This window comes from Sylvia atricapilla, chromosome 11, assembly GCF_009819655.1.
Source record: "Sylvia atricapilla isolate bSylAtr1 chromosome 11, bSylAtr1.pri, whole genome shotgun sequence".
Taxonomy (NCBI): domain Eukaryota; kingdom Metazoa; phylum Chordata; class Aves; order Passeriformes; family Sylviidae; genus Sylvia; species Sylvia atricapilla.
The window spans coordinates 5,934,750-6,006,116 of record NC_089150.1 but is presented as its reverse complement, the minus strand read 5'-3'; the positions used below and the strand labels follow the sequence as shown (position 1 = coordinate 6,006,116).

The window sequence follows — 71,367 nt, the reverse complement described above, 5'->3', positions numbered from 1 at the left end:
ACATCGAGTGGTTGGTGGGGTCCAAGCCCCCCTTCCCCCTCTGTCCCTTGATTTGTCCTGTAAGTTGCCATTTATGCACAGAGTCACTCCCCATTCTGGGTTGGTTCCAAGCTGTATCCTCCCCACTCCCCCACCCCCAGATTTAAGGTAAAAACCCACGAGTCCAGTCGGCCTCGGCGGGCTGACTCCTGGGTGAAAGGGAATGGTGAGAATTTGATAAAACCCAGCTGAAGGCCCCCACCGGAGTTCCATCCCTTCATTTCTCACATTGTTCACACTTCTGCTGAAGCAAGAAAGCAAGAACCTACAGGATGGGAACTGTATTCCAGAATACAGGACTGACCTTTTTGTGACGTCGGTGCCAGAGCTGGCCAGCGAAAGAAGGTGAAAGCCTGAGAGAAGCACGGCACTGTCACATCTGGCTTCATCATTTTATAGCCTCCTGTCCACTGTGCCCTGGCACCAATCCTGCACTGCCACTCCTGTCTGTCAGGGGGTCAGCTCTGAGACTGGCAAGGACCAAAAGCTGGGCCACAGTCTGTGGCCATAGGCTGTGTCTTTTTAAGATGCTCTCACCTAACAAACCTCCTTTATGGGAGTGGAGTATGGGGCTCTGAATGCATTTTGTTTATGATGATGACCAAATATTTATTGAATTTTAAAAAATTGATCTGCGGGGCTATCAATTTGCCTGTTAGCCACTCCAGAAATTATTACTCTACTAACTAACAGGAAAAGAGAATACCCAGCTTGGATGATTGATTGTTGTGTGAGCTGGGGCACAGAGTTCCAGCAAAGAGAAAGAACAGCGCTAAATCCCACTGACTGAGGGAAGACCTTTTAGTGATGGACAAAAATGGAGAAAGCCCAGTAAGTTTCCTGCTCGTGCCTCAGATTTCGGAATGGTACCAAAACCAACTAAAGTGGCACTAAGTAATTCACACTGGCACACTTTAAAACAGTTTTAAGCAGCTCAGCAATCAGAAGCATTCAGTTTAACAGAGAAGTTGGACTTTTTTAGGTTAAATAAGAGAAATACTGATATAGTCCAGGAATCCTGCTGGGTTTTTCCTTCTAGATAGTAATTACTGCATTTTAACTTCTCTGCTACTCTCACTGACCTGGTTTGCAAACAGAATCAAACCATTACAGCTTAATTTATGCAGGGCAGTGACTCTGCAAGTAGCATTATAGGAGACCTGGGCTCAGTATTCTCTTCACCTGTGCCCAGGAGCTTGGGAAAATTCAAATTTTAAGGAAAAAACTCAGGAGTCAAGAAAACCTCAGAAAATCCATTAATCCTGGATTGCAGGCTTAGTTTCTTTTATCTATCTCCACTATCCCTGAGCAAACCACTGGACTGGTCTCCAGGTGTGGCCATGGGATGAGCCTGGAGGGGCCCGGAGAGGCTGGGATGGATTCCTCTCAAGGAGCTGTATCAGAGTATGGAACATAAATCCCCATCAGACAGCACTGGCAGTGTCTCCTACACACTGCAACCTTGAAAACCTGATTTAGCTCACTGCATGCCTCTTGCCATCTAGAGCAGAGACCCCTTCCAGCACCAGGGAGAGTGGACTGGACCCTTCTCTGGAGTCACCACCTCTTAAAGCAGCTCTGTACGCTGAAAACAACTTGACACATGTGACACAGGAACAAAGCTGTGGTTGTTCACAACTGAAAGAGGAGCTTGCACTGGCTTTGGATACAACAGTGTTGTGGCTTTGCAACTTGGGATGCTGAGAAGGTGCTGCAGCATATTGCCTTGTAATAACATGAAGGAAAAGCTCAGCAGAAAGTCTGTGAACCAGATAAGATTGATTAAACAATTTCTAAGCAACGGGGTTGCACATAAAAATTTTATTAAAACCTCAAGTGCTAAATTTATTTCCTGGGTCTGTCACCGCTATTTTTTTTTTCAGTAGTGATAATTACTACATTAGAAATTAAATGAACCTCATATACTACATCTTTCAGACCTCCTAGGAGAGTTGTGAAAGTGATTTAGGGAAGTGAATTTGCTATTGTGCCTAATCAAGTTACAGTAATTGTCACCTATAATTTTAACTTGACTGCTATGTGTTTAATTGGAAGCTTTACCTTTGGTTTTTTTTTTTTTTTTGTAACTGAGCTTCTCTGTGGCTATTTTTCTACTTTCCACCCTATTCCAAAACCTACTGACAGAAGGCAAATCATTGCATACAGCTGTGCAGTCAACAGCATTGCTATTTGCAACCACATTGGCTTCCTGATCCACCTGATGTCTTGCAGCATCAGATGATCTTCCTTGTGACACCAGTACCAAGTTGTCTCCCTTCAGAATCTAATCACAGCTGTGTAGATATGAGAGGCAACAGAAGGTCTTTCTGGGCTGAGGGGCTCCTTAACAGGACTGCAAGTATGGTTCTGACTGGTCTTTGGTTCTGTAGGTGTTTGGTCAGAGATATATTCCCAGACTTGACCCTGCTTTGTGCTTTGGGGGTGCTGGGTCATGTGCAGCCCCCTTCAGAACAGCTCATTAATAAATCCCTTATTCTGATCCCCCAACCAGACTGCAACTTGTTTCCCTAATGAGCTCTGTGGGGCAGCAGCCCAAAGGGTTTGCAGATCTGTAGGTGAGTCACGAAGTAAGATACAGTGGAGAAAAAGGTGTCCCAGTGCTTCTCAGCAGGACTGCCAAGCTGCTGAGCTGGGAGCTGGGCCAAGAGGAGGCTCGTGGAGGCTGTTTATGCCTCCTCCCAAACAAAAATGTATTGCACAGGTTCCCTCCTGTGGTTTTGGGGTCTGGGCAATTGCTCTGGTCATTCATCCCTAAAACCAGACTGCCTGCTCCACCTCCCCTCTTCTTGCTAAAGGAATGTACCTGTGTACAGATACGGGTTTGTGACTGCAGTCTGCAACAAAACAAGGTTTCTTCTGCACTTAGGGAAGATGGTAATGGTTATGAACATGGAAAACTCTAACTCTGAGTCACAATAACAGATGGAAGAATGGGACTGCTTCTGCCCATATCCATCCAACACAGCGGAATACTTGCCCTCCTGAAGTCCCATAATATATAAAACTTGTTCAGTTTCAGCTGGGATCAGGCCCTTCATTTTTAGAGAGTCTTTTATGGAGCGTTAAAGATCCAGAAAGGCTATATTATGTTGAAGCAATTAAAGGAGGTTACTTGAAACTATTTTATCACTGTAACACTCGTAGAAATTATTGTGCTTGTGTGGCTTTGTGCTGGCATTCTGGAGCAATGTGTTTGGAATAGCAGTAACCCTGTCCCTGAATAATTCATGTTGTTTGTCAGCCACTTCTTAAGCCTTTCTGCTTAACCACAGAAGATTAGCATTTTTGTTGCTTTTTTTTTTAATCAAAGGTTTGGGGTGGGGGGAAGGGAGAGTGTCAGTTTTCTTTTTAACTTATTTAAACACTTCCCCAGGCTTTCAGTAGGTACCGTAACAATTCAAACTGGGATATTTTGGTCTTAGAAGTATTTTAGCTGGCTCTTAGGCGTGCTACATTATACAACTTTCTGGTAAATCATGAATAAGCTGAAAGGCTAGAGAGCTTTTTTCCTAATTTCTCAAGGGTCCTTTTACTACCTAATTTGTTTTCATCCTATGTTATTTACTGACTAAGTCTAATCAACATTTCTGGTATTGTTCCAGTCCACAAGTGTGGGAAGGTTTGGCAGGTAATGTGTGGCAGTGCAGGGATGCTCTGAAAGATCCTGGCCTTGAAATGAATATTGCTGGTTGGAAATTGGACTGCATTCATTACATGCTGCTGTTCTCCTGAGCTTTTTCTTTGATTAAGGATGCTCCATTGCTGTAAAACAGCAAAGGTCTGTTAGGTTCTGAAGTGATTCTGAGCTGCACAGTTGCAGTTCAGAAATACTCAGCCTCAAAATCAACAGAATGGAGGTAAAAGTCAAGGGCCTGGCTCAGAGTAGAGGGGGAAATGCCAGCTTGGGCAAACACAGGGTTGGGGTGTGTTTTCTTTGCTTCCACCTTAAGATCAAGCAAAGTAGTCTTTGGTTTTTTGGTTTTGGCTTTTTTGTCTGTTTGTGTAACTTAAAAGTGAAAATCTGAATTAGTGATTCCATTAAGCATCCATCCTGTATTCCTCATGGGAAGAACCCAGCAAAGGTAACCCAGGGGATTTGCCATACACTGGCTGCTGGGATGAAGCTAGCAGGCAGCCCACTGTCCTGGCCTCTTGTCTGGGAGCTGCTCCTGACCCAGAAGTCACTGAATTGGTGACACATCCCCTTTGTCTGTGGATCTGCACCAGCCCTTTGTGTCTGAGCAAACTGAAATCACTGGCATGCAGCAGCAGCCAAGTCCTGCTGGCAGGAGTGTGTCACCGAAGGGGAGAGGGGTTGGGCTGTGGTGCTGACAGATTTCACAGAGGAATGCTGATGTGTGCAGTGCTCTGTGGACAGATTTGGTGAAACAGAGGTTGGAGTGAGATCACTGCTACAGGACACGAATTCCCTGTCTCTGCAAGGCATCTCTGCTCTCCACTGGTCTGTGTGTTCCCTTTACTTTCTATGCTCCTTCTTTGGCTCTGAATTTCCATCTGACACAGCAGGTAAGGTCTGGCAGGGGATGAAGTGGCAGAAACCAGGACACGGCCACAGCTGCTGAGTGTGGAGTGCTGTGGTGTCACATTCATACCTTCCTCTGGCACTCAGACTTGGCTCATCTCCTTTTAGCCATTGCTAATTCTTTTCTTTTCCTCTCTATCCTGTAACATTTAAGAAAGAAAACTGGGACGCTCTCGAAAAGCCAAACAGCTTTTGTTAGAGACTGCTCTGTTAAATCCCAAACTTTGCCATTCGAACTCTCCAATCGAGCTAAATTTCCAAAACGCTGACACTGAGTTTCTCCTCCTTCCCTCCCTGATGCTGTTCCAGCCTCTCCTGGAGCTGCCTCCTGCCCTGCTGTGTGGCTGCCAGGAGCAGTCCCAGCTCGCACTCGGGGCTGCAGTGACAGCCCGGCTTTCACACTCTGCTGTCGCACTGGGCTCGCTGGGGACTTTCTCTGCTCCTGCTCCACTATTAGGTTTCCAACCTCCCTGCTGAGGAGCTGTCCTCAAGTCACATCAGGTAAGCTTAGCTATGCATTGAATTCAGGGAGCGGAACTAATCCCACATTTCGGCTCGAGAGGAGAACAATGAGGCAGGAGCTGAGCCTGGCCCCTGGCTCGAAGGTAAAGGGTTTAATATATTAGTTGAAACAGATGCTTTGCACTTGAGAATGTGTGTTGTATCTAATTCCAGGTCTGTCTCTGTTTAGCTGAATGACAGGCCTATATATTTCATGGAAAGTAGGTACAATACATAATGTATTACATACATGCCCAAATTATGTATATTAGGTTTAATGTGTGTATGCTTTGGTCCATTACTCCTGACATAAAAGCTGCAATGCCAGGATCAATAGTCTCCATATAAATTCAGGAAGACATAGAGGACTATACCAATAGCACACAGGAGCCCCCCTCAACAAGTACATGCTTTTACTTTCCCAACTGTTGGTATTTCACTCACTGAAGGAATTAAGTTCTGTCCCAAGTTTAATTTCCACTACTCTGTGGACAAATGTCTGGCTTATAGTGCATCTTTCTCCCAGCATTTCCTTTGCCTCCAAGGGACAATTATATTGACTATGACAGAATGATGTTTAAATTTTTTTAATGATAAAAAGATGAACCTTTCTTCAGATCTGAATTCATAAAATCCTTATTTATAAAGATCTGAACTCTTTTAGATGAGTAGCTATGCTGCCTGCTAAAAATGGTACTTAATTGTCTTATTACCAGGTCCCCAAAGTGCAATTGCCATCTTTGGCAAATAGAGGAAAATTTTAATTTCCTCTGATTTGAAATGTAAAAAGAGTGGGGAAGAAGAGGGACTGCCCTGAGATTTTGCCTGCACAGTGCATGCTTGAAACGAGAACAGTCTCTGCAAGAAGGAAGCGGGAAAAATAAAATTACTTTCCCTTTTAGCATTTGTACTATTGCTACTATTAGTAAAAAGAACCAAACTCATGGTTTTTCATTTGCAAATCTGAAAATGAGTTAAGGCATTATTTCCTTTTCCCATGCCCTTCAGTTCTCCTCATGTGGCTGACAAGTTTTCTCTTCCTGTTTGTTTGGAGCAGCAGGAGAGAAAGGTCATTTCCCAGCATTGGGAGGAGCACTTCCCAAGGCAGGTGTGGGCAGGGAAGGCTGAGCCTGCTCAGGAGTTGCTGCAGTGGCCTGAAGATTTCCCAAGGAGCCCATGGGAACACAGGGCCCTCGCTGGCCCAGCCAGACCAGTCGGTTCACCGGCTGATCAGCAGGTGCAGTTCTGGAGGCACAATCAGGCTGCAACAATGGGGCAGATGGAGCAGTGATGGATCCTCCAGGCTCGGTGCTTCCCTGATCCCCAGTGTGGCTGTCTCGGATTTCCTATGGGAATTGTATGTCCTGTGCTTGCCTGGCATGTGACTTGGGGCATAAATAAATAAGAATCCTGATTTTCAATTCCAATGTGGCCTTCAGTGTTTGCTCTTAAACTTGTGTAGCAGACCAGAATAATTAAGTTTAAATATAAATGGGTGTTACAGCGGGATAATACAAATATCTATATAAGAAATTCTTCTTTTATTTGTCTCAGTTTATCAAAACACTCTAGAGATATTCAGTAGTCAAAGTAGTAGTATTTGGTGTAATTTTTAAAATGTCAGCATTGAAATCCTGGACAGCCTTCCCCTTGCCACCCAACAGCAAAAAGTAAATGCTCTGCCAAGTATAATATAAACCATTCCATCTTAACTATTTTTATTTGGAAAGCTCTTCTTTATTCCACTAGGTTAACGAGCAGGCATGTTGTCTCAGCACAGTTAAATCCCACAGCCTATTACCATAAAATACATAAGCTCAGAGCATATGAAAGTGGATATCCAAGAGGATATGAAAGTGGGCTGCCCAGAGAGAGTTCAAGGCCTCCTGTATGAGCAACACAGTCCCAGGCTTTAAAGCTGTGCCGTGTCAGGACTTTCAAAAAGGGCAGTTTTCCAAACGGCCTTTTAAACGGGCAATTATCTCCCGTAGATCATTAAGACAGACTTGCACAGGAGAAATGAAAACACTGAAAAGAATTCAGTTTGGAGGGGCTCCTCAGCTTCAGAGGTGCAGTGGCAGGATGTGTGGGGAGGTGCAGCCAGGTACACTGTGACAAGCGCAGGGAGCCAAGAGCAGCTGAGTCACTGAGGCTTTAGGAGGCTGAAATGGGTGGCAGGTCTGTGTCCCAGAACCATCACAGCCCTACTGCTGCTGGAGTGTCCCTGGGCCAGGCTAAAGCTGAGTCACTGCAGCCAAAGAATGAGTGAACAGAACCTGTGTGACTTTATTTGTGGGTGGTGGGGGTCAAATGATGGAAACCCCCATTATCCATCTTCCTGCTTTAGATTTCAGAATCAGTCATCTTCCTTTTTGTATATTCTAACGCAGTAAATTATTGCACATAATTTCTAGGAATCCCGACATTGTCTGACTTCCAATTACCTTATTCATTCTGGACCTCAGCTCAGTGTCTTTCCATTCAATAATAAAGATACTGACTAGAAGGAGTAAGAAAAAATTACCAATAAGCAGAAATATGTAAACTGAAGTTTTACAGTCAAATATTCCAAATTTAATATAATCATAGTCCATAGAATAGAAATTATGCAATTGAATTTGGTTGGGGCAAGTAAATAAGGGGAGCTATTGGGGTATCTCTAATACATCAATTATTTAATTATTTTTCAAAAATAAACTAATGCTCTGTATTAAAATTACTACCTTCTCTAGGATGTTAAGATTGTTTCTGGTTGTTACCTTTCTGCATTCTGAGTAACACCACATTGCCCCATCTTTTCAGACAGTATTGACTTGAACATAGCCATTAAAAGTTGGAGGTGTAAGATGTTTGTTCTTAAGCTACAGGCCTTCTGAGATATAAAAAGAACTCCAGTGTATTAAGCTTCCAGTTTTCTTTAGGCTGAAAGGATGAAGGGGTAGGCTGCATTCCTTCCTATCGCAGCTCTGGGGAATGTATGTTTTATATTCAAATTCTTCAAAATGCAAAAAAAAAAAAGAGAAAAAAAAAAAGTTACTGAAGAGAGGAAGAACTCAAAAACACACCAGCTCTGAATGATAACTTCAGAATAGCTCAGGGCTACAGGATGGTGTTGAGTAGTTCAAGTTTACTTTCTGCTAAAGGATCCCTCTGGCTTCACTGGCTCCCACAACTGAGGAGAAAAACTAGTTTGCTCTTGCTGTTCTTGGCTTGTTCCAGGCAGACATGGCATTTTATTTTTGCTCTCACCTTTCTCTATCCATCTATGCTCTTTGGGAAGTGGCTGCACCTTTTCCACAGTTGAATCATATTCTGATGGCAGCGAGATCAGTTTGCATCTACAGCAGTGCAATAAAGTCCCAGCTCTTTGTCACTGGTCAGGCCACCAGTGACATATTTCTGTGGAGGCTGCTATGGGTTTGTCCATGCCAGCTGCAGAATTTCAGTAACACACATGCAGGCAGAAGCAAAAATGGATGGAGGAAAGAAGGGGCAGCAAGACATCATTGCTCTTCTCTGTTCTTACCTCTTCCAACATTGCAAAAGTCTGTTTGATCTGGGCTGTCTGGAAGTAGAGAAGACATAGCCAGGAAGGCTTGGAGATGAGATTGAACCACTAGTTCAAATCCTGGGCACAAGGACAGAAGCACACCTTTTCCTGCTCTGGATGGGACATTATTTGACATCTGCGTGTGGTTTGTTTTACAGAGTGACCAGGAAGCCCAGGGGATATGAGTCATGTTTGCCAGCAAGAGGGATTTTGGAGATTCCAGGTCTGGCATGCAGTATTTGTTCCAAAGAGCTGGGAGCTGGTTATTTTTGAAGTGGTGCTTTTAAACACCAGTTTTAGGAATAAGAAATGAGAAGCACACAGATGTACATGAAATACCAACAAAAATGCTTGCAAAGAGGCTGGAGGTGATTCAGTCTCAGAGGATGCTCTGGTAGTGCCACATCTGCTGGCAACCTGGGATCTGATGCTCACCTCTAACACAGCCATGAGAAGCTTAAGGGTCCTGGTGTCTTAAGGAAGGATCACCATAAAACTTATGATTTAGAGACTTGACAAGCTGGAACAGGGCTGTGTCCTCTCAGATGGCTTTTGGTTATACCTGCTGAAAAATGAGGTGCTCAGGGGGATCAAACTCACTCAGTCTCTTCTTCCTGCTCCCTGTGCTGCACAAAGCAGTGAGATCCAGCTGAGTACTGAGTTCTTATCTCAGTGCATGTACCTCAGCCTTCCCTTTGAGGCTCCTGATCATCACACACTACTCCTGCCAAACTTTATTTTGACAGTGAAAGAATGGGCATTTTGTCCTGCAGTGACTGCTCCAGGATCCATCACTGTCACGTCACCCAAACGGTGCCAGTCACCCCGGCCTGCAGGAGCTGCTGGGACTTGCTGACCACAGCAGAGCCTGTCATTCTGAGATTAAGGAGGGATTAGCTCTGTCATTTCAGTCAGCCTTAAGAGAAAGGTTAAAGACTCGGGGAGGAGGAAGTGCGTGTGTGCGCGCACATGTGTCTTCCAAAACAACAGATGGTCTCAATAAAGTTGCTCCTGCTGCTAGGAAGTGGCACTTCTTGGCATTAGCAGGGCCGTATCTCATCAGGGTTCTTGTTTCTACCAGCCTGGCTCAGCACGGCCGAGCCCACTGTCCGGCATGGGGTAATCAGGCAAGCACTCCGAGATCTGCCCCATTAATTGCCCCCTGCCAGCCCGCCCTCTCTCCCCATGTAACACCCACTGTGCTCAGTGGGGCGCGATCGATCGCCTTTGAAGGGCAACTTTCCCTCATGATCTGCAATTCCCCCTGCTTAAACTGCGGCCAGGACTGTCTTCTTACGGATTCTGCGAGAAATGTGCGATTTCTTGGAACCGCTGAACAAAATCCTCTCCGCTCCAATCAATGGATCGATGAATTAAATTATTGTGCCACTAAATTAATGTGCCCCTCGGTGACAGAATCGCAGAAAATGAGCAGTGTTTTATGCATTAAAGACAACGTGGTAAAAGATTGTTTTTCAAGGTTAGATTGTTCCGCAGTGAATATCAAGATTTTTCCAATTAAAATATGCGGGGTTTTCGGAGCTGCATCAGCTCTATTGCTTCTCACAGTGTCACAGTGCAAATGAACAGGTACAAATAACTGAATCACTGTAAATAGTAATTGAGACATATTTGGGAGTTAGCAAGTAATACTGGGGTTTTTTTACTAGTTTGTATTTAAATTTTATAGGTAAACAATTTTGCTGGAAATCACTGTGGGGTTCTTTTGGTGCGATTTTTCCTTGCTTTTTTAAACTCAAGAGCCATGAAAATGCCACCATTCATAATGCTGTCATGAAAATCTAAAGAGTTTCTGCCGCCCTTGGTTTTCTCTTTTCAGGCTATATGGCACATGTGGGGATAGGCTCTGCCTTCCTTTCATGATGCCCTCTTATCAGTGAAAGGACCAGAGAAAAGGGCAAAGATAAAAAGGAAAACAGGATGCAGTGACCTCTTCCTACAACCTTAAAGTAAACGTGATGTCCAAAATGAAAATGGGACTATTCATGTGGATTAAAATTCGTTCCCTTTTAAAGCTGCAACCCTGGTTCATATTTTCTTTGAATTTTGGTCCAGTTGCATTTCTTACATTCATTTTGCTGACGGGAGAGAACATGGGAAGTTTCCTAGGGGTCTAATACTGTGTAGCAAGAGCTGCATGCTCCAAAAGTGCTCTGTGCACCCTCTCCTGTGCAGCAGGAGCACTGGGGCAGGTTCCTTCCAATCATTTCATGGATACGAGGAATGAATTTCATAGATATGATGCCTATGTTGAAGGCAACCAGATGAACCAGTTTTCTAATTAACTTGTTCTGCAGGTGCAATGACAAAGGAAAAACTTTTCAATAACTTCATTGGTTGCTCAAACTCTTTTTATGGATATCTTCTAAGTTCTCAAATATCTGAAAACGTTTGTATTTTGTCCACTTTCTCCTGAAACGTCTTCCTTTTCCTCTTTTGTCTCTTGAGCTCATGACATTGACATTTTTATTCTGAAGGCAAGAATCCCTGAACACACAGTGCCAATTGTGAGTTTATAAGGAGTCCAATCTCTCTAATCACTTATAAAAGACAGACATAGATGGTGTGTTCCTTATCAGTTGACATAATTTAATTTTTATTTTGAACCTTTGGAATATCAAATCAGAAAATTTCTCCACCAAGTGTATGCTCTCAAGCTCTATCTCCAGGAATGATAAATTAGGTGTGAAGTTAAAGCATAAATGAAAGCATCCTGGTCCTTCAGTAACAAGGACTTTAAATTCTTGCAAAATCCTGAAATGGGTTTCAGTGCACTGCTGCCAGAAGAACTAAAAAAAAAAAAAAAAAAAAAAAAGGGAACCAAAAATTATTAAAATACATACCAAAAATTATTATAAGGTAAAAGGATTTACACATTGTAAATCTCCATTGTCTCTTGGGAAGCCAGAATTCATGAAATCAAATTATTTGATTGACAGCATGAACAGATTTGTGGCAGCATCAAAGCTAAGACCCCAATTTTTCACTTCTACACTCAAATATGGGCCTACATCACTTCACAGACAAAACAATGACAGAAGAAAGGAAATGATGCGGCAGAAGGGAGATGGAATTCTTTAAGCATGTTGCAGTTTCTGAAAGAACAGGCTCAAATGTTTGTTTGTAATGCAAATGCCATTTATATGCAGCTTTAGCATGGTGTGTGACTGTCGTGGATATCAGAGCAGCTTGCACAGGCAACACATCTCATTCTGCCCTTCAGAGTTCCAGGGAAGAGTATGCAGAACTGGGTGAAAAATCCAGACCCCCAGACTTCCTTCCATGGGAGTGCTACATGGTGCTACATCCCAGGAGTGCTAATGGAGGTTTCCAGAGCGGGGAGAGGGTGATGCTGTTATTCCACTTGAGAAAGGCTTCAGCCTCAGCAAAAGTGCTGTTATCGCTGCCTCTTGGAGCACATCTAAACCTGTTTGTATGGCAATTTACTTGCTTCACCAAAAACCACACAAAAGTAAGCTATTGCCAGAAAAGCTCTCTCTCTCCAAAGTGCCAGTTCAATGAGGGATCTGTATTAAAAAACATTCTACACTTAGGTTCTGCATTTTAACACTAATCCAGCCCGGCCTACATGCCTGCAGCGAAGGAAATGAACTGTATCAGGCAATGTCATTTGCTAAAGGGTAAGAGCAGAGGAATTCTCCATCCCTTCGTTTTAGATTTCTAGGGACAATTTCACAGGCTGTGCCATTGCTGAATGGGGAAATTGGAAAACTGCAGAATCGATTTGCAGACGTGAAGTTCTATTTTCTTTTACAACTCCTCCATCAGAGTGCCCATCACTCCTGCGATGTGCAGCATTATCATCGGAGCAGCCTGGACACCACTGATAATTGCTGAGTGAGGGGAAGGCTGTGCCTTGCAAGCAAAAGTAAAACCAGTGGGGTGGCACTGCCTTTAAATCCACCTGCTTTAGAGAAGTGGTCATGTACTCAGGATACTAATTTCTGAGAGTTAATGGGAAATTAATTTGAAAATATTATACAAAATGGGGTTGCCTTTTTTTTTCTGAACAGAGCTTCCCAGATAAAAGTTGTGAAGCTGTATTACACCTATTTTGCATAAATCTGGGAGAAATACACACTATTTTGCAATGCTTCCATTTCTTAATTCTTTAATAATTGCATTTCACAAAGAAAAAAACCTCTTCGACAGCAAATGCCTGATAATGACAGAGTTCCCAAGAATGAAACCACTGACTAATTGCTGCAGAAAAGTGGAGAACCTGGTGACTATCATCCACTTGACCTCTGGCATGGAGAGAGAAATGTGCTTTTTTACAGGTCAGGGGCAACAAAACGGCAACTTGTGTGCTGCAGTCACAAGTTCATCCAGCAGCTGTGTGGGACAGGTAGGGCTGATCTGGCTGCCCACAGTGTGCTGGGGCTACCAACCCTGGAAAAATTAAGAACATTCCTGGTGTAACAAGGTTCCTGACCAAGTAGCAGATTATTGGTTTCTATTAAAGGCCAATTCAACCTTGCACAGCTACGGGTCTCACATCCTCACGCTTCCCTGCGCCTCACCACATCCTTGCAGCACTAGGACGCTGGCAGGCATTTCTGTACCCCTTTCCAGCAGTGAGGGCGGTGGCAGCTCTGCCGGGCAGCCATCTCTGGGTGACACCTCTGCTTCCCTTCGCGAGGGTCGGCCCCAGGGGCCACAGCTCAGCGTGGATAGGAAAACTGCAGGGATTGGGGGTGGAAGGGGGTAGTTGACTCCTCTGAGAGGCCATTTCTGCCGGGGGTCCCCGGTGAGGACGGCACAGGCTCCAAAGCGCCGGGACAAGGCGCTGACACTGCCCACAGGGCCCTGCCCGAGGGCCCAAAATGGCGGCTCCTCTGAGGCGCCGCCGCCTCGTTGCTACGCGACGGGCAGGGCCCTCCTCCCCCCGAGAACTACAACTCCCACGCATCCCGCTCCGGAGGGACTACAGCTCCCGGCGTGCCCCGCGCGCCGGAGGCGGCCGGCCCGCACTACATATCCCGGCAGGCGGTGAGGGCAGTGGCCAATCGGTGTCGTTGATACTGCGGGGTGCGCGGCCGGCGGTGAGCGGGGGAAGCGGCGCGGTGACATTTCCTGCCGGGCCGCCCCCGGAGCCGCTGCCCGAGCGGGGCCCAGGATGGCAGCGCTGGGAGGTCGGTGCGGGGCGACGGGCGAGCGCCCGGTGCGAGAGAGGGGGGTTCTGGTGAAGGGTACCGGGGCATGTGTGTCGAGGGGTGTCTGGGGGGGAGTGGCGATGAGGGGGTTCGGGCCTGTGTTGAGGGGGAGCACCGTGTGAGGGGGCTCGGGGGGCCCGAGCTGGGAGGGGTCCCTGGGAAGGGCAGCGGTGCTCGGGTGTGGGAGGTGACGGCGTGAGGGAAGAGGGCGCCTGAGCCGGGGTTTGCGAGGCAGTGTGCTGTGTTAGGGGGGAAGGCGGCTGTCCCGTGAGGGACCCCCCTGCTGTGTGAAGGGGGCGCAGCCGGGAGAGAGGAGTGGGGTTGATGAAAGGCTTCTGTGAAAATGGGAGTGCTCTCTCTTCTCTTTGCCTCTTTGTGTTGCCCAAATTTCGTTGGAAGCGCTCTGTTGTAGTCAGCAGCTTTGCACCTGATTTGCAGCTCTTGCCACCCAATGTTTTTCTTTTGGGTTCTCCTTTGTTGTTGTTGTTGCGTAAAAATTTTCGTGCTATTACGAAACAGACTTTTGTGCTTGAACTATTGCTCAATTTTCACTTTGGGATTTACTTCATTAGGCTTATCGCATGTTATTTAGCAGCATATGCTCCACTAAATATGTTTCCACGGTGATGTATGAGCTCCTTCACACCTGAGAAATTTCAAATTATAGTTCAGTTTTATTTGTAGAGAAAACATGTAACCGTATATACAAATTTATGTGAGTTTAAGTTTGTTTCGCAGTAGACTTATTGTAGGGCTGTTTCTTCATGAGCTCCAGTCATTGAGCTCTTTTGCTCCAGCCATCACTTGTGTAAGGCAGGAGCCAGTTCCTGTTTCAATGTGAAGTTAAATATTTACATACAGACCTGTGTAATGGCAGGGTGGGTTGGGGACTTACTTTATTCCTCTGTGTCCCTTTTCATTTTAAAGGTCAGTAAGTGTTGTGTTTCTTTACCTGATTTCTTCTTCCCCAGTTGTATGAAGAATGTGTATTATTGTCCTTAATGAATAACCTTTATAGTTTATAGGGGTATAAACTTCATAGTTGAATGGTAGCTGACATGTTCATTGTGAAAAGCAAAAAAAATATAGAGGTATCTTTATAAATTTACTCACCCTTGACAATGTTTGGCTTGCTGTTGATGGATGATGATCCTGAGGAAATATCAATTTGTGCTAATTCTTGTGGGTGGGTTTTTGGCTCGTGTCGTAATTTCTTTGGAGGCTTTTTTGTTGCTGTTGTTGGTTGCTTTCCATTAAAGTTTCAATTTTGCTTTGTAGAACCAAGTCAGTTTTCACAAACACTGAACGGAATTCCTCCCTCAAACCCAGTCATCAGTGGAATGGACCCCTTCCATGCTTGTAGTATTCTCCAACAGCTGAAGACCATGTATGATGAAGGACAGCTGACAGATATTGTGGTGGAGGTGGATCATGGGAAAACATTCTCCTGTCATAGGAATGTTCTTGCTGCAATCAGTCCTTATTTCAGGTACAACTGTCCGTTGTTCTAGTGGTGATCAAAGCAGATAGAATGTTAGTGTAGGTATGATTTTTAAAGTTTTCATTTCATGAAAAGAAGTTCTGTGTATTTGTAGATAATATAGTGCACCTAGCAAGTAAAGACTGTTGCTTTTTTATGGTCAGTGAATTATCAGTTTCTGTTTCTCAAAGGAAAGTTTAATTGGAGAAGATGTCACACAATTTTAAACCAAGCAAAGCTGCCTCTGGTACCCAGGGTATCAGAGATACAGTAAGAGCAAACTGAAACTACTTGTTCTCTTTTCAAGTTACATATTTTAGCATACTAGAGTATGCATATGAAATAACTTGTTGAAAGTTGGATGTAAAGACTTAGCTATGTCAAGAGCTTTGCTTGTAAACTCAGTGGATTTTAGATTAGTGAGATAATCGAGCAAGAAGTTCCATTTTTGTTTCAGTAAGTGTAGAAATGATCTTAAATTTGGGTACCCCAACAGGAAAGTTAACACCTGTGCTAAAAGTGTTTGTGCTGATGGAGGGGCAGATGCATTGGGACTGGCTGTACAATGTGTTTAATTTCATGCCTGTAGTTAGAGGCGATTCCAGACAAACCAGTGGATATTTTTGTTTGCAGATCGATGTTCACGAGCGGCCTTACCGAGAGCACCCAGAAGGAAGTTCGGATCGTTGGCGTGGAAGCAGAGTCGATGCATTTAGTGTTGAACTATGCATATACCTCCAGAGTAGTGCTGACAGAGGCCAACGTGCAAGCTTTGTTCACTGCAGCCAGTATCTTCCAGATCCCTTCCATACAAGACCAGTGTGCTAAATACATGATCAGTCACTTGGACCCACAGAACTCCATTGGGGTGTTCATCTTCGCTGATCACTACGGTCATCAGGAACTCAAGGACAGGTCACAAGACTACATTCGCAAGAAGTTTCTGAGTGTCACCAAAGAGCAAGAGTTTCTTCAGTTGAGAAAAGACCAACTGATAAGTATCCTCAACAGCGATGATTTAAATGTAGATAAAGAAGAACACGTTTATGAGAGCATTGTAAGGTGGTTTGAGCACGAACAAAATAAGAGAGAAGTGCACCTTCCAGAGATATTTGCCAAATGCATCCGTATGCCTCTGCTGGATGAGACATTTTTAGAGAAAATCCCTCCCGTGTTTGCACAGGCGATGGCCAAAAGCTGTGTACAAAAGGGACAACCCAGTGCCAATGGCTACACACAACGGCTTGGAATGACCGCCTCCGAAATGATCATATGCTTTGATGCTGCCCACAAACACTCAGGAAAGAAGCAAACAGTGCCTTGTTTAGATTCGGTCACAGGGAGAGTGTTTAAACTATGCAAGCCACCAAATGACTTGAGGGAGGTGGGAATTCTGGTGTCTCCTGATAACGACATTTACATTGCGGGCGGTTACCGGCCCAGCAGCAGCGAGGTCTCCATCGACCACCGAGCCGAGAGTGACTTTTGGATGTACGATCACTCTGGCAACAGGTGGATTCCCAAGGCTCCTTTGCTGCGGGCCAGGATAGGCTGCAAGCTGGTTCACTGCTGTGGGAAGCTGTACGCCATCGGGGGCAGAGTGTATGAAGGAGATGGGCGCAACTCCCTCAAGTCTGTGGAGTGCTATGACAGCCGGGAGAACTGCTGGACAGCTGTGTGTCCCATGCCGGTAGCGATGGAGTTCCACAGTGCTGTGGAGTATAAGGATAACATCTATGTTTTACAGGGTAAGGTGGTTTGGCTGCCTCTGTGGTGTTTTATTGGAAGTGAGGGTTGGTCATTCTGAGTGTCTGTTTTCTTAAGCAATTTGGAAAAACCCCTTGGGCGTGGAGGGGGGTGGGGGGAACTAGGAAGAGGAAGGTTGCTGTTTGAATTCTCATGCCCTGAGAATGTGTCACTAAGTTGTAGTACAGAGTTATTGCACAGGTGTCATTTTTGGTGGTATTCAGAGTCAACAAATAGTATTGAACTTAACTCTGAAAATTCTTTCTTAAATCTTTACCTGGGTGAAATGCACCAACGGTGAAGAAAAGATACTGTCCTATGAAAAATCACTTTGCATTTTACTTGGCTAAAGCTGAGAAAATTCCTGATGTCTTTATTCTTGCTGACTTGTAAAAGTCGATTAAGGACTTCTCAGTCTTCATTTCCTGCCCTACCCTGCTTCCTGAAGTCATCTTGGAAACTAGAAAGAGATAAAGTATCTCTCTTAGTTAATTCTGTTTCTTTGGTCAGTAGTTACAGTACTGCCTTTACATTCAGCTCACCCTGAAAAGTGCTGAGGCTGTGGTAAGAGGCCCACAGAGTGGAAAGAAGGGAGGAGGGGAGGTGTCCCAGTTTTATTTTGCTGAGGGCCACCTCTGTAAACACCTGCACAAGCTGGGCTCTTAGGTGCCCACCAGCTCCTTCTTGGGTCACTTCCACACAAAGCTGGACCACGGGGAAGAAATAGGGTAGGGAATACTGTAGGATCATTGTTATTTACCAGAGGAAGTTAATGTTATTTCTTGACTTTGCATTCGTGATCTTCCATGTGACTTGCAGTTTTCTTCTGTGGTTTCTGTATCATGTTTGACTCTTGTTGGTTGTGGCTTTCAATAGTTCTGTTGTGCTGAAAGGTTCTCTAAATCTCTCTCGGGTCAGATGTCTGCTTTAGGTGGTTAGAAAGGAATGCTGAAGAATACTGAACTTAGTATTTGTTCTTTTAGTGTTTCTTAGAACTGATAAAAGGTGGATGTATCATTATAACCTATAGAATAAGTGCACCCTGTTCACAAATTTTAGCTGAACTGATGCTGTGCTTCAGTGCTTTAAGTGAGAACTGACTACTCATATAAATAAGCTACTTTCTGTGCTAACTAGCAAATTCTACAGAGTAGTGTTATGAGTGGCTAGCAAAAACCTTGACTGAATTGTGCTGTAGTACAAAGAGGTTAGCTTTTAGTAATTTTTCTATGAAAAACTCAGAAGCAGTCAGTAAGAATTGATGAGAGTGTGAAAATGCCTATGGAATGCAAATGTCAGTCACAGGAGATTGCACTGTGGAACAGAACCGAATAATCAAAATTAGTATTTTCTGTAAGACTTTATCTCTTAAACCCTGTTTCACTAATTCTACTGTCTCACTTCCATATTCTTTGTTACACTCAAGGTGCTTGGTCACACACTAGCTTGGTTAAAATTCTTAAGATAGCCACATGAAGTCATACATGATTTGAATTATGCTCATATTTGGCAGATGTTAGGCCTTTCTCCTGGACTTTACAAAAGTCATGGTGGTCTTTATCTGTGTTCTTTACATGAAATGTACAGGGCATGAGTTTTTGGTCATCTGAACTTCCTTTATCTGCAGCCTGTAGCTGCTGTTCTGTGCACTGAGCACCAGAGGTGTTTTATAACCCAACCACAAACCTAAGTGTGAGAATCAGTAGCTTCATGCAGGTTTTCAGCTGGCCTCTTTTTAAGCAAATCAGCCTAAATGTGTAACCCAGCCACCTGATACCAGTAGCTTCAAAATCTGTGTGTAGTGTAAGACAGAATTCAGGGTTTGAAAGCTGTTAAACCTGAGCAAATAATTGTGAGACTCCCCATATACAGATCACACATTGTGAAGATGTTAGAGTGAAACAGATGTACTTCAGACATTTCAAGACTGGAATCCTGAAAGGTTTTATCTCAGATTAATAAACATAGTTTAGAAGTAATAAAGGATACCTAGAAACCGTGTAAGATGTTTCATATATGCTTCAAATTTCCTCTGCTTCAGCTGAAACAGGAACTCGAAGTAGAATTTAGTCATGCTGTAATATTTTTTAAAAAAGTTAATTTTTTTTTTTAATTTTTTTGACTGAAAGGAAAGCAGTTGATGGTGCTGGGGTGTTCATTCTGTGATCCAGGCTCTAGAAAACTGAGAGCCTTTCTGTCTGCGGAAGAACGTACCTGAGAGCGCAATTGCCGCGGATCTGTTGGCCTGGAAACAGAACACGAGTCACGTTTTCTTCTTCCTCTCTGCTTTCAGGGGAGTTTTTCCTTTGCTACGATCCTCAGAAGGATTACTGGGGCTTTCTGACGCCCATGACTGTGCCTAGGATCCAAGGCTTGGCGACAGTGTACAACGACTCCATCTACTACATCGCCGGCACCTGCGGGAACCATCAGCGCATGTTCACCGTCGAGGCCTACGACATCGAGCAGAACAAGTGGACTCGAAAAAAAGACTTCCCCTGTGACCAGTCCATCAACCCCTACATAAAACTTGTTCTCCTCAAAAACAAACTCCATCTTTTTGTCAGAGCTACTCAAGTCACTGTCGAAGAACATGTTTTCAGAACCAGCAGGAAGAATTCTCTCTACCAGTATGATGAGGTGGCCGACCAATGGCAGAAAGTCTACGAGACTCCAGACAGGCTCTGGGATTTAGGCCGGCATTTTGAATGTGTTGTTGCTAAATTGTATCCGCAGTGTCTTCAGAAAGTTATTTAAAATTCTTTTTTTTTGTTCTTTTTTTTTTCTTTTTTTTTTTTTTTATTTCTCAGTAACAGGCCTTAGTGATTTCAGTGGTAATTTGATGCTAGAGAAAACATGTCTTAAAAGAAAAAAAACAAAGAAATTCTGTCAGTATTTATTGTAAGATGAAACAGACAGGTTTTTTTTGTATATGGGGATGGGTGCTCTTTAAAGGTTGCAGTCCGGGGAGGGAATTGTTCGTTCAGTTTCACATTTACTGATATTTTCCTGAGAAATCAGAAGGAGGTTACAAAGTGCAATTATCAGCATTTTTTTTTTCTGGTAAACACTTAATCATGTCATACTAAAGGGTTTTTTTGTGGTGAAAGCAAATTAAGTGGAAGAGCCAGGATAACTATGCACTACAGTGAAAGAAAATCTAGCATTAATAGTTAAGGATGTCCAAGATGTGTTGAAGTGACTTTTCTTCTTTTTCTCTTTTTTTTTTTTTTTTTTTTTTTTTTTTTTTTTTTAATACGGGTAAAATTTGAGGCAATATCACTAAGTTTTGTTGCTTTTTTTTTTTTAATTAAATTTAGATTGAAAATACATAGAGAAGAATGGTAGATCTTGATTCATAACGATCTCTTCTTTTTTTGTACTGTTTTTGGAGTCTGCTAAGATGTCTGTGATGTTGTTTGTGCACTGCAATTTGGGAGAAACACTCAAGTCAGAATTGGATTGTGGAGTACCTTTGCCCCGGATGGAGGCCTGTTCATATTGTTGTACCAGTTCCTGTCTGTGGATTTTTGTTGAGATCGAGCTTAATGATAGTGGGGAAAAAAACCCAACACTTGTTTTTTGCCACATAGGTGTAGTGCTGTAAAAACTTTTTTTTTTTTTTCTTCTTAACACTGATTAAAACCTTTTTTTTTCACCCCGTAAAGGGCTTTAACCCAAAAGTTGATGGTGCTAGTACATTTTTAATACTTGTTTGTCTGAACTGGGCCAGCCTCTTGCTACTGTTTTAGACAGGCTGTTGTTTTCCATGGAGTGTGTGTCTGTCTTCAGGCCCTGTCCTGTCATCAGATTGTCTTTTCTAACATAACATTTTTACTGCAGTGGTGTTCTTGCACAGAATGGTGACAGGATATGGCCTTAATACTGATTCTTTTTTTTTTTTTTTTTTTTTCTCTTTGTGTGGAGTGTTCATTCTGTCTCCACTACAGTACAGTGCTATGTGCAGAGTTGGCATGTGCTCTGGTGATTTGGAAAAGTGTGATTTAACTTCGCAAGTTGTTTTTCTTTTCTCTTTGCAGTCAAGCCCCCAACTATCTTCTGTTTCCTTCTGATCTATAATGTGAAAAATTGCACTACTGAGCTGTCAGCATTATCCAGTGTATTAAAGCAAAATTGACAATAAGTGTCCATGGCTTAAATAATCTTAGAATAAGGAATATATTGCAACACTTTTCTTTATGTATTTAACATTTAACTTATTTTTAAGAAGTAAATAAGTTCAATAAGGTTCAACCTCTACTTCAGTAGTGAAAATTTGATTTAAAAGGGAAAAGAGGACTCCTAAAACTTGCGTCAGCTGTAATTCACCATGTTTCTTACAGCTCTGCTTTTTGCAGAGCTTTCAGTTATCTTACTCTTTCCTGGTTTTTCCTGTTGACCGAAGTAAACCAGTTAACTTGACATGGCACTGGCCATCATGGCTGAAAGTGCTTACCATTATCTGGCTTAACAGCTGAGGTTTCAGTCAGCCAAATATTTAGCTCATTGTTTATCCCCCTGGCATGGCTGAGGATTTGGATAATGTTTGTTTGCCATGTGGTCTTCCTGTTCCCAAACGGAATCTTCCATGAATACATGAAAATACTCGCCTGGTTCTATTTATTAATTCTTGCACAAAATGTTTGAGAGGCAAAACTGAAAAAAACTGTGAAATGAAAAGCAAAATAAAAATGCCTCTTTGCATTACATACCTCATCTTCCAGAGATTCACCAAACTCTTCTTCCAACGCGAGCACCTGCATCTTGTGGTTTTTTTTTTTTTCCTGAATTTGGCAATTCTTGCTAAGACTGCATTTTCCAACAGTGTTGAGGTGTATTGTTTCTTTGTTTAGTTTTCTTCTGGATAGTTTTATCTATATGCATAGCCAAGAATAAGGGGTTTTCTGAAAAGTACAACTAATTTAATTTTTAATTAATGATCCTTAGTCCTTGGCTAGCTCTCTTTGCGCTGTTGTAGGCCTCTAGCTGCAAGCTTTCTGAAGCACCCTCCCTAACAGTGTTGCATTTGTGTGTAAGACCATTTCTTTCTTTTTTTTTTTTTTGGCAAAGTGTTATGTAACTTTTTCCTTGTTTCTTTGTTTGGTTTTGTTTTTTTTTTTTTGAAGCTTGGTTGAATATTTACAAGATTTCTTGCTGCTTTTTGACAATCTATATTTATTTAGTAGAACAAATTTCAATATATTACTTGAAACTATGAAATAGAATTGAGTTAGCAGTTGACTGGTCATGTGATGTATAGAAGTACAATATGCTGTGGTTAATTCTGCAGTAGGTTTGTTAATTTTGTTTATCTGCACTAAAGTACGAAGATCTCCATTCTGTTTAACCATTCAAACTGAGGGTGTGATCCAAGTCTGTCCTGTGTTTGAAAGCTAAATCCTGGAACTTGCTGTGGGAGTAGAATATACTAAATCTTTTGCATGAGGAGTTTGTTGAGACAGTAAAGTAGCTGTGACATTTTGCCAATTCTTAAATGCTTCTACGTTCTGCTGAAAGTCAGATTCCTGCTAAAGTTTTGCTTTAGAGTCAGGCTTAAGTAAACTTGCACAGCACAAAAAAAAAATTAATTGCACCAAAGGTACTGACAATATTTGAACAGTAATCTGTACATTTTGCTCATTTGGAATTTTTTTTTTTGCATTCATTTATTTCCTTTCATGAAATGAATCCCTAGTGTTGTAAGAACTTAGGTGAGTATAAATCTCTTCCAAAATTATTAGTTACTTTAGAAGGAAACATTTTGTGATTTCCACTTGCTTCCATCGATGAAATTTAGAATAACTCCAAGCAGTTTTGGTGCACCAGACATGCAGTGTGTGTATGTTCTACAAGAGATCCAAGAGCTCCCTGTCCGTGAGGCTGTTGAGAAGTGGCATCCAACATTCAGTGCTCAGGTATGTTAGTAAGAAGTACTGTAGTCCTATGAGGGCAAATGTGTGGATTTTTAAACATTTTGCCATAATTGCACAATTTTGCATTTTTACTTAATGTCATGTTATGTTTCTTAAAATAAACCTATTGTTGAAATACAGTGGAGTTCAACTGTTTTTGTGACAAATCTGTGTGCATTTTAGTAAATTTCTGAAAATTAATCTGATGTATTTTTGACGTTTGTTCAGTTTTTTCATTGTGCCTCACCTGCGTGTGATGTAATTTTTTTATTTTTAAGGTGGAAGGTTCTTTGTTCTTTTGTCTCATTCCTTGTGGCTGTTCAGGTGTAACTTCTCACTTGTTTACACACAGGTGACATGGTCTTTCCCTTCCCCTTCTCCTTACCTCTGTCTGCTGTTGGCATCCCAGCAGGAATGTCAGGTGGGACTTTCCAGCCTGAGAACACTATATATTGCAAAACGCCAACCCCCTTTACACTGCATTTCCCCGCACCCTTGCTATAGATCTGAGAACTAGAGGCCCCTGGCTTTTAAAGCAGAGCTCCAACATTATTTGTGGTTTCTGCTGCAGCGATGGTGCTTATCAGAACTGCTTGTACATGATACTGGTTATTTGAGAACCTTTGCTCCCTTCCAGAGACTGGTGAGCAGTGGAGATGCCGAATCGTGGCAGCCTGGGAAAACACCACGGAGTTCTCTTGTTTGGGCTGTGGCTGTCAGGGTCTGCAGGCAGTGTCTGTGCACACTCCCAGGGCTCTGAGCTCGCTGTGGCTGCAGGGCTGTGCTGGGGTGGCTCCTGTGACTGGGATCTTGGTGTGGAGGGCTGCACTGTTTGGGAATGACCAGGAAGGCACCGTGGGTCTGGTGACAACACTGGGAATGTACCAAAGTCTGTCTTGGGGTGGATGGTGAGTGAGTCTGGACTTGGGGCTCTGCTCGTGGGGCAGCCTCGTAAGGGTGACCTGCTGTGGGTGTTGGCCACTTGAGCAAGGGAGGGTGAGGCTTTCTCCAGGCAGCCTCTTCAGAGATCTTGGAACAATCCCATAGGAACAGGCCCTGCAGGGAGCAGGGTGCAAGAGAGCTGGTTGGTACTAAAGGATCACTTCCTTCAAAGTCTAAATGATGATGATGTCTGATGAACAAGAAATAGAGTAAAAGGGACAAGACACCTTGTGAGTAAAAAGGAGTTCAGTTCGTGCATAAGCAGGAAATACACAGGAGATGGAAGCAGGGTCAAAACAAGAGAGGGACAGGAGTGTTTCAACCATGCTCTTTGATTCCCTAATTTCTCTTCTGCTGTCATGGCAAAGAATGGATATGTGGATTGTCCTCCAGTTCCTGTGGAGCTCTTGTGCAATCCTTTCAATGGTGCACTGTGTTACAATGCCAATGCTTTAACAGAAGGGGAGATCACTTTGCAGGGTCAGGTTAACCTGCTCAGGTGCAAGGAGAGTGAGCAGCTGACTGAGGGAGCTGGGGAGCCACAGGTTTGCAAATGATTATACACTCTTAAGTGTCAGTAAGGATTTTCCTTTGGATACTAAAGTAAATTCCAATGTATTTTTTTGAAGATGGAAGTAGCTGAGCCCTTGAGATTTTTTTTGGACTGCAGGCTGGGGGTGGAATTATTTGCTGGGCATGTTTTTCCTTTTGGAAATGAGTCATGTTATTTTGGAACCATCTGCTGAAGGACAGGAACACACAAACCCCTGCACACCCCCTAAAACAAAGTAGCATTTACTTAAATGAACTTATCCACTGTGTTTGTGCCCCAAAGCTGTGCAGTGTGTGCTGCATGCAGGGGAGTATCTCACAGCTTGGCACTGGTGTGCAGCCAATAGGTGGGGAAATAACCATCCAGCTGTTGCTTTCTCCTTATCTCTTTGCACACGTTCTCCCCTCTGGGCCTCTTGAAGATGGAAGAGTGAGACCAACAAAGCTGGAACCTCCCCCATTTCTTAATATCTCACTAAGGTTCCCATGCCTCGCTGCTGATTTTTGTTTTATACAAATAATGATGCCAATATCCATTGTATTTAATAACTTTTACAAAGATGATGTGATCAAGTTACTTAACAAGTAGGAGAAGCAAAACCAACTGATTTCTAACATCTCTCCAAGAGGAATTTCTGAAGTACAACAAAGGTGTTTGTCAGCTTTACCTTTCAGAAGGTGCTGATGGGGTTTCCTTGTTTTTAACCAACCAGTAGGACACAAATCCTGGACAGACTCTACATCTTTGAAAGCTTTGGCCCTTTACAAAATGCAGTTTAAAGCAGCCACCACCTGAGGAGCTGGGGGGTGGTGAGCAGTGAGAGTGATCCAGCACATGTACAAAACCCTGAATATTGTATTTCCTCATGGAAAAAGTTCTAAAACTCCCTACTTGGAGAATATTTGGCTGGGTTTGACTTTTTTTAAGGATTAGGTGAATTCCTGCATGTCACAAGCTTTGAGTGAAGAAGGCCTAGATCTGCCTGAAGAGGAGCAAAAGGGAATTAGGTAAAGCATGATGTGCTGCTCTTTGTAGTACCTGGGTGATGGGGAGAGCTTCCCAGCATGGCAGGACCTCTGTGTAATTCATACAAGTGAGTCACAGCTTTCTCCTCTGCCCTCCCTCTTTCTGTGGCTGTGAGGCAGGGCATAGCCTGGTCCCAAAACCACGCCAGGGTAACAGGACTGGAGGTTGTGCCCAAATGACCTCAAGCTGCTGTTTTTTAACAGATCAGCTCCACAATTTACGCATGGTGTGTGCGTATTTAGACCTTTAAGTGTCACTGAGTGCTAGCAATGATAACACGCCTGTAAAATATCAACCAAAATGGTATCAAATACATCTATTTTAAGGAATGCCCTCTGTGTTCCCATGTCTCAGATCTGCACATGACCTCTGCTTTGCAGCCTTCACTGTCACACAACAGTAGCAATGTCCAATCCAAGTGTAAGAACTGTGAACTGTCTCACAGTGTGACAGCTTTTGATCCTTTTACTTAATGGTGCATATCTAATTTTTGATTATCTATAAACTCAGTTCTAAATTTTGTTGAGATTATTTTGAAGTCAAGATGGTATGTGACAGATTAGATAAATTCTGAATTACCTTAAACCCTTCCAGTTTGATTCAGTTCATACTCCTTCAGTAACAGATCTCCTTATAGATTCTGAAAAGTTCAGGGGCAGGAACATTTGGTGAATATCAAATTAACCTTCTCCAACAGCCAATAAATTAAGTGCTGAATTTGTCTTTACTCTGCAAATTTACATTTTATTTTTCTTCAATAGAAGTTACATCACATTTTATATCAAAGCTAGTATATGGAGAGAAAGCGTTAAGAAGAAGGAACCATTAGATTAGTCATTCAAATTGCAATTTTTCATAGGCCAATGAAATAGTGAAGGAGAGTTTCTGCTGCTTTTGTTCATTTCAACCCCAAGGGAGGTGTCCAAGATTTTCCAAAGTGCTTTTGAAGAGCAGTCTCAATAGCATGAATTGCTGTTGTGTCTGAAGCGCACTAGAAATAGTCACAGCCCAGTAAATACCAGCAAAAACCTTTATAAATTAGGCAATTGCTGTTAACACAGAGATGGAAGGAGGGACAATACCTAACAAATCCATGTTTTGATTTGGTAAAGCACCAGTCTGAAATGGCTCAGTGCCAAGGGAACTGTTACATATCCACAAACAAAATAGAAAGTACATCTTTGGAGGTGTAGAAGTTAGTAAATGCTGAAAGGAATTTCACCTCTTGCAATGCCATTCTTTATTATGGTAGCATTCTTCCACCTCTACACCTTTAGGAATAAATGACTCCCGTGATCTCTAGGTCTGGTGTTGCATTCTCCTGGTGCCCTCCCATGGGGTGGAGCACAGAGGACCACATGCACCTCCAACAATCTGTAATGAACCTCCACAGCACCCATAACTGCCTCTAAGGGTTTACTCATTTTAGAAGACAGAAAAAGCACCAGATATGCTTGTTATATTTCTGGCTGTACAACATTTTTAGAGAGAATAACTGGTAGGAGCCTTGACTGGTGAGGCACAAAGACCTGAACCACAAGATGGATCAGCCCAAGGAATTGGAATTCTCTCCCTGACTCTGAACTAATGGTGGGTGTCTGGGGGCACAAGCATGGAGCTGCCTGTCAATACTCCCCAGGCTCCAGCAATTTGCCATCTGCAATGCCAGAGGTGACATTTCTGTGTTTAATAGCCCTCAGTGGATTTCTCCCCAGAATTTATCTTGCTGTCTTTTGACCACTGGAGACTTTTTTATCAAGCTGTTACAACTGCCTGGTAGAAAATCTTTTTAAACGGGACATGTATATTCTGTGTCCTGTGTTGTGAGCGGAACGTCTGAGCTGGCTGGGAGAGCACCATTTGCAGCCTTTTGTGCTAATGCAAAATGGGAACTTGCGTGGGGGTTTGGGCATTTATTGTGTCCTTGCAAGGCAGATGTTTCTGCTGGGGCCATATGGAAGAGTGTGGATGACTGCAGGCAGGAAATACAAGCTACAGGAGATGCTGACTGGCAAAGTTGACTTGGATGTTTCAATTTTCTGTCTCCATTTACTTTTTGATGAATTTTCTACTCATATTGGATGAAAACATTTCCATGGCCCACCTACAATCAGTAGTTTTTCTCTTATATTTCTTTTCCTCTTTTTTTTTGTGCTTCAGTGGTGCGTTGCAGCGTTGGGATTATAAACACAGCAGGGGAATGTTTTAAATCCCCCAAATGGGGATTTGCAACCTAAGCCTGGTGGAAACATTCCTACTGAAATTGGGTTACATTAATCTTTACAAAAAGCATGGACTCATGTTGTGGATGTTACTGGTTTAATAGTCCAAGTCAACTGCTGGTTGACTGGTTACTGGTAAAAAATTCAGGACTTTTTTGTATCTTTTCTGTTGTATTCCAGAGTGACGTTTAACCCTTGATAATGTTGCTGTGGCTTGTCGACTACTTCATCTCTTGGATGATCAAAATCAATCTGATGCAGGGGTTTGGGTGACCCAGAAGTCATGCAGAAGAACTTCAGGCAGAAGAGTATAAAATGCCTGTAGCAGGATGGGCAAAGACCTCCATATGCAAATTTCCCTGGACAAGAGTGGGAGCAGAGCCTGCAAAAAATACATTGTGAAGGAAAAATAAGTTAATATGTACAAGGAAAAGCAATACCTGACAAATAATTTATCAGCATCCACAGGCAGCTGAGACATGCCAGCATTCCGAGCCCAGCGGATGGAGAGTTTGTCCTGGATTTGTTCCAGGACAAGTGAAAGGACCACCCCCGTTCAAGAGGAGTTAATGTGAGACACACCAGCCTTTGGGTCTAACAGGTGGGTGTTCCAAGAGAGAGTGGAGCCTCTGAACTCAACCTTTGATCTCAGCTGCATCTGGGGTGGGGGATGCAGGCCAGCAGATGGCTTTAAAAGCAAGCAGGTGGCTCCCAGTGGGGCCAGCAGCCAGCATTCCCAAGGGATGGGAGCGGGAGCAGTGCCTGCCTCGGCCACACCTGGAGCAGCCCATGGGACAGTGGTCAGTTGTTGCCTTTTATCTTCCTTTTTTTTTTTTGCTAGAGTCGGGGTTAAATGCATGAGATGGTGTTTCTTAATAGATAAGGATTAATAAACATGGACTCAGGTGTTTATTAATCCTTATCTATGTTACAGTCTCACGAGCTGTGAGTTCTGCAGCACCCTGAGCTAACAAGCTAAAAATGGAGCCCTATCTCTGTCTCTACAAGGCCTTTTAAGGATAAAGTGTCCAAATAAGAAATGACACCTAAATTATTTTTACTTTTAACCCAACAACCAACCACCCATGGCCCACAATGCAGACTTTTCTATCCGATTACAAAACACCACCCAGACCCATGGATAAGAAGGTGAAAAAGAAGGACTTACCTACATCTTGAAACCTCCATCTTGCTTTATATATATATTACTATATTCTAAAACCTTAAACTCTAAGTTTCCCACCCTGTGATATTACACACTTTTATTCAAACTACACACACATAATCCCAGTGCTGTCACTCAATTTTGGGAGCCTTCTCCACAGCCTCAGGTCAAATGCAATGTTTGCTTGGGGTCAGTGCCTGTCAGCACAGAAAGTCTAAAATTCTCAGTGCCCAGGGTTCAAATAGTCAGTGAGTGCTTGGGTTGAGGGAATCTTGGCCCCAGGGAGTCCTTGAGTCAGCAGGTGAAGCTTTTGTTAGACTCAGGTTTGATTTTTCATGATGCTCTCATTTAGCAAAAAAACCTCCAAAAAACCAAAAACCAGACAAATAAAACAAGCAGTGTAGAAAAATAATTGTACAATCCAAGAGTGGTTCCCAGTGGATCTGATACAGAATGATTTTGAATGTATGTATTGCTTCCAAAAGACAGAAGTTCAATAAATCAGGGAAAGAAGATGGTAAATGTCAGCTGGATTGAGATGTAAGGGCCTTGATTGTGCAAGAGAGCTGGAATTCCTTTATTTCCAAGTTGCTGTTAGTAGACTCAGAGAGATCCCTGAAAAGGAGCCCTGAAGAATAGTGGAAAAAAGATCCAGAACACCTGTCTAAAGAGTAAGTCTAAATAACTAACAGGAGTTAAGCAGGAAACCCTCAGGGAGTGGAAAAATACAGGGAGAAATGGGACATCCAGACTTTTTAACTTCACCAAAAGGAAACAGGGGTCAATTGAGAGAGCTGACAAGTAAATTTGTGCCAGACAAAGACAGCTCTTGCTTTATATTTACGAAGCTGTGGTTAAGAGGGTGGTAAGAGAAGGGGTAATCCTTGTGGGAGAATGGTCCTGGGCTCTCCTTGGTGCTGGTGTTCCACAAACCACAGAGGATGTCACAGGAGAAACGAGGGGAGACTGGGACTATATAACTGCTAATCAGACTGTATCAGTCTGCTGATGGCTCAGGCTGTTAAACCTGCTAAAAATAATCCCAAATTTTATAGTCCCACAGTTGGATTCCGCTAAATCTTCCTCTGGAAACCTTGTTTTACAGTTGGGGAAGTAAGAGTCAGCTGGTGTGATTTTTTTTATTTTTGACTGTATCCTATATTTTCATTTAACTTTGGTTTCCCTCTTTGGTTTTCTGCATTAATTTGCCTTGATATAGAGAAGCTGGACAATGCTCTGATACCATAATCTGATTTTATGCTAATGTCTTCTCAATATATCTCTCATTAAACAAAAAAATCTAATTAAATGCACAAATATATTCATTCTGTAAGACTTCTAAAGGTGGTGTATAATTATTCATAGTTTTAGAATTGGCGGTAATAAAAAAAAACCTTATTTTTTAATCCCATATAAAGTACAGGATCAACTTTTTCAAAAGACTACCAAAAACATTGGATTTGAGGAGCCTGAGAATTTTGCATATCCTCAATTTGGGTAGCGAATATAATGTTAAATAATATCAAATAGAATGTTAAACATGTCCTCACTCTAACCACCCCTTAAGCAGTTTTATTTTGCCTAATTTCAGAATCATTAGTATATGTCGATATTTTTGGGAGCTTGGTATTCTCCATAATATTCAAATGGCTTAAACTGGGTAGAATGAAAGAAGCAGTGCAATGAAATGCAATTTGATGAATAATAAGATCTCTTAAACATCAACAGACAAGGCATTCCAACATCACCACTATTACTTTTTAACTTGGGTTTTCCTTTTAAAATCTCATCCTACAGTAATGAAGTGGAGTTAATGTAATTCTAAAAGAAAATGATTTCTTTTTTATGGAAAAGCTTAGATGATAGGGTATAACAGACTCTGCATCAGAATGTTCCATATACTGTGGATACCTGTAAGGGAAAAATAATGTTTCATGAATATCTATCAGACCATTTTATTACCTAATATCAGAGCAAGAGAAACTTTACAAGTATAATCTTGCTTGATCCTGAAATAAAAACATAGCATCCCTCATAGTGTAACTGGGCATTTTCCTTTATTATTTATCATTTCATTGTAAAAGACTTAGTTGGTCATCTCTTGATATAGCAAGGAAATCTCAGGAAACCCAACAACTTGCCATCCTGGATATTATCCAGATAGAAAGAAGAGTTCTTAAAGACTGGGTTTATTAAATATTAGCATTTTAGGCTAATAATTTTTCCAGTTACAGTCAAGTTCCTCTCATGTTCCACTGAAATCCTTGGAAAGGGGTTGAAACTGGATGATCTTTATGGTCCATTCCAACCCAAACCATTCTGTTTTTCTGTGTAAGTGGCAGTGAATCCTCTCGTGGGTCTCAGTGGATCAAAGCTTGGAGCCACCTCTGGGGAAATCTCTGCCCTGTTAGATTGGATCTGACCATGATTCCTCACCCACAGGGGCTGGGAGAGGATGACCAGGGATGAGGATGGAGCAGGTGTGTGGTGATCCCCTCACCCTTTGAGGGCCTCCAGAACAAGCAGTGATGCCTTTAGAGCCCTGAACATGGGCTTAAATAAAGTTCATTCAATTAAAAATAAATGGAGATGAATGGTCTTGTCTCTGACAAAAAAAAAAAAAAAAAGGCAGTGAAGGAAGGCCATGACAAGAACAAAAATCAGCAATTATCTTTTGGGACAGGCCTGAAAGTTTTCAATAGAGGTCTGACTGTTTTGCAAAGGGATTCCAAAACTCATCTGTGATATATCTGAAAGAGTCACCAAAAGGACACATGTTTTACTTCTTTTTCTTTTTATCCTCATTTTGTTTTAATGAGCAGGGAAAATGGGAAGAATGCAAATGAGTGAATGCCCTCTTTGATCTGTGTTGTTCCTGAGCATAATCTGCTAACCTGGCAGGCATCAGGCACGAGTGGAATTGCTGCCCATAAGCAGGAAGGAACTTCAGCCCCTTCGCAAGCAGTTTCTCAGTTTGGTTGTTGGTTTGAGGGAAGCAACAGCCAGGAGAGCCCTGTCCCCCTGCGGAACAGGGGAGCTGGGCCCACTGTGGGGCTGTTCACCTGCTGCTTACATCATGAGGATTCTTCTTTTAAGCAGGAATAACCTGAAATCATAACGACTTCCATCTCCATCTGAAAACTACACAGTGAAGGATTCACCCTAAAAAAGCTACAACCACAGCACTGGGTTCTCTCCAGAGGGACTGGGACAGGAGTAACCTCCAGCAGCCATCCCCCAAGGTGGGACACAGCCACAGGCTGGATGTGGCAGAGAACACAAAGAGGAGGCACTGACTTCATCTGGAACTGAGGAGGCCATGGGAATATTTTGAGGGTATGTATTTAAAATACAGATGGAAGAGTTGGACAGGGTTATTGCAGAGGGAAGGGTGATCTTGGTTGTGTTAGAACTGAACAACAGAACTGGTAAAAGGCAGCAAAAGGATTAAGTCTTTGAGAGTGGGTGATTCTCTGTACCTCAAAATCATTTTAATTTGCTTTAGAATGATGCCTGACCACATGTTGTGAACATTCTGTACAAGACACATCTCCTCTGCTCTGCAGGACACCGGGCAGCAGGGTTTGCTCTGGAATCTGCTCTGGCCATGTCTCCTCCAGTGCTTTCAGACCTGGGCTATGTCCCCCCTGACGGTGGATGGGGCTGGGCTGTGGTGTTTGGAGCCTCCATCTCAATTGGGTTTGCATTTACCTTCCCTAAAGCTTTCACGATCTACTTTAAAGAGATCCAGGCTGTTTTCAGCGTCTCCTACAGCCAGATTGCCTGGACAACATCCATCATGTGTGCTACCACCTATGGAGGAGGTAAGTGAAGCAAGGCTGTATCTCCCTTTGGAAAGAGAAGATCTGATCTCTACACCAAAAGAGGAAAATGTATTTCCTTAAGAAAGTTCCTGGCAAATGCTAACTCTGAGTCTGGCTTTCTGTCTTCTGATGATATATGTTGCCAAAACTGAGAAAACCAGTAGTGCTGAGTTTTTTATTGCCAACACGTATGAAGTCATCAATTATTATTTCATCAGAAATCTTGCTATGCGTGGGTGAGGGGAGGCTTGGAATTATTTGAGTCTGGGCAGTTATTTCAGTGTACTTAGTCTTTTGTTCTGCTCCTATTCTTGTCTTTCCTTTTGAAACAAAAATGTGGGAATTGTACTTTTGATTGCAGAGAATCCACTGAAACTCAAACCCCAAGTTTTGCTGACGTACAGACGTAGAATATGTGCCCATATATCTCAAGACAGCATTGAAATATATTTTTCCCTAAATCTGTTGCTAAAATCTTGCCTCAAATAAGGGATGATGCTTTAGACTTTTCTCTGCAGAATCTTTCTCTAAGAACAAATACATTCACCGGTTTCTTCAAACTAAAATGTTCACTGGGTACCTCTACCTTGGCTGCAAAAGTTGCTGTTGTGGGAAGGTCTCTACTGTCCTCATAATGAAATCATCAAATGGATGTTCCCTGAGGGATGTCTCCAGGTTATCGGTCTGTCACTTTGGTCTGAGCAGCTGGTTAATCTTGCTGTTAATGGTTAGTAGAGATCATCTGGTTTAGGCTGCTGATGCCTGTGAGGTGCAGCTGCTGGCAGTCATTCCTGGGCTCTTGGCAGATCCTGGCGGCTCTTAGCTGGTTTTGCAAGGGTGAAAGGTAAAAGGATTAACACTTAAGAACACAAGAATAGCCCACCCAAGTGTGAGTGGCCTCACACCTACTCAAACCTGTATTCTTCCTAAAACAAGTCACTGACGCTCTTTGGGGGAGACTATTACAAATAATGTAGGTGGAGGGGTGTTCTTGGTACCCTCTGGCCTTCAGGACAGGGTGGTTTGGAGGCTTCCTGGGTCACTCATTGCAAAGATCAGGGGTGCACCCTGTGTACAGAAGGCTCACACACTTATGGACCTTTGGAACTGGTTTTACATGGCAATAAAAACAGGAGCTGGTGTGGGACGGTTTAAGGTGAAAGGACGTGACCAGGGAGTGTGAGGGATGAGCTGCTTGCAGAAAAAGCATTTTTGAGTCTGGCTGGAGTGGATCAGACTGTCAGTGAGCCCACATTCCCTGGGCTCTTTGGGCTGTGCCCTCTGCTGCAGATGGACAGAAGGGTTCACTTCCAGGAGGAAAAAACCAGCAGCTCTACTGAACACTGATTTCCCTTGAAACAATGGCTGTGTATCCTCTGGCTGTGTTTGGCTCTGGTGCTTTTGTGTCAGGAGCTGAGAAGGGCTGATAGAGTCAGTGAGAGACTGAAGAGAGATCCAGTGAGAGGGTTCATTTCCTGAGGGTGGCTGTTCAGGGCCCTCTGGGTGTCTGAAACTGAGCACCACACATTGCCTCAGAGTGGTTGGGATTTCTGGCTTTTTATTCCCTGAGCGAGGGCCCTTGACATCTGGATGGAGGTGAGGGAGAGGACAGCAAGGGAACTGCTGGCTGTGGTATTGATTCAAGAAGAAGCCATTACAGTATCAGAATTGTGTCTTTGTCACTAATCTTCCCATCTTTTGATACAGACTCTGATGACACCATCTTGTTGCAGAGCTGTTATTATAAACTGCAGCTGTGTGTGCAAGTGCCTGACTTTCCCAGATGCCACTGTAACAGCAGGAGGCTGCAGCACAAGCAGGAAAATACAAGATGCTGTGAAGCAAGTTGAATTTTCCTTTTCAGCATTGCATTTCTATTCACCCAGACTTTGGGCCAAGAGCTCAGGGCTGGTAGGGGGTCCTGTCCCTTTCACAAACACCTTCATTGCTCCAAGAGCACCTTTCCTCTCTGGGGGTCTGTTGCTCTTCATCTCACTCAGCTTTTAAATCACTGCAGCATCTGAAATAGATCTTGGAAAAACCTAAATCTGAGGAAAAAAAAAAATCCCTGTGTACTCTTCTAGAATTAAGGAAGATCAAGTGTCTCATCTGTTTTTGCACATGATTCATAATTCTAAACATTTCCCTGTCATGTTCTCATCTGTCAGTTTTGCTGCCAGTAACTGGTGTTGACATCTCTGTAGATCTGAAAGCAGCTGCATGCTAATAGTAATAGAAGAGGGAATGGCAATAATAACAGATTCAGGAGTTTCATCTCAGGGAATAAATACCTTTGAGTGCATAAGTAATTGAATACTCAGTTTGATCTTCCTTTCAGCTATAGCAGCATAAGTCTGCAGCAATTCTGTAGCACCCAGTGAAGTTACATGCTGTGCTTGAAGAAGGAGGAAAGCACCAACAAAGCCTGCCCAGAGTGGCTGAAGGAAGGCAGGGGATCCCTTCAAGCCCCGGCTTTTATTTTATAGTGCTCAGAAAATCTGCAGCTATCTGTGTATAAAACAGTTGCTTAGGACAGCCTGCACTTGAGTAAATAAGGGGAAAAAAGAAGCTTCAACGAACATTGAATTGAAATTTTGGGTAAAGCCTGGGATGCATGGAAGCCATCAGGCATCTTGCCATCACCTTTAGTGGAGCCACGATTTCATCTTTCAGCTGCTGCTTGACCTGCTGAACTGTAGCACTAGCAGCCTGGCAAATTTCAGCCTCAAGCCTTTTGGGAAAGGGGCCCTCCCCAAAGGTCTCCAGGAATGGGAAGTAATGGAGTGCCCTGTAAACCTTGAGCGTGTCTCACAAGGAGTCATTTCTGTGGAACTTAAGGGGCTCTAGGGAAGGTCACTCTGTAAGCCTGGGATTACAGCAGCAGGCTTGAGTAAATACCACACTTGGACCAAAAAGTCTCCTGTTTTTGTTCTTGTGGGGCAAAAGGGATGTGCAATGTCAGAAGTTCAGCAAGTCCCTTAAGAACTCTCCATGTAAGACCTTGAAAGTTAATGCTAAAGCATCCTGCTTGATCTTCTGGACAATGGTCAGCCAGAAGGGCAAAGCAACACAGAGAACTCAGGCCCAGGAGCCTGGCTGAGCTTTCCCCCAGCAATCCTGCCTGTTGCATCACCCTGTGTTAAGGGCACAGGGATGTTACACACAGCTCTCTGCACCCTGTGATGTCTGTACTCAGCTACTCCCAGGTTTGTTTCTGCCTCTTGTTTCCATATCCCAGAGTTTTACTGAATTTGAAGGGTGATGAGGAACTTCCTGGCTTTCCTCCACCTCACCAGGAGGAGCTGGTTGTGTTGCAAGGAGCTGCAGACTTGATCCTGTTGTCCTGCTTCTCACCAGCCCAGAACCTCTCTGGTGACAAGCCCTGTGAGGTGCCAGCTGAGACTGGCTCCTGCTCAGACCGTCCTTGTCCTTGAAGCAGATCAAAGATGTGCAGCAAACAGCAGCACGTGCTCCTAGAGCACTGCAGTCCTAGAGAGAGAGTTCTTGGGGAAACTCATGTCCAGAGGAGACAGCCTTGTGGAGTTACAGTCACTTGTCACAATTTTAGTTGGTGGGGAACCAAATCCCATACAAAAGCCCCAGCTGCCTCTTTATGATATTTTTCTGTACTTTTAATTGACTGTCCCTCCATCATCTTAAAACTTGGGTGAGGTGGGGTTAATATTTTTGGAAAATACCTGCATTATGTAATGACCAGGAGTACTATGATCTGCAAACAATAGTGTTCCAGAGACTACTTGGAAAGTGTTGTGACATCCCCCTGTCCCCAGGTCACTAACCCTCAAACCAGGCTCAGTTGACATTGTGCAGTTTCAGGTTTGTGCTGCTCTGGAGTGGGAATCACTCTTGATGGTGATCCTGAAATATCTGTCCTCTCTCAACCATCATGAGGGTTTAAAGAGATCTAAAGCTTGTTGATTTAAAAATTGGTGAAGCGGTATTCAGGTGGCCTTGAGGCAGCTGATCCTTTTTCTGCCCTGCTCACAGCTACTTGAGAGTTTACCTGGAAGTGGGCTGGAGGCAGCAGAGGTTTCCTGGGCCCAGATGTGCACAGCTGCTGAGGGCCATGCCTTGGAGATGGTGCCTGTGGAGGGGCTGGATGGGTCACAATTCACCAGATTAGTTTTGGCAGTCTAAGCTGCAGATCTTTGCTCACCTGGTTCCTTTTCACTGAAGGGAGTAGGGAAACCCTCACAAGAATATTTCCAGCAAAAATCCCAGGCAGGCTAAGTGGGTAAGACAGACTGCAATAAGGTGGGATACCACACTGATTCTATTTTGGCAGCACTAAGGAATCTTTGTTCATTATGTATTTACCTTGAGCAAAAATATATGGACTCGTTATCCTGTGGTAAAACCTCACAGCAGGGACAACAAAGATTGAGTCTGGAACTGGAGAGCCACAGGGTGGGGAAGGCAGAGGATTCTCTCTGCACAGTGTCACCAGTGGAGTCCCCTTTACTTTCAGTACAAATGCAAGAGTGACCTGCTCTGCTCTGGTTAATGTGTAATTACACCTTCAACACAACCTCCTGCCCCAGCTGTTTGTTTGTCTTTGTGTGCACAATCTTAAATGCCTTCAGGCTCTGCATTCAGCAGTGTTTGGAAAAAAACCCACAGCGTTTCTCCTCATTTTCAGCCATTTAGAACTTGGCATAACCAGCCTTCTGCTATAAAAGTTAATAGCTAAATTCTTGGTGCATCTCTGAGTACTTCAGGTTGTTTTTGTTTTTTCTCTTTCTGTGGAATCATTTTCCAAATATAATAGAGGAAGATCCTTCTGGGATTAAAATGTAAATGAGACAAAGATGCAATAGCAAAGGAATAATTTGTTTTAATTCCCCAGTGAAAACATTCCAGTTATTAGATCTAGATTAATTGTCACCATCTTTTTACCAACAAGAATGTTTTGGTTTGAGCTGCTGATTAAACTCCTGCAACAAGGGAAAAACAGAAGAAGTGATGCTGCTGCTTGGTTTATTCTGTTTTCTCCAGGAAACCAGCACATCCTGCAGTGATGCTTCATGCACCTAGCTGGATTGATGGCACAGACACAGGGCTGGGGCTGTCTGAGAGGTTTCCTGGCTCTGGAGAAACTTATTTCATGTCATTAATCCCTCTCCCTGTCTGCCCTTCGCGCTATTAATACCGGGGTTTAGCAAAAAGCAAGTTTGACATTTCATAACTTTCTATTTTGACCTCTCCTTGACCTCCTTGTAAAACATATTACTCAGTAAAAAACAAAGCCAGGAAGCTCTGCCAGTGTCCCAGGTGGTTTTGGTGCCAGCACTGATGTCACTTGGCTCTGTGCAAATGTCACCCCATCTCCAGGTGCAGGGGGTGAGGGGCTGGTGGTTCTGCCTGCAGCAGAACATCTCCCACAGCAGCAAAGAGGCTGCATGGAAATTAAAGATTCTCCCCTTCCAAACAGCCACAGAGATGTCAGGGGATGTGGATTGACCATGTTTGACCAACACAGGCCACTTGGAACGTGTTGGTTGGGTGCTGCCTGCACCCCTCCTGCTGCCCAGAGCCCCAGGAGCCACCAGCCAGAGTTAGGTTCACTTTAATTAAAAGCCCAGGCATGAAAATATTAGTGCTAAATCCCTGAATGCTGGAATCTTGTAGCTAAACACTGAGGAATGTGTTTTATCAGCCTGGTCATGCTCAGTGGTGGGGAGAACACAAGGTAGAAGGGTAATTCTGGGAAATGATGCTTTGTCCCCAAATTGGCATTTTCTGGTGGCATCTGCTTGGAGTCCAGAGCCAAGCATTTTGGTGACCTGAAATCTGAAGGATTTCTCTGTATTTGTATGGATTGATCCCTTGGAAAAAGTTGAGTTTTATTAGGAACATAAATAAATGGGCCTGTTTTTTGAGGACTGGGATGTCTCTCTCCTAAGACAGGTCACACAAGGCAGCTACATGGGATGTTGTTTAGAATGGCACCCAGTTTAGTATTTCTGGAGAAGGGAATTCTCATCTTCCAGTGATGGTATCCCATGGGTCCAGCCCTATTGCAGATTTTTTTTTTAAATTTTTATTTTCTTTCCAGAAAATTGCTGCCTATATTCTCATTCATTAATTCAGGAGCTCCATTTTAACTGTGGTTTTGGGTTGGCTTTCACTGCTACTGCATTTTATGAGCAAAAGGAACATGACAATAGAGCAGTTTTAAGAAATGGGGTGTGCCATTAAAGGCCCTTTAAAGAAGTGCAGAAGTACCTCTTTTGGCACTTACCAGGTGCTGTTTTCAAGCAGCAGAGCTAGGTATGGATTTTTTTATTTAATGTGGAAGCAATTTCTAAAGATTTTAATAGAATTGCAAAGACTCAATGAAGGAAAAACTCTGTTGGAATTATAGAGTTGTAGCTCTTACCTTTGGCTGCTATAAACTGCTTTGCATAAAAGGCACTGAATAAAGTTATTTCCAAATACCAAAGTGGTACACTGAAAATAAATAGAAACGGTTTTCATTCTTGAGGGCGCCCAGGGGTTTTCCCCCAACCCTGTTTTTTTCTCTTTTTCCAAGACAAGAAAAAACATTCAAGTTGCCCTCACTAATAACTTTTTTTGGGGGAACTTATGTGCTCCACTATATGGGTGAAATGAGACCCTGGCACAGGTTGCCCAGGGAAACTGTGTCTGCCCCATCTCTGGAAATGTTCAAGGCCAGGTTGGATGGGGCTTGGACCAACCTGGTCTGGTGGAAGGTGTCCCTGTCCTCCCAAGGCATTCTGTGGTTCTGTGATTTGAAATATTGTTCATCAAACCTTGTGCTTCAAGAAGTAAAGGGTGTTAGTTCATTTGATCAAAAAATCATGACCTGGGAGCTGTCACAGAAGGCTTTGTGAAGGCTGGAAAACGGGGGGAGAGGAAGAGTTTTGGATTCTGCTTTCCTCCTGGCCCCTTTTCCTGGTGTGCTCATCTTTGAACAGCTCTGGAGCAGACACTGGGAATTACAATAGCAGTCACTTATTTACATGGATACTGTGATAGGGAAATGAGTCATTTGAAAAGGTATTTTGCAATTTTAATCAATTTTCTTGCTGCTTGCCAGCAAATTAAAAAACCTGCCCTCCAGGAAGAGTCTGCTGTCAGTGGATGAGAAAGCAGAGCCTGATCCCCGGGGAGAGTTTGCGATCCCGTCATGGAGGGGGAGCACTGGCACAGGCAGCTGCTGTGAGACGAGCCCAACACTCCCAAATCGCTAGCAAGTCCTTTTTGACCTCGTGAGCCCAGGATTTCCAGTGTCAGTCCCACCCTCTGCCCTCGGGCTGTTGTGCTTTGCATGTGAGCTTCTCTTCAGAGCAGCAACAGCAGCACAAAAACATTTAGACATCTTTAGAAATCATCTGTTTGTCCCCAATACCTGCTGCTGCTGGTTTCCTGCTCCAGTTCTGAGTTTGTCACGAGTTTGTGTGGAAGTTTACCCAGAGGTGTCCTGCTGGGCTTGGCTGCAGGGGCTGTTCTTTAGCATGACACACAATTTTAGTAGTTCTGGACAAGGGAATTCTGAGTTTCCAGCTGACAGTTGTAGCATCCATGGCTGCAGTTGTACCTGCTTCTTCATCCCCCGGCTCCCTGGGCTTTCCATCTGTCCTCCCATCTTCCATGCTGCTGCTAAGGATGTGCCAAGTTCAATCTTAAGTGTGTTTATTCTCTTTTGGTCTTATTTTTGATTTTTAACAGAACACAGAAAGCAGCTGCTGGAACAACTGAATGCTGGTATCCCCCCAGCCCATAACGTGGGTCAGGGCTCTACCAAAATAAAACTCTCCAAGTCATCACGCTGTGACCCCACAGCCGAGAGTTAAGGTTTTTGGTCATTTTGAGTTTGCTCAGTTTTATAGGAAGGAAGAAATGGCAGCAATAAAGCATCTCACAGTTGTGTTGTGAGGAGAATTTAAAGCTTCAGACTGACTGTGCCAGGTAAACTGCAGAGCAAGGCTCTGATTTTTCCACCTCTCAGTTGCTTCATAGTGCAAGTAGAAAAATGGGGCACGCAGAGGGCTGTCAGCTAAGCCAGGGGGAGGCAAAGCTGAGTAAGATACAAGGTCTGTGGTGAAACTGCACCTTCCCAGCCAGAGCAAACACTGCTTAATGTTTTCCCAACCAGAGCTCTATGTGAAAATCAGGATACACAGCAAACTGGTGAACATGAACAGGGGCAGAAGTCTGCAACGATCACAGAATGATAGAAATCTGAATTGGCTTGGAAGGGACCTTAGAGCCCATCCTGTTCTAACCCCCTGCTACCTCCCCCTGTCCCAGGTTGCTCCAAGCCCCATCCAACCTTTCCTCAAACACTTCCAGGGATGGGGCACCCACAGGTTCTCTGGGCAACCTGTGCCAATGCCCTGTCACACTCACACTGAAGAATTTTCTCCCAACATCAAATCTAAGTCTCCCTCTTGCAGTTTAAAACCGCATCCCTCTTGTCCTATCAGCATCCACCCGTGTAAAAACTCACTCTCCTTTTACTATTATTATTATTATTTTTAATCACGATGGTGTGGTCTAGGGACGGGAGATCAGCAAATAACTTAGTACGGAGGAGAAAAGAGCTGGGATTTAGTACGGAAAAGAGGAGGGATGCAGCTGGAAGCACAGGGGAAGTCAAAAAGAACAGTTCGCATTGAAGTAACCGAGGGTGCTTTAATTAACGCCCGCGGAGTGACTGGCGCTGCCGCCTCGGCTGGAGGCGAGGGGACACGAGGGGACAGGGAGCTGGAGGAAGGGATGTGACTCGGGGGAGGTTCGGAGCGTGTCCCCTCGGGGCCGGCGGGTCCCGCCCCGTCCCGTCCCGCGGGCAGAGCCGCGCCAGCGCCGCGCTCCGCAGGTGGGTCCCGCCGCCGGCTCCCGTGTCCCCCTGGTGTCCCTCCCGTGTCCCCCCAGTGTCCCCCAGTGTCCCACGCCTGTCCCTGGGCTCGGCAGGCACCTGGTGGGGGCGGAGCAGAGGGTTGGAGCGGCTGTTTCTGCTTTCGCCCAGTTCCACGTGGCGTTTCTGCCCCGTCCCGTCCCCCGGCGGCTCTCGGCCGGGCAAGGCGCTCGGGTGGGCGCCACGGGACTCACCTGAGCCAAGGTGGGCTGGGGACACGGGGAGCAGCACCCCAAAGTGAGGTCTGGGCCACCAGAGTCCTGAGATTAGAGGTCCAGGGGAGCAGCATCTCAGGATTTGGGGTCCAAGGGAGCAGAATTTCAGGATGGGGGGAGCAGTATCCTGGGATGAGGTGTCCAAGGGAGCAGCATCCCGGGACTGGGGGTCCAGGGAAGCAGCATCCCGGGAATGAAGGTCCAGGGGAGCAGAATCTGGAGTCTGGGGCTCCAGGGGAGCAGCACCCCAGGACTGACCCCGCACGTCCCCCCTTTGTGTTCCAGGGCTCCCGGCCATGCCGGCCCCGGCTGAGGCGGGGCGCGCCCCCGGCCCGCCGGACGGTGGCTGGGGGTGGGTGGTGGTTTTCGGCGCCTTCCTTTCCATCGGCTTCGCCTACGCCTTCCCCAAAGGCTTGGCCATCTTCTTCAAAGAAATCCAGGATTTCTTTGGCACGTCCTATAGCGAGGTGGCGTGGGTCTCCTCCATCATGCTGGCCACGACGTACGGTGCAGGTGAGTGACCCTGCACCGGGGCACGGGGTGCTCTAAGAGCAGGAACGAGCCCAAAATCTCCGCTCCGGGCCAGAGCAGAGGGGGAGCAACCCCAGTGTCCCATCTGCACGGGATTCATCAGCAGATTTACTTTCTGATCGTGTTTCCAAATGTTTGTTTAGGCAGACAAGTCATATGTGGAGCCTGAGGTGCTCCCTACCCAGAAATCAGAAGGTTATCTATGAAAACTTTCTGTGGGCATCAGGGAAAACGCCCTGAGAATAGGCTGGTGTGAGATAACTGGGTCTGGGTTTCAGCCAGAGCTGAGTGTGGAGTAGAATAATAAACGGAGTAGCTGCTTATTTATTGTGGCAGCTGATAATCACAGCAATGAAATCGCCAGTCATTCTTAACAGTTGTAAAGCAGTGCATGTAACTTCACTCTTTTTTATGATTTCAACATCACTTTCATGACTGAATGAAATACATGGGCTGCCCTTGATTAAATCTTCAGCTGGAGGTGGGCAGGAACCACTCTGCAATTGCAGAAAGCTTCATCAATATTTATCCTGTCTATTAAAGAAATTCTGAAAATAATCTTTGTTTTTACAAACTTTTTTTCCCTTAATAATGCACCATAGTGCTTTTTGAAGAACACAGTTGCTAATGAAAATAAAGTTGTTTTATATAACTTTGTAAGGTGGAAGCAAGGCTTGAGTCAGAACCTATTGTAATCCAGTCTGTTGTAACCCAGACTTAGTCCTACAGAGATGAGCTCTGCAAAGGCTGAGTTCCTATATAAGAACCCACAAATGGAGCACTTGGAGGGCAGAACCCAAGCAGTGATTTAGAAAGAGACATCCCCTCCTTGTGCCAGCACTGCTGTCCCATTGGCTGTCCCATTACAATAATAATAAATGTGCCATAAATATTGGCTGCAATAAATGTGCCGAAGTATTTACGTGTGGGCTGGGAGCCCCTGGATGCCTCTGTGAGTTGTTGGCAGCTCTGCTTTGTCTTCCAATAAAAAAAAAATGTTGCCCATCCCCTGGTATGGAGGAGATGCTTTGTGCCTGACCATGACCAAGGGTGGAACATGCTCTGCAGATTAACCCTGCACCTGGAAGCTCCTCAAGTTGCTCACAGGAATTTAGGTGGAGAGCTTGTGCCTCTTGGGGTTCAGCTCATGGCCAGCGAGCTGCTGCTGGGGCAGGTGGAATGCTGCTCTGATCGCCTCTGCCTCCTTCCGGCTGCTCCTTTTCCAACCCACCTTCTCTGTTTCTCCAAGTGTTCCAGGTCAGTGCTGTGTGCTCTGTACCTGGGATGTTGTAGTGGACTTTTATCCCCATCACCTGAGCATCCTCTGCCTTTTTGCAGGAGCTTTTACTTTACCCTCCCTGATGCTATTGCAGGGTGATGTGGGGGGATGATACAACTGAATTGCAGGTGGCTGTGCCTCTGTGCAGTCCCTTGCCTCGCAGCTGCTCAGAGTTATGTCCAGCCCTCCCCTGCTCTGCTCTGGAGTAACGCTGCTGCTTGTTGGATCCTCCCTGTGACCTGGCTGAGGCGCTGGGTGCTCAGACAGGAGTGGTGGGAGCTGATGGGACAGGGGGCCAATGGAACACACCCGCCCAGGGGTGTATTTAACACCTCTGCTCTGATGGGCCGGGCGTTTAACACCAGAGCGAGTGTAGCTTGTGAATGACTCCAGTGATTTGGGAATTCTCGTTAAAGGACAGCTCCTCTGAGCTGCCCAGGTTTAGCTCTGTGGCAGTGCCTGTTAGAACTGTGAGGATGCAAGGATTGATTTACTTGGCTGAAAAGCTGTTTAACACTGGATTTTCTGCTAATCTTTAAAAAAAAAAAAAAAAAAAAAAAAAAAGGAAGAAATTCTAAAAACGCCAAGGTTTCAACATACTAACAGAGCTACCAAACCAGATGATTGTTGCCACAGCACGTCCATCCCTTCCCTTCCTTTCCCAAACGAGGCAGAGCAGTCACAGGCTGTGTGAGGTGCAGGTGATGCTGTCTGCAGCCCTGTGGGGGCACTGAGCATCATGAAACATCAGGCACATGGCCCTGGGAGGCTGGAGGGGCCACTGGTGCATTTTATGGTGCCAGGTGTGGGCCATGGACGGAAATCCCATGAGGACTGACCCATCCCAGCTCCTTCCATCCCCAGGGGCATCACTGTGCCCTGGCAGGGCACGCAGAGGCCAATGTTTTCACTGACCACAGCTTTTGTTGACACAGTGCCTGGTTTCCTTGGTGTTCTCATCAGTCTAAGGACTTGCTTTTGGACTGTGCTGCTTCCACTGTAACAGAGCTCGTGTTTGCATTTCATAAATAATGCAAATGAAGCTTATTTTCTGAAAATACAAGAACTAACCCGAATCTCCACTGGAGAAGCTGTGTGGATTTTGACAGTATGAATGCAAATTTACAGTGACCACCTGAGGCTTTGCTTGTAGCACTGAAGGAGTTCCAGTTTTTCAGACTGAAACTGAAAATCAGCAGCCAGGACTGTTTCTGCCCTTCACTTTCTGCCGAATTCCCCCGGGAAGCTGTTTTATACCAGCTGAGGCTCTGGCCATATATATTACAGAAGTTAATGTGTCTTATCCCCCAGTTTCTTAATCTGAACTAGGTTGCAGAAAACAATTCTGTCACTATAATACTAGTAGTAAAACAGATTACTGTGCAGTAAAGTGGATAGCCTGGACTTTATGATGGGGCACTTTTGGTTCTTGCCAGAGCTCCTGTTCAACAATTCCACATTTCCAATTGCAGAGGGCAGACTGGGAGGTTTGAGAGTGAGGAGCATGAGGGAACATTGCTTTTCTCTGACCAAATCCCACAGGCTGAAGCCCTATCAATCTGAAAAAGAAGGATTTGTTTTACAATGTTTCTACTTTTTATTGTCTTGGGTGAAGAGCTCATCGCTTACACATAGAAAGGTACTATGGAGCAGATTCTTTGAGATTAAAAAAAAAAAAAGGAAAAAAGGATCTGATCAATGATCTTAGAGGTATTTTCTAACCTTAATGATTCTCTGATAGTATAAGGGACCAAGGGCCATGGCATCATTCTTTCCTAAAGGTGCTTTCAGCTGCACCTCAGCACCCAGGTAACAGGCTCTGGGTGTGAGGAGGACACAGCAAATGTCCCAAAATGTGGAGCACCCCAGGGTACTCCTCCTGCTGCCAGGTGCTCTGGGCAGGGCTTCTTTTTGCAAACTGCCTTCTTGGGCACTGTTGGCTGTGCCAACACAACACCAAGATTCCCAAGGTTTTGCCTCACTTACAGGGGTGGGTTTTGTTTAGGAAGAGATTTCATTGCAAAGCCAAAAACCTTTGGCCTTTGCACCTCCTGATTTGGGCTGTGTGGTGCTGCCAGGTTCACAGAACTGAGCTGCCCTTGTCCTTCTTTTAAGGGTGACACATTTCAAGCTAGGCCACAGATGTGTCCCTGGGGACAGCCATTACCCAGAGAAAGCAGAGAGGCTCTCAGGAGAGAAAAGATAAGCAGTATTAATTTGCTAGTAAATTAGTTGCCCTATTCAGCATCAGGGGAAACAGCCAAGCATTCTAAAAATACAAAATAGTGATGCCACTAATTTAATAGCAGTAATGTTCTTGTAGCTCTTATGGTCTCCTGTAAGGCTGTGAGAGAGGTAAGGATTGTGGGAAGAAGTAATATCTTTTATTATGGCCAACTGTTAGAGCTTGAACAATGAGCCAGACTCCTGGCCACATGTGCCAGAACAGAGAGAATAATTTAATAGTAGGACAGGATCTGCATTTTCTTCTTTTTTTCTGTTATTTTTTTTATGGTGACTGCGTGGCCAAATCCTTCCTTCATCTTTTTAATGGAATAACAGGAATCATCCAAGGGGAGCTCAGAGAGCAAATCCTCCTGCAGAGTCATTTGAGCTGCTTGGCTTGAATAGCTGGGGCTACACCAGGGGACACTGGAGCTTCTTTTTAGTAATTTTGAAGAATTTCACTCTTTTGCAATCGCTGTGCATTTTTGTGTACAGCTGGTAGGTGTTAACTGTGCTGCTTCTGTTGCCCTTTAATGCATGAAAAGCTCAGGCTCATGGCACCAGCACCATGCATTGTTTTTATTCAGAATGTACTGCAGTGGAGTCTTGTCTCAGTGTCACTATACCTTGCTGTAAAACTGCCCCCAAAATTTCCAGGGTGCTGCTCTAACACATCCAAATTTCCATTAAATTTAAGGAATCTGTCTATTGTAAGTCTGTCTATTTTACAAAGACAGCATCAGAGAGCCACATATTGCAAACACAAGAAAAATGAGAGTGTTTCTGGTGAAAAAGCCTCCACCTGAAACCAACACAGTGTTTATTAGTCTCGTTATTTATCGGTTTGTAATTTGGTAAAGATCAAGTTACCTGAAGATTTAATTCTGGAAATGCTCCACAACTAAATCTTTTCTCCAAAACAACTTTCTGCCAGAGCTGGTAAGTGCTTAATAGAGCATCTGCTAAAGCAGCAAGGAAGAGATAGGGAAGCTGAAAGTCCACCATTGACCTTGAACATTTAATCCAAAATTTTATAGCTGTATTTTATTACGCTGCTAGCATGATAAATTGCAGTGACAGGTTTAGAAAGCACCTTACAACATGCAGTGGCGTAAAACTATATTAATAATGAGTTTGATTCTGCAGTTTTTAACTTAATCAAAACTGCCAGGGTTCTCTCCTGCTCCGGTCCAGACTCTATCAAAACCTTCTCTGCTCCAGAAGACCCCACCCAGGGCTCTCCACGCATCTCAACTGCCTTCAAATAGCTGTGAAGCACCACAGCACTGCAAGGGGAAACTGAGGCACTGCAGGGAGGTGGGTTTTTTCAAGGACAAGGCTATGTTCACCTGTGTCAGCTCTCTCCACTGCTGTACTTACCACACTGGTTCAACAAATATTCATTCTCAAGCGGGGCTTTTACCAGGATTTCCCTAGGCATGTGCTCTCCCACCTGGGAATTTTGTGGAGCCTGAAACAAAAGGAGGAGGGTTATTCTGTTTATTCACAGTGCTGTGCATATCCAGCGTCTTGCTGTCCTGGCCCAAGCCCAGGCAGATGCTCCCTGGAGCTGCCTAATGCTGGACTTCACCTTTTCCCTTACCCTCCCCACCTCCTGGAGTCCCACTCAATCAGCCTCCCCATGCTGTGGAAACAAGAAATCTTCCCCTGCAGGGGCAATCCCCGGGGTAGCAGCACCATTGGAACCCTGGATTTTGATAAGGAAGCTGGATGAGGAATGATTTGATTTTTGTAATGAATGGTGCTGCAGATTCATATACTTCTCCCAACTCTCAGAGAGCACTCCAGCTCTGCAAGGTCACCACGTATGGGCTTATATTCTTTATTTTTTTAAATAGCTCTGTTCTACTTAAGAGCTATAATAGCACTATAGGTTCAGGTGAAATATTTCTGTGTTCCTGGACTTGGTCACAAAGCTTTATCATTTTGCCCTTCATTGGAGCTATCAAGGTCACCAGGCAGCAGTAAGAGAGATGTGATAGACTTAATAAAAACCAAGATTAATAAGAACTAGGAAGAAGGAAGTGAGGAGTTTTGGTTGGGGGGTTGTTAACGGTGTTAAGGCAAAGAGTAAAAGTTATAATCCATTTCCCCTGAGTTGAATTCAAACATGTGAAAGCTTCTTCCCTCAGGTGCCCACCTTTCCCAGAGCATTGCAGCTCCTCTGGCCCTGGATGAGCTCTCCAGTGGAACTGCAGAAGGAATCTGCAGGGCTTCCCAGGGGTGGGCAAAGCCCTTTGGAGATCACCAGCAGCCAGGGCTTTTGGAGCAGCATGTGAAGAGTGGTAACAAAGAGCTGTTGGCCTTCAGGAATGGATGTTCCAGCCACACAGGGAACTCCTGTTTTGCAGCTGGGCTTCCAGTGGTGGGAGGGATAAAAGGCAGACCTGTCAAGGCAAAAGGACAGCTAAAGAAATCCTGGGGGAGCAGCTCCAACACCGTGATGTCCTGACCTTGTGAAGGAGAGCAGCTGTGACCTGCTGCGTGGTGACATCCAAACCTGCACCTGGGGAAACCTCTGAGTGCTGTCCCTTTCAGGAGAGGTTATTTAATTGCCTAAATATGAAGTGACATAAAGGACCTTGGCTGCAGCTCTCCAATTTGGGAGCTGTTGGCCTGTGGCTCCTCCGTGAGCAGCAGGAGCAGCATCTAAGCTGGGTAATCTGGAAACTGAAATGCCAGAGCACTGATCAGATAAGACTGCTGGATAAAGAGGAGAACACTTTGTCTTTCTGAAACTTGGGCCTTGTCTGTTTTTTTTTTTTTTTTTTTTTTTTTTTTTTTTTTTTTTTTTTCTTTTCTTTTTTTTTACACCAGGTTGCTGCTGAGGCAAATGTATTTCTGGTATTTCTGGTGGGAGGTCAGGGCCCCTGTGTTCCCATGGGCATCCCTGGCGGGTGCAGGGGAGGGAGGATTGCTGCAGCCTGGTTGCTGCAGTGGATCATTGCCCTCACTGCCTTCCCAGCTGAATATGATGCCAGTCCTGCCCAGGAGACCCAGCACCCCAGGACTGATCAGTTTGAGGACTGAATAATGTGTGTCCAGACATTTGCATGCTTGTCTTATGCATCATCTCACAGGGATTGTGCTGAAGCTGCAGCCAGATCCCCCTTAAATGAACTGTTTTCCTCACCTATGAGGAAGCAAATGAAGCATCTCTGGGGCTAGGTTAGCTGTTGGAGCTCCTATGGCACGTGCTGGATTTCAACCTCCTTATTTAAAATTGATTATTTGCAATGTAATAGAAGGCACTGGGGTGATTTCAGTGTGGACAGATCTTTGGAAGCTGCTCTGTGTGGTCTGGCAGGGAGTCTTTGAGGCTGTGGTTGTCACCTGGGGTGTGTGCTCGCTGCCACTTGTCCCTGGTGTGTGGCCATCCAGTCTCCAGCAGCACTGCCTGAGGAAGGGTTGGTTCTCTGTGGTCCCCTCAGCCCACACAGGTGCAAACCAAACCATCTGAACCAAACATCTGAGACTAATAATTATTAGGCTTCATTATCAGCAGGTAGCACCAGTTATTCTCCAGTGATCTGGAGCAAGCAGGAGCAGGGCTCTGAGGGTGAGCAGCAGTTCTCCACACCCTGGTGACACAAACAAAAGCATGAGCTACTCAAATCTCTTCTGGCATGACAAAGAGTGAGAGGCTCCAGGTTTGAACCCTCTCATCCCTTTCCCCCCATGTTTGCAGCTGGGCTCTGTGTTTTCTCTGGCTGCTTCCCCTTTCAGGCTGTGCCAGGGGGAGAAGGTTGTTACCAGGAGCTGGTGGCTGATGCCCCATCTCCAGAGGCTGGTGGGTTCTGCCAGCATGTTAATAACATGGAGGAACTTGCTTTCCTTTGGGGGGTAATGAGGAGGTTGCTCTGTTACCGTGGGCTGGTACCCTGGTGGATCAATTACCAAGCCAAAGGCAATGTGTTGTTATTCCGTGGAGGCAGTGAGATTATTACTGAGGAAATTGCAGGCCTGCTCCTGTCATTGTTTTACTACTGGTGTAATAATAGTCTTTGCTCCATTAGTATAAACGATTTCCCCCTCTCTCCCTCTCTGCTGAGCACGTTGCACTCCCTCTTATGTCCCCAGTGGCTCCCCACAGTCAATGGCAATCGTGGCATGCTGAGTTCCTATTTGTATTTTCACAATAGTTGGGAAGATATTAACTACCTGGGCAGTTCTTTTGGTGCTGACCAGTGTCCCTGTGCAGGAACAGCTCTTTAGGGCCACTGGTCACAGTGGAAAAGCAGGAAAAGCTGAGCTGCCTATTGCAGCCCCAGCCATGGGGGCACTGGTGGTCCCAAATCTTCCAGCCCTGTGGTCTGCACGGTTCACTGTTTTAAAGTGCTGTTGTTTTTTTCACCTGTGGTCATCAAACGGTCTGACAAGCAGACTTAGAACATTTGCAGTGGCTCTGTGCCACTTTACACTGCCAGAAGGTCACTGTTGTGAAACCTGGAAAAAACCCCATATTGCTGGAAGCCTTTGGGTTACAGATATTCAGGGCCTCAGCTGCTTTCTGCTACACAGAAATATTGCAGCAGAAATTCATCCGGGACAAGTTTCACCAGAAAGGAGGAACACTGATACTATTAGTACCAGGTTAAGCTAAAAAAAAAAAAAAATAAGAGACAAACCAAACCTTAAAAATAAGGGATATATATACACACAGGGTCAGAGGTGTGGGAGAGAAGAATGTTTTAGTCCCCATTAGAAATACATCAGTGTTTCACACCGGCACTGGAAGTTTTGCAGCTCATAAAAAATTCATAAGGCTTGCTGAGGAAAACAGGAAGGCAATTCAGGTGTCTATTTTTTGAGCACTGTCATACTTGCAAGAGTTTAAGCCAGTCTGGATTGATATTTCTTGTTATATGCCAGCTCTGCATTATGATCCTCTCTGGATCATAGTTCAGTGACTCAAAAAGAATGAATGACAAGGTGGCCTGGCTTTGTGGAGGAGAAGAGAGGAGAGTCCAGGGTATTTTGCTTTTTCTTTACGGTTTTACAGTCTCCTCTTCAGGGTCCTTTCCACTTCTGCAAACACAAAACTCAAGGTGAAAAGTAATTGGACAAGCTAACAAATGAGTTCAGGCTTGCTGCATTCCCCACTGGCGAGTCTCTGTGTTTCTCTTGCCACCAAGAGCAGCCTCTTTGACATGGCCTTTCTTGTATCAACTAACAAAGAATGGAAATCTGCCACAGGCTTGAAAAAAGAGAGGCTTTAAACAGGACAGGCACTAAACCAGCGTGATTTATATGGGCTGAGGATGGTGCTTTACATTTCATCAGTCTTCCAGGGGCTCCATGATCCCAGCTGCATCTTTTGGGGATATTTGGTGGAAACTGTTGCTCTCCAGGCTGCAGAGTTTTACTGCAGGCAGAAGTGGAAGCCTCATGGTGTGCACCTTGCTCTGGAAGGTGTAAAGTGAAGCACTTCTGAGCAGGCATTCCTTGCTCTTACCATGGGCTGATGGAGAGGGTGGAGAGCATGTCTCTGTGAGCCAGGGGAGGTGCAGAGCCACAGGCACAGCTCTGAGCGAAGCCAGCAGCAGGATGGGGCTCAGCATCCCCTCTGTGTCCTCTGCTGTCCTGTGTTGTCCCCCTGCAATGGCTGATGAAGGATGGCCATGGCTGGAAGTTCACTGGAGGGGAGGAAGTCACTGGGTCATGAAAGTGGCTGCTGGGTGGCTGGGAGGGAAGGAATGCCATCCCTTCCTGCACCAAAACACCTCCCTAAAGTCAGCATTGCTGTCATTGGAATGTGCTGGAGTCCAAGGGGTTAAATAAACCCTACTTTTAATGTCTTCATTGCAGTGCTGTGTTGGTGGTGGGGCTGTGGGGACAGCCCTGACTGCTCTGCTCCCTGAGAAGCCTCAGAGCCCTGGAGACATTCTCAGCAGCTGGATGGCTTTTGCTCCTCGCTCTGACTTTCCAAGGACTTGCACAGCATTTGTGTGCCTGCTCCTGCAAGGTCCAGCTGGGTAAATGGCAGCTTTCTGAGAGCTTTGCCAGCTGTTTCTCTTGCCCTGTTCTCACCTGATGCTGTAAATTAAGAAGCAAAAAGCACCTTGACTCCTCCTAGCTCCTCTTGCAGGAGGGCACAATGACTTCCTTTGGATGCCAGGACAGGGAGCCTGTGGCTCCTGCACATTTGACCAGGCAGGTATCAGAGCTGAAGGAGCCTTGGGGTCTGAGCTGTGCACACTGTTGCTGTAAATGGTTTCTCTGTGGTAATACACAGTACCTTTATTTCCATGCCAGCTGAGTAACTGGTCAATGACAGGTCCTGCTTTTCATTTCCACCCTGCTGCCAGGGCCTGTCATGCTTTTAATTTGTGCAATGGCTGCAAGCATAGCAGTAATTGTGTTTAGCATTTCCCACAACTGCAGTGCTGGCTTTGTGTTCCCTCTTCTTCAGTCCTCTGCCCTGACTTGAGCTATTTGATGTTTTCTGAAGCTACCCCACAATGCTGCTGTTAAACTTACCTGATGTTTGATGTTCAATCAACTTCCCCTTCAAGAAATACACTGCATGGGGCAGAGCAGGGCAGGAGAGGGCACTCAGAGCTGCTGGCTGTGATGCTGATTGCTGCAGACACCCTGGGCAGGGTGAGGTGTGTGCTCTGTCACCTGCCCAGGCTGGCAGGGCTGGGAGCTGAAGTGTGCACAGCTCCCAAATGTGACAGACTGTGTGTGCCACTTTCCACCCAGAGACGGGACAGATTTTGAAAGGCTGCTCTGCTAAAGCCTGTGGATGTTTCTGCAGGTCCAAATGACTTAAGTGGAAGTAATTTTGGGGATGTGATTTTGCATTTGCTTCAAGGCATTTGAAAGGTCTGCTCAGGACTGTCTCAAACCCTTCAGCCTTTGAGCAACAACTCAAGGAAGTTCGTTTTCCTCACTGTTTGAGGCTCTGGGTTGGAATTTTTGGTGCCTCCTGTAAGTCTAACTTTTCCTGCTAGATCTACCTTTCCCTGCACTTTGAGTGCTCATCATGGCTTTTGCTGTGGGCTCTCTGTGGCTGAGAAGGTTCTGCTCCTGTTTTCTCCTCTAACTGGATGCTCTCAGCGTCTGAGAGGTCTCTGGTCCCCAGTTCTGTGTGGCTGAGGCTGGCCAGGTGCTGTCCCTCACAGGCATGTCCTGTGATCCTGCAGGCTGTGGCTCTTTATCAATACAGACTTACAGAGCCTGGACACTTCCAGGCTGTGAAGGAGAAAGGCTTCTGTGCTTCTGAATTTTGTCACAGCTCCCTGTGGGCTCAGCCCAGCCCAGGCAGGTGACACCCCTGAGAGCACAGCTCCCCACCCGGACTGGCAAACACGGCTCTGATTTTCCTGTTGTAAAACTGATTGTTCTGCTTGCAGCAGGTGAAGGCAGTTTGCTGAAGGTCATGCAGACCTCTTGTAAAACATTGCTGAGAGATCACACACTACAAGAATGGGGAAAAGTTTCAGTCTCATGGCTTAACAAGTGCTTGCTGGGAAGCTGGGATGGAGCTGAGGACACAGCACACATGGAGTGTCCCCAGGGACACAGAAAGGCTGCTCTCATTTGAAAAGCCAGTTGTTGGGATGCAAATATTTATTTTCTGACGGGGGCTGTCCCCATAGCTGTTCAGAATGTACCCTACCCTCAGCCCCTTCCAGTTCATTATCTGCTGTGCTGGTCCAAACCAATACATTAATCCTTATTTCCCTTCTCCTAAGCTGGATGCTGCAAGAGGGGGACATATGTGAGCAGCTCTGGTTTTCCTCTCATGGCAGGGGCTTCTCTCCATGGGAGCTGTCCCAGGTGAGAGTAGGAGAGGAGCCTTAGCAGAAATATTGTGGCCTTTAAATGTTTGCTCCATGCTACAACACCCTGTAGGGTGAAAGCCCTCTGCCAGTGGGCGAAGGTAATTGAAACCACATTTTCTTAGTTGAGTAATTAGATTGATTCTGCAGAAATGCGGACATGTGGAAAATTGAAAAATGGAAGAATTGCATGCCCTTAGGCTGCAGATGAATATGTTGGTGCCTTTCTGAGGAACACTGGCTCAATCTATTGAATTACAGGACGTGCTGAGAGCAGCTCGAGCACGATGCAAGTTCAGGCCCTGACCAGGGAAAACCCAGGCAGAAGGGGGCCTCTTTCTCACTGTGCTGATCTGAAATATGTATCCCTTTCCCCAGAAGTTCTCACTGAATTCTGCAGTGCTCTGTACAGCAGAAGGATGCACGTGTGTGAATCCAGTGAGAGGATTAGCAGAAAAACTCTCCATGTAATTATACACATACAGAAATTTTAATTGAATGGTGCATTTGATGGGGCCAGATCACAGATCACTCAGCTACAGGGATACTGTTGAGACTGTGCTTGTGTGCATTTCATTGATGAGTGTTTTGACCTCAGACATCAAGTGGAAAGTATTTCTAATGGCTTCATTCCCCAGATTAAACCAGCCATACCTACAGTTTTCTATTCTTGCACATGATGACAGCTGAAAACTTGTTTGGATGCTGTCAGCCATGCTGAGGGAGTGTTGGAGTTTCTGGGTTTTGTTGCTGTGATTGGGAGTGCTGTGGTTTGCAGAATCTGGAGAGAACTCTGGAGCTATCTCTGTCTGAGATTACTTAAGCAGAGGTAAATATTCTGCCATGGTTCTGTGGTGAGGTAGGTCCCACAACCAAACTCTTCAGAGATGCCTGTGAGTTTAAAATACCTGTTTGCAGTATTGTGTGTGTGGGTAGTGTGGGAAGTGGCAGGAATGAAGGCAAACAGGCACATGGGCTCTGAAACACCATTACTGTATGATGAGTAGCACCACAAATAACCAGGGAAATTGAGGTATTAAATCTGCCTGTACACCCCTTCTTATTTCCAGGATCACTTTTGAAGCATTTTGATTCAGAATTTTTGAGTGATACAGAATCTTCTGTTTACATCTCATGGCTTGGGCTTTTGGACTGCTCTTCCCTATTCAGCTTGCCTTCTCTAGTTCTGACTCCTCAGTCTGTTCTAACTTCAGAGCTGGCTTTTCTTTGAGCAGGAAGTTGGTCCAGAGGTACCATCGAAGTCCCTCCAGTACATATCAATCATACTGTGATTCTGATTTTTACTGGTTTCACTTCCTCAGATTTCAATGCTTTGTTTCAGTGTGCACAATTTTTGTCAAGCCATTTCCCTCTTACATAATTTTGCACTGCCCTGCACCTCCTCTTTGCATAAATGCAAGTCCAGACTGGTTCTTTTGAGCTCTGGCTAATCCATCATCCCAAACCTTTTCTACCTACATGGGCTGCTATTAAGATTTAATTAACAACTGTTCTGCTGAAGCTTCGGTCCTGGTCAGCAGTATTGGAATTGCATTAAATAGAGACATTAAAAATGCAACAGCATTTGTGATATCAGCCTCGCAATATGAACCACTGCTTTGTGTGTATAGTTTAACATCATCATCAATCAAGAAGCTCTCGTGCTGGGATCCTGTATTCATGTGATTTGTTGTTGCTGTTTGCCTTCTCTGGTGACATTTCAAAGTCCTGGGGGCAGGAGCTGTCACTGACTCCACACCTGTGGCATTGGATAGACATTCTGCCATCTCCACGTGGAAAATCTCTGCTTTTCCATTTTCTCCCTGAACTCACCCTAGGAGCCGTCAGCAGCACCCGGGGCCATCGGTATTGCAGAGCTTTACCTGCTTTATGTCAAACATGCCCTCTGTCAATAGATGTGACTTCAGGGTCCCTTCTGCCCTCTTTCCCCAGGTCCCATCAGCAGCATTTTGGTGAACCGCTATGGCAGCCGCCCCGTGGTCATGTTCGGGGGGCTCCTGTGTGGTGTGGGGATGATCTCAGCTGCCTTCTGCACCAGCATCCTGCAGCTCTACGTCTGCGTGGGCTTCATCACAGGTGAGGAAAAACCACCTCCTTCCCCTCCAGGTGTGAGGCTCCCTGGGCTCCCACAGCTGGGCCACGTGTGCACCAACACAAACACATGGGAAGCTGGTGAGAGAAAAATCTGGTGGGACAGAGGCCCTCTTATCAATGCTCCAGATGAACTTTAGCAGAGCGCATTCCCTGCTCAGCACCGTGATCCTGGCTGGACATCCCGTGTGGGATCCTGGCTGGGCTGGGTGCTCTGGGCCAGGCTGCTGGGGATGGTGGCCACCAGTGCCCTCAGCTCTCCCTGAAGCAAACCCAGCTTGGCTGTGCTCTGCCCTGGGCAAGGCAAGTCCTTCTGGGTACAAGTGTGACTATAAGGAAAGTGCCTGTGTTCCTGTTTTACTGTGTGCTATCTTTTACTGTGTGTTGTCTTCCTCATGTGAGGCACGAGATGAGATTTCAGGGGTTTGCTTCAGTTTACTTGCCCTTTGCCAGCTTGTGAGGTGATGAGGTCCTTTATCTGAAAATAAGAACTGCTGGAGTTGACTGAAAATAGGCAACAGCCTCCCTGTCATGAAAAAAAACCCCCTGTGTTTCCTTCTTGAGGTTCCAATTAGAATTGCCTGTATTGAAATAGGAAATTCCATATTGGAAACTCGAGCAGAATATGGCATAGGCTCAGTCCAGCATCTTTAAAGCCTGCAGGTGCCAGGTTATTACTTTTAAAGGTAAATGGATTAGAGCTCTCCACCTGTGTGAGTATAGATGCTTAATTGTAAGTGGTTTGGGTTTATTATTTTGGATAAGATACAGTCAAAGTTTTGCCTAGTGCAGCTAGGACATCTGCTTGAAAACATGACACAATGAATTCAAAATTGGCTTTTGAGGTTGCCAGGTGTATGGTTTAATGAATGTTCCCAATCTCTCTGCAGATGCATTAAGTGTTGCTGCTTTCTGAATGTGAAAATGTGAGCTCAACATTTAAAATCAATAAAACCAGCCACTGGCAAAGTAAATTGGGACAGAAAGTTTGTCACCCTGTCCTTCTATATCAATATTCCTTTATTAAATCTGTACAGCAGTGAATAAATCCCCGTGTAGGATTCCCTCTTTTAAACCTGACTCTTCCTAAGGACTGTCACTGTAATTAAATGAAAGTGTGTTATTATTGGATGAATAAATCTTGCAGATTCCTTGAAAGAGACTCCAGAAACAAAGGGATGGGAAATAAAAATAACCAGTGTCTCCCAATATTTCTTAATGCATGAGCTTGCATCATTTCCTCCTGAAACAAATGTCCTCTAGGAAGGCAAAGGGGGAAGTGACAGGACAAGGGGAATGATTTTAAACTGACAGAGGACAATTTAGACCAGATACTAGGAGGGAATTCTTTATTGTGAGGGTGGTGAGGCCCTGGCACAGGTTGCAGAGAGAGAAGCTGTGGCTGCCCCATCTGTGGAAGTGTCCAAGGCCAGGTTGGATGGGGCTTGGAGCAACCTGGGATAGTGGGAGATGTTCCTGGCAAGGGAGTTGGAATGGGATTGGATTTTAAGGTCTCTTCCAACCTAAACCATTCTGTGATTCTAACTTGACTAATGCTGGACTAGCTTATGGAAACCACGAATAAAAATATCCCATGCATTTTGGTGAGGAGAAGGACTCAGACAAGAAACAGGGCTGTAGGAAGGCACCAGCTTTTGTTCCAAAGCTAAAAAGGTGACAGGAGGGAATTCTGTGCATAACCCCAACAGACCTAGGACTGATAAAGGTCTTGCCTGGTCCTTGAATGTGTCTGCAAGCCTGGGCCATCACCCAGCACAGAGAGCTGACAGTGTGGGCAGTGCTCAGTGCAGACAGGTGACCCCTGTGCCAGCCCCAAGGTGCAGGGCTAAAACACCCACATCCCTTTGCCTGCAGTGCTGTGTTGTTTCCTCTGAGCACAGCATATCTTTTGTGTGCATTTTTTCCTCCTGCTTGCTGAGCCAGGGCAGCTGTGTGAGCGAGGTGTTGGCTGATAACCCATCATCTCCAGGCACAGGGTGTGTGCTGGAGAGGGAATATTAATTTGACAGGAAAGGGAAGATGCTTGTAAGCCTGCTAACGTGCTTGATGCCTCTAATTAGGCTTGAAGTATCTTTGCTGGTCAGGCCTAACCTGGAAGCATTCAAGGGCAATTAGGAAGCTGCCTGCCCATCACTGCGACAGCGCTGCTGCACGGGGAGAGAGGCTTTTGTCAAGGGGATTTGCAGTAACTGTAAAGCAACCTGTAAACATCACACTCTTTCTAGTCCTCCTTCCTACCAGCCTGGAAAGAAAACAGACTGATGTAAGTCACAGGGATGGAGGTAAAAACAAGGTCTTGGTACAAGGAGGTCTCTGCCACAGTCCTGTGCCTTTGGCATATTAATAGAAATCTCTTCAGAGGAGCAGGGCAGGAAGTATCTGTTTGCAGTGGAGGGATTAGACACAGCAATCTCAGTTCTGACTTGATTATGCCTGTTTCCATTTGCATGCAGAGCAGGAACCAGGCTCTGCTGGTGGAGGCAGCTCTGTCCTTGATGGCACTTTGCATGCACTGGAAACCCCACAGCCTCTTTCCATTTGTTTCCCTACAGTGCTTAGGAAAAAGAAATGGGGTTTGCAAGCTGTCCACCTGGACAGGTGCCAGCCTGGATGCATTAAAGAGGTGTTTCAACATGCAGCCTCTGCTGAAGTCTGAGGTAGAAGCAGCAAATTTCAAAGCTAATTGTGAGGTAGTAACGACAGGTCAGAGTTTAGTTCAATCAGCACCAATTAGACAGCCATGAAATAAAATGGGATCTGGAGTGAGGCATGTGGACTAATGAGGATAGAGTCTTTGCCATGGCTGTAAATGTTGAGCACTGAGATACCTGGTCAGATTGTTCCTTGCTAATAAAGTAAGAACAAGATCAATAACTGCACAGCTGAGTCCTGTAGCACCACTTATTTCTTTCTAATATGAGTGAGATGTATTTGATCCAGGAAAGGACACTCCCTCTGGCACAGGTTTGCTTCTGTTCTTGCAACACCACTGACAGACCTCTCTGTCATATCCCTGGGGAGAAAATGTGGTTATTGAGTAACAATTCCAGCTATGGAAAAGCTGCTGTACTTTCTGAAAACTGCAATAAAATGAATGTAAATATTTCCTACTAAAGTCAGCCAAAAGCTTAAAGTAAATTGAAATTCCAGTTATTCAATTTGAAACTCTCCAAATTTAATTAATGGGGAGAGCATGAGGTAATATTAAATTAGATTTGTCTGACTGGCAAATTAATGCTCACATAATAAAAAAAAATTGAGATGATTATTGTTTAAGTGGGTAGCTGGCATCCAGTCTGATTTCCCTCCTTTGGAAGACATGTGGTGTGTCCCTACCAAAAATGACTCCGTGGAAAAAAAATGATGGTTCAATTTCTGCTCTTACTGACCAGCCTGGGAAATGGGGAGTTAAAGCAAACTCTCACCTGCTGTGCTGCATCTTCTCAGGTGGAAAAAGATACATTTCTATATTTCAGCACTGTCCAAAGGTGTTCTCTAACCAGGGCTGTGATTTTCCTCTGTGGCTCCCAGGTCACCCTGAGTTTGGCCCTATATGCATTACAAGCAGGCTGCACTTCCCAAAGATGTGCCCTGCCTAATCTATGGACTGTCTAAAAAAGTTTATGCCGAGAATGTTTTCTATCCAGATTTATTTTAATATGTAGCCATTTCAATTTATTTTTAATGTTGTGAACTTCCAAGTAATTAAAAAAAAAAAAAAAAAAGAACTTTAGACTTGGAAAATATCATAATTTTGTAAACTCATTTAAACTGAAGCTATCCAGCATTGGCTGGATTCTGCTGCATCAGTTGGATTCTACTCTATCAGTGACTAATGATAGTGCTCCTTAATTAATTTTGAGGACCTTGACCTTTGTAAATTCTCTTCTGTAAAGCAATATGCCTAATTATGTACTGCACAGTTAAACAAACTAATTATATCGACTAATGAACAAGAAAAAAATCTGCATGACCCTATTTTCAGGATTCATGTTCTCTGATATAATCACTTCAAGGATTAAATTTCTGCCTTGTTCTAATGTGGCTCATTCTTTCCTGGATGATGGAGTGGAAAATATGTGGCATGATTTTTAAATGCCATTTTGATGGAGTTCTGAAAAATTAACTTTTTATGAAAATGCTGCATGTCAAAGAAATGCTTGAAAATATTATTGATGTTTAATTATTGATTACTGATGTTGGGCATCAGGAAGATTTGATGGACATCAGGAAGAATTTTTTCACTGAGAAGGTGATTGGGCAGTGGAATGGGCTGCCCAGGGAGGTGCTGGATTCACCATCCTTAGAAGTGTTCAGGAAAAAGCTGAGTGTGCCACTCAGTGCTCTGGTCTAGTCCATAAGGTGATGATTGGTCAAAGGTTAGACTCCATGGTCTTGGGGGTCTTCTCCAACCTTACTGATTTTTGTGATTCTCTGGTTCTATGTGGCAGTGCTCTCAAACAGAACCACAGAAAACTGACACCACCACAGCATTTGTTATTTCTGTCTGCAGATTCCACCTGTACAGTAGAAGCTGGCCAACTGAATTAGCAATGCAGATTTATAATGGCATTTATATATCTAAATGCAATAAAAATAAATTCTAATTAAAAGAAACACTCTAGGGTCTTGTGTAATTAGCATCCTCAGTAGCTGTTTTGCTGTGTGCTTGCAGACCTCTTTAATCTTTTGCATCAGACCTGAATTGCTCCCAGCACCAGATCAGTTGTGGCTGAGGAGGGTGATGTTATTTTCTGTGCAGGTCTGGCTGCCCTGCAGCAGAGTTGGGTGCCCATGGAAAGGGAGGCCAGCCCTTGATAAATGCACTTTTGTGGTTGGCACTGTCCAAGCCAAAACAACCTTCCTGAAACTGGGAGTTGCCATTTTTTAAAAATAGATCCATGCTCTCCCTCAGCAAGGCAGGACAGAACCCACCAGCATTCCGTGAGGGAATAGTTTTGTTTCACTCTGAAGCAAACTCTTGGTGCTTGTGTTGCCACCCAAGAGATTTTGCAGTGCAAAAGGAAGGGGGTTCTTTGGCGGAAAAGGTGTTTCTGGGGTCTGGCAACCCAAATGTGGCAGCCAAAACTCAGCAATACCCTGAGCAACGTTTGCATCCAGATTATTGTGTTGAAGAGCCACCAGTGAACCAACTGCCTGTGAATTTCCCTAATCAATGAGCTGAGGAGAAATGGGTCTCAAATCTTCCTTTGTTTTTCTGATCTGTTTTCCAGGATTTGGCCTTGCTCTCAACCTTCAGCCATCAGTGATAATCATAGGGAAATACTTCTTGAAGAGAAGACCCATTGCCAATGGCCTTGCTATGGCAGGGAGCCCCGTGATGCTTTGCACCCTGGCACCTCTCAACCAATTTCTTTTTGAGAATTTTGGCTGGAGGGGCAGCTTTTTAATTCTTGGGGCAATTTTATTAAACTGCTGTGTGGCAGGAGCTCTCTTCAGACCCATCGGGGCACATACAGCACCGGTCAAAACTCTGGTGACGGAGGAAGGGAAGGATGCTCTGAAAGGAAAGATCACTGAGGATGGCCCCGTGGAGAGCAAAACAGAAGAGGAAGGAGGAAAGGACTGCTTTGAAAAAATCAATCAGTACCTTGATTTTTCCCTCTTTAAGCACAGAGGGTTCTTGATTTACCTGATTGGGAACGTGCTCATGTTCCTGGGGTTCTTTGCGCCCATCGTTTTCCTGGCACCCTACGCAAAGCACACTGGCATTGATGAATATTCAGCTGCTTTCCTGCTCTCTATCCTTGCTGTCGTGGACATGGTTGCTCGCCCCACCACGGGGATCATTGCCAACAGCAGGTGGGTGAGGCCGAGGATCCAGTACTTCTTCAGCTTCGCCATCGCCTTCAACGGCGCCTGCCACCTCCTGTGCCCACTGGCCTCCAGCTACACGGGGCTCGTTGTGTACTCCAGCTTCTTTGGGCTGGCCTTTGGCATGGTGTGTGCCATGCTCTTCGAGACCCTGATGGACCTGGTGGGAGCCGCCCGGTTCACCAGCGCCGTCGGCCTGGTCACCATCGCCCCGAGTGCTGCACCATACTGCTGGGACCACCCATTGGAGGTGAGTGTGCTCTCCTCCTCTGCTCCTGGCAGGTGTTGGCTCAGCCACGTGTGGACAGAAGACACTAGACACCACGGTGTCTTGTTCTGCTCCTCTGCTCCTGGGCAGGTGTTGGCTCTAGCTAGGTCTGGACAGAAGACACAAGGATGTCTCATTCTCCTCCTCTGCTGCTTGTGGCAGTGTTAGCTCTGGCCAGGTGTGGACAGAAGACACTAGACACCATGGTGTCTCATTCTCCTCCTCTGCTGCTGTGGAGGTGTTAGCTCTAGCCAGGTCTGGACAGAAGACACTAGACACAGTGGTATCATGTTAGGACTTGGTTGTTTATTATTTCTTATCTAAGTTACAGCCTCATGAGGTGTGAGCTCTGTCTAACAAGGCAAGAAAATGACCACTTCTACAGCTTGTTTCAAAGACCTTTAAACAATAAGCAAACCCAATTAAAACCTGACACCTAAGTTATTTTTATTTATAACCCAATTAAAGATCACTCAATGTCCACAATGCGGGCCTTCATTAATCAACCAGAAAAGATCATCCAAACCTGAGAAAAAGGAAGATGAAAGTGAAGGACTCAGGCAACTCCCAAATCCCTCCATATTGCCCCATATATATATTACTATATTCTATATACTAAAACCCCAAATCTTAATTATTTCACCCTGTGATATTACACACTTCTATACAACTACACACACACTCAGTGCTATCACTGAGCTTTAGAAGCTGTTCCCATGGTCTCAGGTCAAAGGCAGTGTCCTCCTGAGAGTCACCACCTGTCAGAGCAGAAATCCTGATATTTTCAGCATCCAGGGTTCCAATGTGCTGCCACTTGGGTTGTCACTTGGATTTAGGCTTTTCTGGGCACCGTTTGTGGGAAATTATTCTAAATGTGTTTTCTCTGCCTCACAATCACCGTTTTCCCACTAGTAACTGGACAGAAAAGGATGTCCTTGATGCCTCCTCCAGCATTCCCTCTTTCCTCCTTTCTGTGTAGTCCTCCATTGAAGTGAGTCTTGGAGTGTCATCTTTTAATCCTGGATCCCTTCAAACACTAGAACTGAACTTGCAGAGTGGGACTTCCTACAACACCAAGAACCCTTCACTTCAGACAGCTCCTCCTGGAGACTCCTCCTTTTGCAGAAGGCTGGAGTCCACCACAATTTAAGTAAAACAAAGCAGTTTTGTGAAAGCCTCTTGTTGACTCAAACCTTGCTGTTTGTCTCTAAGGCTCTGAGTACACCACTTAGGAATTTCAGTCATCTTAGTGCAGCTGAAAGATTTAAGTCTGTTCTGAAAATAATCTAAAAACAGATTTATTTTGGATGGCATGGTTGGAAATATCAAAAAGCAGAACCCACAAATGTCTGTGAGGACAATACTGAGTCTCCAGGAGGACTTCAGTCATCTAAAGATAAGTAAGGGCAGTGATCTCCTGTGATTTAAGAGCCTTAATATTCCTTCTATAGCATGTGCTGCTTTAGCAGTTTGAACCTTTTCCTGGATTCAAAACTGAGATCTGGCTAATGCTTCATATGACACATCCTGCAGAGCTGTTTAATTCTTCATATTACTGGGTAGCTCATACAGTGTGACAGAAGCAGATGTATCCTCTTGCTGTCCTAGAGATTCATTATTTAATTAATGACAAACAAAAGAAAATACAGTTTTAAAATGACCATTTTCTGGATTATATCGTTTTCTGTGTGGGAGATTAAGTTAATGACTAGAGTCTGCTAATGAGGGTAAAACAGTTCTGTGTAATAATCAGTAATATTAGTTTTGTAGGGTTTTCCCCACCATTTTAATAAGCAGCAAATTTATTGGTTCTTTGGCATTTTAATAACCTACTGCAGGGTTCTGCTTTAATGAACTAAGTAAATTGTTCCCAGTGTGTTTTATGACTTTATCTAATTCTCAAAGGAAAAGAGGCAAGACTATCCTACTGTTGAATTTTCCAATACTCTACTCATTAAAACTCTCATTGAAACCTATTTAGGAGACCTCTAGGTCATCCTGATGAGCAGAAAAAGAAAAATTGTTGCAATTATCATTTGGTTGATGTTTCGCCAGTAGCATGAAAAACACAGTACATTGAAAATGGTGTACCAAGTCAGTTAGGGATGATTCAGGAAAAACCACTGACCAAAACCAGTTAAAAATTATGATTTTTGTGATCAGGATATCTGTTTGGTGACCATAAAAACCCTTCTAGTGCAATGCAGTGGGATAATTAATCATCAGCTTTTCAACGTTAAGGGTCAATCGGGAAGTAATTAAAGGTCCCTCTTTTTGAGGAGGAGAAGATATTCCCAAACGTCAGAGAGCTAATGGATGATGGGCCAGTTTCAGGGGAGATTGTCTGTACTGTGAAGGCCAGGTTAGGAGTGGGTCTCACTTTAATTAAGATTTGGGATGTTAAGGATGGTCTGTGTTGCCCAGTAAATGGGAATTAATGCTCAGGATCATAATCCCAATAAGATTTGCATTACATTTTGACATAATGGAGAACGGTGACATTTCAATTAAGCCGTCTCCCTTCAATTACTCTGTAACTCCGTAGCAGAGGCATTAACCTTTGAGAGGAGCCTGTCACATTTGTCTTGGCATTGAAATTATCTGACATTGACAGCATCATCTTTGCTTTCCCTGGAACTAATGTTTTCCAGTTTCACGCTGTGCCCTTTCCTCTTTAGATCACGAGTGTCACTGCAGAAAGGGCAGCTGTGACCAAAAGCTGAGTTCCCCTCTAATGCTGCTGGGCGACACGTGGTGGAATAAATCACAAAATAAATCTTTGCCAAGAGCCTGAGATGGACCCAGTGGGCAGGTGCCTTCTCACTAAAGCCTTTCCAAAAGCTGCTGCATTTTGACTGCCAAGCCAAATGCACATCCTTGCAGTTGATCATTGGAGTCAGTGGAAAGGCTGCCTGCAGGCTCTGTGAGCAGAGGAGTAGTTTAGCATGGAAAAAAATGGGTGTGCTGGAAAAATCCAGACTTTGCAGTGTAGGTTCTGTCCCCTTCTACTGACCTGTGCAAATTATCAGAGCATTACCTGTACCAATGTCAACTACCCACAGGCTGTACAGTGCAACACATGTTCAGTATTTGCAGGCTCAGGGTGTTTGTGGAAGAGATCAGAAGTTCAGAGAATGTTTTATCCTAAAGAAGCCACAAAGGTATTCCTTGATATACAGGATCTGAAAACACAATACCCCTTGCCTTCATCTCTAAATTTTTTTTTTTTTAATGTATGTTTTACAGGAATTCTTATTGATACCTTTGGAGACTATAAATATATGTTCATTAAATGTGGAGCTGTGATGGTCCTGGCAGGAACCTTTCTGTTCATCATGAATTATTATAATTATCGTATCCTTGCCAAGGAGGAGAAGGAAAGAAAGAGAAAAGAAGAGGATCCTAAACCTGTAAGGACAGAAGATGAAGGCAAAAATAACTGGAACAAAGACTCCACAGAGGATGGGCCTGAGCTGGAACCTTTGAGAGAGGAGGGAGAAGGAGTAAAGAAGGAAAAGAATGGTGCAATTGAAGTTTAAACCTGTTCTCGTGGGCTGAATGGGAAATGACTTCTGGGTTGCTCAAGTGAACACCAGCTGTGAAATCACACTAGGTTTTAAATTTTTACACTCTTCTCTGCCACGTGCATCCTCTTCTTTGTTGTAGGAGAAGACTAGAACAGAAACAAGTCCTGATTCCTATAAACTGCTGGGACACTGTAGTATCCACTTGCATACCAAAGGTCCTGCAAGATTTTCCTTTAGATATTCCCTATTTCCCAGAGAAAACAGATGTTTTGCAGGGGGCCAGGACAACACTGACAGGAGACAGGAGTCTTTCTTTAGGTGCTTTGTCTGTGCAGGGCAGAAATTTAGTCTTAAGCTTAACCCTTGACCTACATTCAAACGGTGCAAATTTAATTTTTCCCTAGGAGGTTGCAAAGTCCTTATTATCCAATTTCTGTGTGCCTTACCATTTCTAGAGAGCTTTTTCTTTACAACACCCTGGTGAGACAGTAAGTGTTGCCACTATTAATTAATTGTGCAAATGAAGAACTGAAGCGCAGAGGAGCTTTGGGCATCATTGCATCAGTGAATAAAGCTTAGGCATGCCAGAGCTGAAATGGAATCCACTGGCCTGAATGGCCTAAAAGCCCTGCTGAGCGCAGGCATTCCCTTGCTAGAAAATAGGGAACACAATGGACAGTGGTGCATTCAGCCACAGCCTGCTCCTCAGTGCACTCTGCTCACTGTGTGCCTCACGCTGCTCAGGATCAGCGACTTTGAACACTGTCTCAGAGCTGGGACCTTGTGCCATTTTTTTTTTTTTTTTAATTTTAAACCTGCTTCAGTTGCATCCATCCTGGAGGGAATCCAAACCCAGCTGCCTCCTCCTTGTCTGGGCTGGAGTAGACACCTCCCTGGTGCTGGCACTGCAGTACCTGCTGGCCTGGTGCCACCCTGCTGCATTAAGGAAAGTCTGCCCAGGTCAGTGGTGCAGAGGTGGAGCTGAGGCCACTTAGGAGGCTCTCATCCTGTGGTGGTGATTTTGATCTGGGAAGATCTGCACTCTGATGTATTTTCCCACCAAGCAGCTGCTGCCCAAGAGCCGTGGATGCTGAGCATGGCATCAGGCAGTTGAATCATCAGGCTTCTGTGGAATTTCATGGGTTTGATTAGATAAAAAACAAGGACTTTTCAGGCAGATCACCCAAATCCAAAGCTGGAACTAGTCCTTTTTTATTTGCTTCAGTGGTACCCATGTGTGATCAGATCATATTTTTTCATGGTTTTGTCTTCAAAGAACTGTATTTTCTTGTCACTTGTGTACACAACATGAAGAAAGGCTTGTAAAAATACTTTCATAAATACACTGTACTCTTAAAATTGGATCATTCATATCTTCTTGTACAAAACCTTTTCTGTGACTTATTTTGTGTCTTTGAAGAATAGTGGTCTTTGACTTCAGTAGGACTGAAATTTTAGCCTTATGTCATAACTTGTATTTTCTCTGAAAAAACCAAAATCTACATTAAATAATTAGGCCTTCAGTGCTTCTTTTTAATATCCTTTATTTCTGTCAAATATATCTATGATATTTCCTTTAAAAAGACATTACTAGAAGGTCCTGAATATTCTCCAATATGCCTTCTGTCATATATTGTCATATACTTAATAAAACTATTTTAAAAAATTAAATGAGTTTACATTTTCCCTTGTGTGTAATGCAGCCTTTTGAGGAGTTTATCGTCAAAAGGTTTCTAGTCCTGGCTCCATGCACATGGTCACTCAACTCTTGGTCACAGCCTCATGTTCCTGTTGATTTCGATTCCTTTGACACCCTTGGTGGTCTGGGCCAGCCTGACTCACACCTCCAGTTGTGTGGGCCCAGGAGTCTGAAAGCAGTGCAGAATGACCTGGCAAGGACCTGACAGGATGATTTTCATACCTTTCCCACCAGGTTGTATCAATTAATCCTCAGTGCAATGACCCAGATCACCAGCTGTCCCTATAGCAGGAGCTGAACCTCAGGCTCCTCGTCTCTCAGAAATCCCAAGCAAGCTTTTTAGGTCATAAATCTTTGTTAATATGGATAAAATTTTTAATAAAAAGGTGTTCTGCTCAGCTGTCTGTGAAAATCGTCTGGAAAAGACGCCTTTGTTAAACTGCCCCTGAGGGCAAAAAATGTTTCATTGGATAAGTAGGTCTTTAAGGCTTCAGAATTCTTCTAACATGAAGCAGCTACTTCATTTAACCTACTCACCCTTCTGTCAAAGAAACTTACACTGCCTTTAAGATTATGGCATTATTTCCGTCAGGTAGGAAGCCAGACTATTTTAAGACAGTTTTGGTGATTATGGTTGGTTTTCAGTGGTGGGTGGTCTGACTCTTTCCTGTTACCTGCTCCCGCTGCTGCCCTGCACTCAAACCTCTGATCATGGCACCCACTAGTCACTGCAGCAAAGCAATGCCAAATAACTGTACTTATAAGCACTAGATATGCTTCCTTGACTCAAATCCTATGAATTCAACACCTTGCAGACTTAAGCTGTAATCCTTTCTTGGAAAGCTCTCAAACTTTCCTAAGAACGTTCTCAGTTATTAAAAATGACTACTGCAATATGAAATAACCATTACAAAAAGCCCTTGTGACGCAGTGGAAGCTGCCTGTGCATCTAATTTAGCGATTTGTGTGGCAAATTGAACACAATATTCATATTTACTTAGGTTTGGAAAGCACCTGTGTAAGCAAGTCAAGAGGTGTGAGCGTTGTGTCATAAATATGCGTGCTAGGCACATGGGGGATATTTGGGATATCAGATGTGCAGGGATGACTGCAAACACTTTCTTTGGAGTGCAGTTATGAGACCTTCTTTTCATATTTCATTAGCTTGTGACCTTATTAGAAGCAATTGCCCATTGTTTCCAGGGATCAAGCTTCATCAAGAGCCTGATTTGGATGCTGAACCATCATTCCCAACAACTACAAAAGAAGTCAAGAGAGTGGTGCTTGATGGGGAGGTGTGACAAGTACCACAGATTGGATTTAGATTTATCCCATGTGCTTGTTTTTTATTTAAAGTTCCCCTCACTTTTATCCTCCCTATATTTAGCTTTCCAAATTCAAAGGCATGGAGGTAGAATTCAAATACTTCACTGCTTTGATGTGGCAAAATTTGTACAACTTCCTCCCTCCCTTTTTAAAAGAATGTCAGAGCAATGACTCTGCCACATGATGGAGTGGCATGCTCTGAGAAGGGGACATTTTCTGCTGTCACACCTTGGGCCAGGTGCTGCTTTACCCCACACATAAACATCATTTAACATTTAAATAGAAAGAATAAACAATGTCTAAAAAGTACAAAACACACAAGGAGACTTAAGAAGCCTGGAACCACAAATGAACAGAGGCAACTTGGTTAAAAATTAGTAAGCAGGCAAACAAATAAATGAAGTGCCAACCTATATGTTTGAAATATGCAATCATTTTAGATGACACAGGAGCTTATTCAGAAGGACAGTTCCCGTGGCAGCTGACACCAAATTTATTTGGTTGTGTTCAGAAAACGCCTCGTAGACAATACAGGTGCATTCAGATTACATCTGGAATGAATTTAAAAGATGACTTTCGTGCCCTCTGCAGTGACAGTGACATTGTCTATAAAATAGTATTATTTAGACTTATCAGAACTGTGTGAGGGCGTTTTGATGAGTGACATCCATAACTGTCAGCAAAGCTTCCCACGATGGCAGTGTGGCTCAGAAACACAGATTTGATTTGCTGTCTGCTCTGACACTCACTGAAGTATTGCTGTGCTTTAGCTTGGATTTGGAAAGAGGCTCATTTACATCCTGACACCAAAAATATGAACACCCATGGGTAAATGGGGTGTCCTGTGTCACTGTGGTTGAGGCTTTGCTATCACGAGTAACAGCATCACAAAATTCCTTTTTATACGCTGTACAGCCCTTTGTCCTGCAGGGCCCTGTGCTGGCCAAGGTGTGGTGACATTTGTGCTGCACTTTCTGCAGAGGGTGAAGCTCCCCACACTCAGCAGTGCAGGTGTCTAAAGGCTCAAACAAACACAATCCCACATGGCTTGAGATATCCAAGCCCTTAGCACATCAATCAAACTATTAGAGAGGATGTCTATCTAAGGGGAAAATTATATGTACCCTCCCTCCAAAAAGGCATAAATTTGAACAATATTTAAAAATTATCTCTTTTTTTATTGTTTGTTTGTTTGTTTAAATGGTACTACTTTCTGAAATGTACTCTGTCTCTTCAACTTTAGTGTTACTGATGATTTTGGACTGCAAAAGCTTCCTCTAATCGTTTCCCTTTCTTCACTCTTTTTAAACTCCTTTATTCAGCCACTTGAACTTTGAACACTTGAAAAGGTGTTCAAAACCTTTTGGTGAGCACAGGTCTGTTTTATGCCTCATCCATCAAGGCATACAATGCCAGAAGATTTTAGGAGGGGTAAGAAGGAAGTAGATCTATTGCCAATGTATCTTATGCTGGAAAGGACAGGGAAGCCCCTCAATGCACACCCAGGACAGAGTCCTGCACTCTGCCCTTAGGAGCCAAAGTCAGCATCTGTTTCAGACAAAGTCCCTGACAGTCGAATGGTGTAAATACCTCAGCTGTGCCCAGCCTTGCACCATTGTCACCTCTGAATGGTCCAGCCCATGGGCCAGCTCTCCAGCCCATTAACTTGTCATTTTTCATGTCAGACTAAATCAATGGAAAGAAGACATAGAGGAACACAGGTTTCCCATAGGCTCTCCAGAGCATTTTGGATTTCTGTCTGCTGGGTGCAAAGGTATCCCAACAAAATGTGTCACATGAAGAAACTCCCACCTCCTGTGGAAGCACTTTGGTGCTGTTTGGGACAGGCATCAAACAAGAATGTGCTCCTGCACCTTCCTGGTCAAATCCTTTGGCTTCCAAGAAGGGGAAGACATTAATTCATCAAAGATGTCAGCTTCAAGGTCTAACTCTGACACAGAAGATTCCTTATGAATCCTGGATCCTGTTTGATGTGCAAAGCAGAGTCTTTGAGGTGAATGGGTATGATTGAAATGAAATAGGGACAAGCATTTGCCTCCTGCTGCAGAACCTGGAATCCCTTCCTGGACAGATGAGGTTCTTAAGTAATTTTAATCAGTATGTTATCAGTCCTGGCCATTAGTTATGCCTGTGATCACAAAGCACAACTCCAGAGAGAGATCCTTAGAATATCTAGGAGGTTCTATGCATTATTAAGTGAAAAACCACAGAGTCTACCTATCACCTGTTAATACTATGTATAAGAAATGCTTGTTGAGCAAACTTGCCAACTCTAATTATTCTCCCAGCAGACTGTGGAGGGTTTTTTTGGCACTTCTACGAGTCTAATGGAAACCTCCCAGCTCTGCTCCTGCAGAGGCAGCGTGGGCAGGGAGATCTCTGTGATGTGCTTCACACTCCTGGGACAGCCCTGCCTTGTGTGCACGTTCCACACACCCACATCCAGCATTTCCAGATGGAAGGGAAAATCCACCTGCTGAAGGCTGGGATGCAGGGGCTGCATTCCTCTGTGATGACGGCATTGATGTGCTGAAAGACTGAGTCACTCAAATCTGGTATCAGAAGGGATCCTCAGAGTATCTTTGGGGGTGCAGCTTTGATCCCAGAGGTGCCAGTCCCAATGGGGAGTGAGAAGAGAGCTCCTTCCAGCACCACCCCCAGACCACAGCCAGGGACTGGGGAGGGAGCACAGGTTCCTCTCCATGTCTGGGCTCCACTTTCCACTCTTCCAGGCAGGACAAGCCATGTAATAAAGTTTGTTCACAGCTCAGGACCTGGGACATGATGTGTGTTGATTTGTATTTCCTATTCCTTTAGACTTTTTGTTTCTTTTAATCAAAAAGACTGTGAGTGCAGTGACTAGAAATAAATTGAA

At 44.4% G+C, this 71,367-nt stretch overlaps 2 protein-coding genes across 2 annotated transcripts; both read left to right on the top strand.

Moving 5' to 3' along the window:
- The first annotated feature begins 13,690 nt into the window (after positions 1 to 13,690).
- On the top strand, positions 13,691 to 23,196 carry KBTBD8 (kelch repeat and BTB domain containing 8). Its single transcript, XM_066327213.1, has 4 exons — positions 13,691 to 13,831; positions 15,131 to 15,341; positions 15,966 to 17,080; positions 19,372 to 23,196. Exons 1-4 carry the CDS (start codon positions 13,816 to 13,818, stop codon positions 19,833 to 19,835), a joined length of 1,806 nt encoding a protein of 601 aa, XP_066183310.1. The 5' UTR covers positions 13,691 to 13,815; the 3' UTR covers positions 19,836 to 23,196.
- Positions 23,197 to 42,135: 18,939 nt separating this feature from the next.
- LOC136366267 (monocarboxylate transporter 2-like) lies at positions 42,136 to 66,808 on the top strand. The gene is given in 5 exon segments (XM_066327214.1): positions 42,136 to 42,352; positions 55,637 to 55,780; positions 61,051 to 61,862; positions 61,865 to 61,901; positions 65,166 to 66,808. Coding segments are annotated over 5 exon segments (1,503 nt in total). The 3' UTR covers positions 65,459 to 66,808.
- The last annotated feature ends 4,559 nt before the right edge of the window (positions 66,809 to 71,367 follow it).

Coding starts and splice junctions, on each gene's coding strand:
- KBTBD8 (XM_066327213.1), top strand. Junction 15,342..15,965: donor GCAATCAGTCCTTATTTCAG/GTACAACTGTCC, acceptor TTTTGTTTGCAG/ATCGATGTTCACGAGCGGCC. Junction 17,081..19,371: donor TAACATCTATGTTTTACAGG/GTAAGGTGGTTT, acceptor CTCTGCTTTCAG/GGGAGTTTTTCCTTTGCTAC.